The sequence below is a fragment of the Aptenodytes patagonicus genome, chromosome 4 (assembly GCF_965638725.1).
Source record: "Aptenodytes patagonicus chromosome 4, bAptPat1.pri.cur, whole genome shotgun sequence".
NCBI lineage: Eukaryota > Metazoa > Chordata > Aves > Sphenisciformes > Spheniscidae > Aptenodytes > Aptenodytes patagonicus.
Genome location: NC_134952.1, coordinates 31,608,360 through 31,679,974, shown reverse-complemented (window position 1 = coordinate 31,679,974; position 71,615 = coordinate 31,608,360). Strand labels below are relative to the sequence as shown.

The 71,615-nt window shown below is 43.7% G+C and overlaps 1 protein-coding gene across 1 annotated transcript; it reads left to right on the top strand.

Annotated features, from left to right (window-relative positions):
- Positions 1-16,476: 16,476 nt before the first annotated feature.
- KDR (kinase insert domain receptor) lies at positions 16,477-50,112 on the top strand. Its single transcript, XM_076336267.1, has 30 exons — positions 16,477-16,569; positions 18,089-18,179; positions 18,691-18,887; positions 20,036-20,160; positions 20,485-20,653; positions 21,903-22,042; positions 22,818-22,986; positions 24,374-24,485; positions 24,579-24,742; positions 25,581-25,737; positions 26,844-26,964; positions 27,560-27,668; positions 28,414-28,758; positions 29,679-29,825; positions 29,978-30,109; positions 31,786-31,892; positions 32,286-32,421; positions 32,684-32,788; positions 34,022-34,135; positions 35,369-35,457; positions 37,166-37,322; positions 38,805-38,905; positions 40,255-40,377; positions 40,514-40,625; positions 41,019-41,118; positions 41,235-41,340; positions 43,212-43,363; positions 47,409-47,505; positions 47,596-47,684; positions 48,553-50,112. The coding sequence occupies exons 1-30, from the start codon at positions 16,518-16,520 to the stop codon at positions 48,770-48,772; spliced, it is 4,038 nt and encodes a 1,345-aa protein (XP_076192382.1). The 5' UTR covers positions 16,477-16,517; the 3' UTR covers positions 48,773-50,112.
- Positions 50,113-71,615: the final 21,503 nt, after the last annotated feature.

The following is a 71,615-nucleotide window of genomic DNA, read 5'->3' as shown; positions in this document are numbered from 1 at the left end:
TTTAAAACAAGAGACTATGCAAAAAATTTTGGATATCTGTGGACTTATTTCTCCCAAGTAAAGGTACTGAAAGAAACTTGTTAAAAAGGAATTAGAAGTTTAGACATATACAGCTTCCTTGAATGTTTTTTTCTCAGATAGTGAGTACTTGGGCAGTAGACAAAATGAAGGAAGGAATAACTTCAAAATGTGGGGAAAAAAAGCTTTGTGCATAATTTCTGCCCAGACTGAGCATTAGGAATGTATAAAACCATTGAAATCAAAGGCAAGATTTCAGCTTGCTTCACCATCAAAAGAATTGAGCCCCAAATGTGTGTAACTGGTCCCCGAAATTTAGCTGGTACAGTTGTGCAGTGTGCTGGATTATCTGTGAAGAGCCTGATATTTTCTGTAAGTCTGTTTCCACTTTAGAGCCTTGAGACACTTTAACTTATGTTATGCCTTACTAATTAATTGCTCTCTGATGACTAGAAATGCAATAGACTGGCAACTCTTAATGAAAATCCAGCTGAGGGAAAATTATATAAGCCTTCCTGGATTTCTCTTTCTTTACTTTTACTCAAAGTCAGTAAGTTCAGAAATTTCACCCTAAATTACGTTTTCACTTTCCCCTTACTTAATCTTTAGTCTTGAAAACGCAGTGTGCTTTAGATGATAATAGAAAAATGTATAGTAATCTTAACTGCGCTGGGATATAGAGCAGCCCCTTCTTTAAAATGCACTATAGGAAGTGGGATGGGGTGGAACTGCGTACAAAACAAGAGCTTTGCTTCCTGGCAGTTTATTTTCTGTCATTTTATTTTATCTAGGTCTGGGTGTGCTTGCCACTTTCACTGGAAATCCATGTTTGGCTCAGAGTTTTAAGAAAGGATTCAAGAAGTAAAAATCAAATGGAAATATCCCCCATAATGAAGGGGGCTATCAGAGCCTTTTGCTACAAGATTTCTTTTATGTGTGAAATATTTATTAGTCCTTGCCTGTTCATTATTTGAAGGGATATCTGAATTGGTGTATCCTTAGGGAATCATGACAGGAGCAGAGGGAATGTTTACAATGAAAATGGTGCTTAATCTCCATGAATGACAGGAAAAGATTAAGCAAACTACAGATAAACCATCTTATCATTCAAAAGTATACACGCTGAATGCGTTGTAAAATAAATACACAGCTGCTCTTTAAATCCTTTGTGCATCAAAGGACCAGAAGCACAAAAAGGACTTACCTCAAAAAGGATTTACGTGGACTCTCCATCCAAAGATTTAAAAGAACTTCCACTGATCACCCACCTCAGTCTAGCATCTGAGCTGGTTTGGAGGTCCCTGTTGGACCTGGAAATCAGACCTGCTGCTTGTGCTGCTTCCATAGCCAGTGATGCTGGCTTCAGCAGCTCCGTACCCTTCTCCTCCACAGCTATTCAGAATCTAGGCAAAGTGGCCTCTGTTCCTATGCTGGCTTCACTGGACTATTATATGACTATAGAGCCTTTATTTTAGGAAAGGCTGCCCATGGTAGCCCATTTTATATATAACACAACTCACATATCCAAGAAGTGGGTGGCTTGGGCTTTATGCCCTTTCTGGTTAATGGTAATTCAAAACTGTAGTTGCTAACACTGGATTATGACTGTCAGGCTCTAACTGAATCTATGAAAAACCTAAATATTTACAGAACGTGACCTCTTGATTGACAAATGGCATTCTGAGAAGAGTTTCAGAGAAGGAAAAATTTCTGTGCCTATAAGACTTTTATCAATAAGGTGAGAGCTCATGAGATATTTTTCTCACTAACGTGTTCAGAAGGTTGTCTAACCATTCAGATACTGTGTTATTTTCCCACTATAACATTCTCTCTCACAACTAGAGCATTTTTCTGCCACTGAAGTTAACATACCAAACCCAGAGATTTCCAGCCTTCGTGAAAGTTCATTTTGCAGAGCCTTTCCTGGCGTCTGACACCACGAAGAAAGCTCTTCCTCATGCAGTCCATTACAATTCCTCCGAGGCTTAAAGGCTGCATTTCCCAAGTGCCATATGGCTACCACTAAAGATGATCGCAGTGACTGAGCTAAAGATAGGGGCGGTTTCATCTACCCCTGGAAAAGGACAATGTACAAAACCTTCAGTGGGATGGGCAAAGCGTGGAGCTGTCTGATTTGCTGTTGTGCCATGTCATCTTCCCAAAGTAAAGCTCTTCCAGGTTAAGACTGTCCACAAATATCACCTCCAAAATTTGAGGCAAGGATTTTCCTGTATCAGAAACTCACCTGTCTATCACTGGGTGTTGATGTTAACTTGGAAGAAAATGATCTCTCTGTTCCTACTGCATAAAAAGTCCCACCAGATTTATGGTGGAGGATTAAATCTTTCTCTACTCCCATTGATAAAAGTAATGGCTTCAGGTAGATCCTTGATAAAAGCCAACCATTAAGAATGAAATCTAACCTTTTCATACTGAAGAAATCCAGATTAACTCCACAGGTGTGGAGTTAATTTATATTAGTTAATTATAATTTATATTAGTTATATATATTAATTTATATATTATAAGAAATAACCTTACCATATATTCAAACCAATTGTAGCTGAATTCCAAATATGTGTTCCTGCCCCAAGAATACAACTTTTTAAGTTGTGGTTCTTCTTTTTATAAAACCAACAGATTTCCACAGGCTGTGCAAACACTTCATGATAGATGAAAGTCAGTGTCCTTCTTTGCATAGGTCCTTTCTCACATGTAACACTGACCGTTGTTTTTAAGAAAATAGATCTGACATCAGCTCAAGGGTGAAATTCTTTTTAGTAGTTGGTGGAAGTGTCCGTGTGAGGACTCTAGACACTGCAACCAGAAGATCATATTTTGGATGAAGAATTATTTGGCATTTCTTCTTTCATCACACTGAGCCAAATTCATTATCGACTTCAGAGAAATTAAGAGTTACTGAATTTGGATTACTGTCAAAAGGATTATACAGCAGAACAAGTCTATCAGAAATGTTGGGGATTTTTTCTGTGTCTTTTGGCACGCTCAGGGGGAGTTAGTTTTAAGTGACACTTTAGACACGATAACATTAACCAGTGAAGGATCTTCATGCAGAGTTTTCCCATCTGCATCAGTGCAAAGGAGGTCAGAACCGGACTGACAGAAGCGTAGTTCCTTTGGAAGCACTGTGGTTTCTGTTTGGAAGGCACTGGCCTTTCATTTGGCTACAACGTGCGATAAGTAAATCCAAGGTGCTTTGGCATTTGGCACCTGAAGTACATCTGAACATAGTAACGCATTAACACATTGGGTTCCTGAGCAGCAGAACTAGCAGAGCTTAGTTTCCCATGGACTTGCGTCCTCTCAGCAGTCCCTGCAGCGTGACCCCAGCTCCCATGCCTATTTCCATGCCCACTGGGCTGGAGCTGTACCTGTACTGTGGGCAGTCAGGAGCTAGGAACAAGTTGACTGGCAGGCTGATACGTGTATGCCCTTTAGCTATCTGGCTGCTGTCGGAGAGATTACCTGTTCCCTAGAGGGATAGTGAACTGAGTCTTTCTTCTCTGTCTAGCTGCCAGTTTCCACAGACATAATTATCTGTGCTATTTCTAACCCCCTTTCAACTTTAACAGAAATTGGCCAATGAATTCAAAAGCTCGTAAGGACAGTGGGACTTACAGATGGACAAACAATGTGATGGCACAGTTTATTTCCTTACGACAACAGGCTAAAGCTCCATAAGTGTAGAAATGTCTCCCAAGAGGTTGAGATATTTTGTTTGTTTCCCAGTTTGAACTTGGCATGGAAGAAACAGCAAGTCAGCATATATTAGACCACTTCCAGTCCTGCCTAGGGGAGAGATCCAGCTGTGAGCAGTAGGATTTTTGGTCGACAGCCGGCTGAACATGAGCCAGCAGTGTGCCCAGGTGGCCAAGAAGGCCAATGGCATCCTGGCCTGTATCAGAAATAGTGTGGCCAGCAGGAGTAGGGAAGTGATCGTGCCCCTGTACTCGGCACTGGTGAGGCCGCACCTCGAATACTGTGTTCAGTTTTGGGCCCCTCACTACAAGAAGGACATTGAGGTGCTGGAGCGTGTGCAGAGAAGGGCAACGAGGCTGGTGAGGGGTCTGGAGAACAAGTCTTATGAGGAGCGGCTGAGGGAACTGGGGTTGTTTAGCCTGGAGAAAAGGAGGCTGAGGGGAGACCTCATCGCTCTCTACAACTCCCTGAAAGGAGGTTGTAGCGAGGTGGGTGTTGGTCTCTTCTCCCAAGTAACAAGTGATAGGATGAGAGGAAATGGCCTCAAGTTGTGCCAGGGGAGGTTTAGATTGGACGTGAGGAAAAATGTCTTTACTGAAAGAGTGGTGAAACATTGGAAGAGGCTGCCCAGGGAAGTGGTGGAGTCCCCATCCCTGGAAGTATTTAAAAGACGAGTAGATGAGGCACTTAGGGACATGGTTTAGTGGACATGGTGGTGTTGAGTTGATGGTTGGACTCGATGATCTTAGAGGTCTTTTCCAACCTCAATGATTCTATGATTCTATGATTCTATGATTTCTTGGAGTGGTGAGGTTTCGTTAGGAGTTCCCCATTCCCATCTGGCCCAAAAGAGACAAGGAATGATCTTTGATTTGAAAATATTCTTGATGCTCAATTTGGTTTCCTTCTGAGTTCAGTTGCTTCATTTATGAAACTCATTTTGTCCACATGTAGCCACAAGTACACAGAAGATGATCTCAGCATCGAGAGAGATGCAGTCCTAATCCTAGTGCCTTGGTGATAGGGTTGGAGGGACTGAAGTTAGATAGAGGATAGATAGATGCTAGATAAAGGAGCATTTTGTGGTGAAGCCCTTGGGCTTCCGTGGCTTTCCAAAGTCACCGTGCAGCCAGAGGGTGTTCTGCTACTCCTTGGCCTGCCTTTTCCTCTTGGGAAACACAGCACTGGGGACTCATCTGGGAGGACTCATCTCCACTGCTCCGTCACTGTCCTTCAATGGTGCAGCCTGAACAACAGCAAATGGGCAGTAATTTCTTTTGCTGTAGCACCAGGATAGCAGCCATCCTGTGAGTTGGATCAATAAAGGTAGGAAAAAGATCATGTTGAACTCTGATGGGACTGAAGAGACTTTTTTTCTTCCGAGCCTGAACATTTGGGGACAGGTACATTTCTCCTCCTGGCTCTGCCTTTTTAGGCTGGTTTATTTCTCTGTTAAACTACCTCCTTGATGATGTCTCCTGCTCACCCTCCAGCTGCGGCTATTCTCTTCTGTTTTCTCAGAAGAAGCATGTCGTAAGGAGAGATGCTTATCCTAGAAAAATTACCAGAGGAAAAAAGTTTTGGGGAAAAAAATGTGATTGGGAATATTGGGGAAAGTGCAGATGACTTTTTTTCTGGCACTCAAGGCAGCGTCTCCCTTGGAAGAAGAGGACAGAAGCATTTGGAGAAATGGAGCTCTGCTTTTTCACATATAGTGTCACCACTGTGTGCCATTTTGCGAAGGCCAAGGTCCCCATCCCCATGAGGCATTCCTCATCCTACCCATAGAGGCAGCAAGAGCGATGCTACGTGTTTTTTGGTTCCTTTTTTACTGTTCAGCTATCCCTGCTGCACATCGCAGTGGAAACACTGCTTTGTTTTCCAATCGCAAGGATGGTTTGAACCCAAATACGTTCCCATCACACATCTATCACAGGGGCCGATGAAAATAATGAATCCTGGACACGGGGAAGGTACAGGATGTGGTTGTGCTAGCAGAGCCGGTGTGCAGGTGGCAAGCCCTCTCAGCAGAGAAGCCAAGGGTCAGGAAACATGTGGAGCTAAAGGGGCGGAAGAGAAAGTAGTGAGCCCGGACTCAGTTTTCCTGATGACATGCATATCCAAGAGGAAGGCTAGAGGCTACAGAAAGTGACTTTCGCTGACTGCACCAGGCGAGTGTGGTAAACCTCCCTACTTATCTGTGCTCTCCTGGCTGGCTGGGGCCGTGCTCACTAGGTCAAATGGATTAAGGAAGTGAAGCAGAATGCAAAGTCCTTTAACAGCTTTTAATCAGGAACTGTCTTTTTTTTTCCCTACTAGCTAGAAACCATATACTTATATTTTCCCACTTGCTTCCTTTAATAACTGGATAATGTTATTATATATCTGTAGGTGTGTTATTCTCCTAGCATATTTTGACATCCGTACCTTGGGTTTGCCTGAAATATTTTTGCACCAGTTCAATCAAAATATTTTCACAGGTTCACACACAAAAAAATCTCTAGTGACTGAAATGATAACAAGAGGGTAGCAAATCCACAGTTAAACTGTGTGAATAAAGTAAATGGCATTATGGATGAGTCAGAGGGAAAGGAATGAGGAGACAGAGAGGATTATTTAACATAGTGAATGTTCATACATCTGTGGATGTTAGATTTGTTCTTCACTGACTCCAATTGCTACATTTTCTGGGTTAAAAAAGAAAAATTGTGATTTTTAAGAATTTAGAAATGGCAATTCTATGCTTAGATTCTCACCCTTTATAAAACAAATATTCCTGTATTTCTAAGTCATCTAAAATAAAATAAGTCTTGTTGGCAGGTATCAGTGACCCTGAGCTCGATGTCTTCCTTCCTCGAAGTGCTCAGTTACCTTTTTCTTGGCACATGACAGTCAGCAGATGTCAAAGAATAAGGAGGCATGTGGTGCCAACACTTCAGTGCTGGCACAGTATTTCCTGCAAAAAAGAGTCTAATTTCAGGCTTACGAAGAATTCCTGCTGACTCTCGTCCTGTGGCATTCTATGGACAAAAGTCCAAAACCAGATAATCTGAGGTCCATACAAGGTTTTCACCCTAAACAGTTGCTTGCACCACTCATTTCTGAGTGGCGATAGCTGTGGCTTCAGGAGAAAGTCCTTCCTACCAATATAAGCCTGGAGATCTGGCATTCCTGTCTACTTTTGCACCTGTGTAGCTTGCACCATTTAATTCTTGGACTCGCAATTCCCCGTCTCACCTCTTCTCCATTGCCCAGCACTACTCTGATAGTCTCAGCTGGAAATGCTACCGCTGAAGCATAACCTCTGCAGAGAAAGCAACACCCCAGAGGACAGCCTGGCAGCGCTCCACCACGTGGCCTCCTGTGTATCGGTCTTCCTGGTCTGCGGTGTTTTGTATCTAGGGCTCGCCTGGAAAATGTGATCCTGAGGATGGAAAGGAACAGAGCTGGGCACTCTCCCAGGCTGCTCCCTTGGCTGCAGGATGGGTCTCTAGGAAACCCTCCAGCCCCTCCCAAGGGTCTGGGCTTTCCTTAGACCTTCCTTGGCCTTGTTAAGCCGTAACCGGCTCCCTCTGAGTCTGGGCAGGAGGAAAGGAGTGTCAGTTCTTCCTCATTGCTTGCTATGAGTGTTACAGGGAAGGGTCACCTTTTTTATTCCCACAGCTGAAAGGATGGGGATGGTAATGCATTTCTTGCAAGCACTGAACCAGCAATTCAGTGACATGAAATAATTTCAAAATGCTTATCAGCTATGTTTACTGTGTAGTTAATAAATGCTATACTAGTAGAATTCCAGAAATATTCCTGACCTCCCACAAAGTACAGATATATATGTATATATACATACATGTACATGTGTATATTATAGCCCCCATATATATGAGTGTACAGTTATTGTTTGTCTTTTTAGGATAATCTCAACACAGTGCTAAGGTTGCTATTATATATGATACTAAAATCCTCTTGGATCACATGCAGGCTCTGAGCCCTTCACAAACTATTCACTGTCTGGCTCTAACCTCAGTCAGGCTCAAGCTGCTAGTAAATAGTCCTCTTCTAATAGCATTTGCACTTAAATAATGAAGAATGGTGTTCCAGTTGGCTCTCTGTACTGCCTGCAGTTTTCAAAGGTCAGACTACATGTCCTAATATTTCCTTTTGGCCTTAATGACAATTCTATGAATTTTGTGCATTGCTTGTTCGGGCGTCCCCCTCCAGAAAACAAAGTGGAATGTATTTTTTAACCTTTGGTTGGTGACAACCTTTAGTGAGACAAACTCAGTGGGGAATACAGCCAGTCACTTCCTTTTCTTTCCTGTTGGTGCTTTTCTTCTGGGAGCCACACTGCCACACGTCAGCTACTAAAAGTTCAGAGGATTCATTTAGCTACAGCCACAGCAGAAAACAGTGGGAAGGTGATATGATATTTGCTATGATGTTTCTGCTTGGATGAGACGTGAGAAAATAGTCAGGTGTTAAAAAAGTGTAATCAATCAGTCAACTTGTTCACAAAGGCAAAATGTGTAGAAAACAGAGTTTTGGGTTAGGGTTTCTGGTTTTGGGGTGAAGACTCTGGTTGCAAGAACTGAGGTAGTCTGCTTCCCCAGACGGCAGAAAGTTGATTTGCATCCTTGTAAATAGAGGAATTTGATCAGCAAATAAGCTGAGACATTCTCCCTGTTCCATTTCAAACCTGATTAATTTGTGTCCTGGAAGGGGACTCTGAACAGAAGCAGAACTTGCCACTAGTGGAACAGTTCTTTTCTTTGGGGCAAATGATGGACAATGTCTCATAAAAGTGAGTATGAAGTAAAACAAGGAAAAAGATTTACAGGCAAATAGACAATTAGTTGTGATGAACTTTTATACTTTGTAAGAAAAAGGCTTTTGGGACATGGGTGTTAAAAATCAACTTGTGTATTACAACTTTAACGTGATTAATCACATTTAAGAGATCAGCTGTGCAAATAAATTTTGACTGTAGCATACTTGAAACAAGGCTTCCTCAGTGCTGAGATAAAAATAATTCTTCAGCAGGACTGTGGGAGCCAGGTGAGTTAGTACCCCAAAAAGTCTTTGGAAGAATGGTAGAGTGATGGAGATCCCTCCTGTGTCTGTAGCGGCCCTGCTGTGCCCTTTTCTGGATCTGATGGTTCTTTATGTTCTTATGTCCCCACATTGTGGGGACCCCACATTATGTCCCATGAGACTATTCAGTCACCATCCAGTTCTCCTGGCTGTGAAAATGTTTGCCAAGAAAATTAATTACCTGGAAGGAACCAGTTTGGACACTTCCCCAAATGCTGTTTAAATGGACTGGCAAGCATTAGTTGAGAAAGAAGTCACGCGCTATCGACACATGCGCTGTAAACTGCTGCTTGCACTGATTTGGGAAAGTCGTTCTACATCATTTCAAACCATCACTATAAAGCGCTGCTTGTACTTTGGCAACTATTGACACATTTCAGAAGTCCCCACCAATTTGTGCCCTGAGGTCTCTCCCAGGAGTTCCTAGCTGAACTAGGGCTGTGTGAATAATGGTCTGGAGGTTGGTGGGATTTTTTTTTAGTTTAGTTGCTGAACACAAAAAAATGACAACAAATCCACTCACTCCGAGATACCTTCCAAAAAAAGAAGTAGAAGAAGTATCAGCTCAGACTGATCATATTAGTTCTCCCAGCTGAAAAGAAACACTGAAAAGTTCTTGGAGGCTGGATGAAATGTTACACTTGACCCAATAAAGAAGTGCTTTTTTGGGTTCTTTTATTAAAGAACAGGAAACCACAAATTGTATTCCTATCAATCATGAATACGTGGGACGTGAATAAACCTGACAAGACTATCTAATACCTACTTCTATTGTAAACCAGAATTAAATTTCATCCCTGACAGAGATCTGTCAGATCCGATCTTAAACACCTCAATTGATGCCAGTCCCAGACTCCCCAGACAACCTTATTCAGTGCTTAACTGCCCTGAAAGTCAGAAAATGTTCCACATTATTCCGAGATAAATCTCCTGTCCAGAAAATGAGACTGATTATTTCCTCTCTACCCTTGGTGGCTATGAGGATAATTGATCAGGGACCTCCAGCCTTTCCCCACTGGAAGGCTGTTATCACACCCGTCTGTCTGATCTCCTCTTTTTCTAGATTGAACAGTCTCAAATCTTTCAGCTTTTCCTCCCAGGCTGGGCTTTCACAATTTCTGACAGCGCTTTGCTCTCCTTTGAGTTGCCTCCAGTTTCAACTTCGAAGCCTGTCCTGTGAAGTGCTGGCAGTTTTTTCCAGTTGGTGTGACCTGTAAATTTTAGGCCGATCTCCTAGGGAAATAGGACTTACCTAATCACATTTTGTCTATATCTCTTTATTTTTACTATCTACTTGACTCATGATTTTTTAACCCTTCTGCCAATTTCAAGCAAATGTGACAGTGGTGAAATATCTCTAAGGTATTAAGTCCATATATATTTCATTTAAAAAGTGGTAAGATGTAGGAGAGACATCTCATTAGACCCCTCACCAGTGAAAGGCTGCAACATGATAAAATCCTTAGCAGACACCGAGGCACCTCCATGGCAGAAAGGTGCTACAAACAACCCAAAAACCTTCAGTTGGAGATTGTTCCTTATGTGATATGGGGGACACAAACCCCCTGGGAGCTGGGGTGCATTGCTTCTACTCCTAATGCAATGACTTGTTGAAAGAATACGTTGGATAGGCTGGCTCCCTGTCAGATACATTCATAATTTTTCTTTATTTCATAACTAACCAGTAACATATATTTTTAGCAGACTGTTTCCCAAGCAGTTAGAGTTCCACCACTGTGGAAATTCACCTGTGGGAGGCCTGGCTTCAGGTCAGTAGAAAGCCTTAGGCAGCACGTTATAGCGGATGGGCATTTCAGGTTTCCTGATGACGCTGTTCCACATCAAAAAAAATCCTTCAATATTTGCAGGCGTGAGGGCCAGAATCCAGCTCTCTTCTCCAGGACCCTCTTTGTGAATAGTGTGATGCTTGCTCCCTTGTTCTCCTTCTCCTTTACTGAATATTAAGGGAATCGGCGTAAAAATGCAGCCGTGTGGACAAAGTGACTGAGGATGCTGCTTTCCATTCCTGCAGCATGGAGATGAGGGTACTCTTGTGAGATGCAAACCTCTTCACAGGAGGGGATGCTGTGAGAGCATGCTGCACCAATGAACTATTGAAAATAAAGATTTTTGTCCTCCAGCAGTTTTGTTAACCTAGGCTTTGAGACTTTCTTCACAGACTATCAACTTTGAGACCCCCTCCAAAAAAAAGGAAAAAGAAGAAAAAGAAAAAAAAAGAAAAAAAAGAAAGAAAAAGGAGGAAAAAAAAATCTTGCATGTCACTTACTTCTGTGTAAGAATCTGTAGCTTGTCCTTGTCACCAGTTGCCCATCCATTAGCCTGACTGACCACACATCCAGGGGCCCAGACACTGAATTACCCTCTGCTTCCTGCTCAGAAAGTGAAGCTTCAGAGCTGCTTCCTGCTGCAAGTGGGAGAGAAATTTCCAGAGACTTCAGCCACATAAACAAGTAAAGGCATTTGTCTCTTCCACACAAAGCCCTTGCCCCACAAAGGCTTTGGTGGGGAAAACCAGCTTGGGGGGGAAAAACTGAACAGCTCCTTGAATGGAGAGTATGTCGGACCCTGTTGTCCTGGCACGAGTGGTTATACAGACATGATGGGGGCAAGCAAATAAACAGTGAAAGAAATTGAATTTTTCAAAGGTGTGTCCCTAAAATTTCATGTGCCTCCAACCATAATTAGGTGTCTAGGAGTGGAGAGACATATCCAGGGCAAGTTTGACTAGTCTGGGCCTTGACAACAATGAACCTGCTCCTCCAGTTTTGTTACCATAAGCATCCAGCCAAGCTAGAATAAAGCCACTTTGGGGATGTCCACACATGCCGAATTCACACCTCCTGTTTATAGCTGGACATAGCCAAATATAAGTGACATGTTCACAGATTCCAGCAAAGGTCTCAACATTTTTGGCATACTCTGAAAATAGGGTCATTCAAATCTCTACCTTTAGGCAACTCTATCTGAAAATGAGTGGGTTTATGCTTTCTCATTCTTACTTCCATGCCTGTTCTCACCTGGGACAGTTATTTCATTTCTAGCTGGCACGGTAGATTTTGTCCTTTGCAATGCCACTTGCAAACCAACACATTTTCTGAGGCCTAAACATGGAGTATCTGTCATGCTAAATGTATTTCTGCTTTTGCATGTGGTCTATATGAAAAGTGATGGCATTCAATATTAAATGGATGCCTTCTCATTTTCTTCTTGTAGTGGCATCTTGAATGTGCTTCCACGTCTGCCTTAGCAAGGTATATCAGTGTAGTAGTGAAGCACACCTGATGAACGCCACAATAAGGCCATACTGCCTGGCTCCAGTGGTTGTTGCAATGGTGCAATCTGCAGTGTAGACAGAGCTGAACATAGCTTCCATGCTAGGCTGACTGCATATTAATACAACTAGGTACAAACAATGTTAAATCAGCTCCTTCAAGCCAATCTCTTAGTTTCTTAGCGTCCACCAAGAGCTCTCAGAGCTGCTACCCACAGCCACAACCTGCCTCCACCCTTGCATTCGATGCTGAGGTGCTTGCAGCCCCAGATGTGGCACGCAGTTGTGACCACTAGCTGGTCCGGTGGCTGGCTGCCGCATCCCAGATGTGTTCTGCAGGGGATGTTGACCACTTGCAAACCTATTGAGCTACATAAGTAAGGAAGCACATAATCGGTGTTCCCAGTGCCAGCCCTTATCTTGCCCCAGGTTGTTATTTGAATAATTAAGCAAACAAAAGGCGGCCTGTCTGCTCCTGCGACCGCAGTTGCTCTGGCCAAGCTCCTCGGCTGGGCTGCACGGGAGGCACTGACAGAGCCGGCAAGCCTGGCGGAATCGTGACAGGTCAGGGAGGAGAGGGGAGGGGGGTTGTCCGGTTCCTCTGCTGCTTCTTTGTGTCTTGTTTTTAATGAGCTTTTGGCGACCAAAGGAGCAGATGCATAAACAAAAGCTTATTGGCCCTGTTTGGCCAAGGCGAGACTTCGTGCCCCCTCCAGTCACACAGACCGTTCCCAGGGACTGTCCACGAACACAGAGTATCCCCCGCGCAGGGGCTGTGGCAGAAAGAGGCTGCAGGGAAGGAGGAAAATAACCCCAGGGGCTGGAAACACACTGATTTCAGGATAGGAGCTGCTTTCCGAGGGGCTCTGGGGAGATGCTGTGTGAGCAGGGAATCGATCTGATGAAACACAGAGTGATGCACATGGTCTGATCGCATCCCGTCTGTCAGCTACCAGCTCTCCTGCAAATCTCCAGGTCCGGTCCCACAATGGGCTGAGATCAGCTCAGTGTGGCAGGAGGGCTGAATGTTCATGGAGCTCCTTCTAGCCCCCCATTTCTTTACTGGTATTGTCTGGCCAAGGCAGGGGCAGACTTTTGTGAACTAAGCCAGATTTGAAATGTCTTGATGGGATTGCCTGTCATTTAAAGCAAGTGAGGGTGCTGAGACGGAGGGTGAGATAGCCTTAGAAGCCATTTCATGTTATTTGCAGGATTCTGGGAAGTTTTCCAGATTGAAACTGTCTCTGAGGAGGGAGGAAATCCCACCCTCTACTCACTCAATAACATGAATATATTTGGCTTCTCTCACTAACTCCCCATGGTTCAGCACTGATAGTCTCTGGTGCAAGCTGGGCTATGCTAGATATTCTACAAGTCTGAAGGATGGCACAAAGGTTGTCTAGAGATTATAGCCTAAAAGACTGCATAAGAAAACTGCCATCACTTGAATCACTGGGATTTTGGTTTTGTAACCAGACATCTGTTGTCCCATAGCTATCACGGTAGCAGTGTATTTAGATGAATCTTTCACTTGGACTTTAGGTGACTGTCTTTCTTATGTGCGCGAGTCGATTTTTCTCTCAGAGATTCCCCATAGCACCTTCCAATGACAACCCACTTGAGAAAGCCCCATCAAAGCTCAAAACAGAAAAATCAGTGTAGCAAAGCACATATGATACCATACACCCTGTGTCAGTGAAGTAATTTCACATCTTTTCTAGCTCTTGCTTTCCCAGACGCCCACCATTTCCAGTGATTCTCGGCTGTAGTTTTACTTGATCTTACTAGAGGGTTAGTCCCACAAACTCCATGTAATAAGTAATTTGATTCACATTAAAAGCCCTGCATCTGTAGAATGACTCTCCAGAGTAAAGTTATTCTTGTGTTTAAATGTTTACAAGGTAGGGGCCCCATTCAAGTGTCTGGAGTGTAAAGAAGTTATTTACATTTGCTCATTGGTATCACAAATGTCCCTGGTACTATAGGGATGGCAATACATACAGTGAAGCAGCAGTTCCTGCAGTGTTATTCTAGGTAACAAGATAGTACTGACAGCCAGGCAAAGTACTGAAGGATTGTGTCCCATTTAGGAAGCACAGCATAAAACTGAGATCTCAATGGGATCACTCGGGGAGATAACAACACTTCGTGCTTTTGAAATGTGCGCTAGCCTGCGGATGCCCAACATTCACAATGTGCAAGCTCCTCGCTGCCGGCTGCTCAGTTCGGTGTGTGCACTTACCAGCCAGGAGGTTTGTGTGTTTGAGGGGTCAGCCCCCCTCCTTTCCTTCCCTTCCCTTCCTCAGGACACTGCAGGGGAGAAGGAGGCAGGGGACATGGCAAACGCCGAAGGGCCTGGGGAAGGCTAGCATTCATCTATCTTTGCTTAGATACGCTTAGGGCAAACAGTGCGTATTTGTTCCCATAAAGCTCAGGCACCAAAACTATTTTCAACAATGAAACCAACCTCCCCCTTCCAAGCCACTGACTTAATAGCAATGACTGTGCATAAAAACAGAGCATAAATGGAACTGCAGGAAGGTCTAGTTGCACATCATCTGATGAAATTTCAGAAAAGCCACTTGTTAAAATCAATATAGTGGCATGTTTTCTACAGATTGCATTTTTGGAAGCTCAGGTAGGAGTGCAGAAAGCACTAAAGTGAGCTACCAGTGATTCTACTGTATTCTATGGATCCTATAATACTTTCATGTGAACATATTTCAACTCACCCCTATAATTTAATTTGCTTTGTGACTTGCTTTGGAGGCAAACAGTTCTTGCAGGTTATCCATCCCCTATCAAAATTTTGCTCTTTGTAGTCAAACCCAGCAAAACCAGCATCACCACAAATAAAGTTATCAACACCAGCTCATTAGCAGTAGGTACCCTTGGTTCTCACTATGTTTTTATCACTACCACATAAACCCCATGTGCAGCCTAGTCTCAGCAAGGGTCAGTTGTTTAGTAAGCACTGCCAGAGTTCCCAAAATCACTTAGAAATACCAAAGACCTGACCTGCAGTATGATGGAGGTGGGGATATTAATGAGGGCTACCAATTTTCTGGTTTAAGAGCTCATAAGAATAGCAGGAACTCATTTTATTTGCACGGTGCCGACTTACTACCTCTTGAACCACGAGTCTTCTTTGCCTTTTCATGGGTTTTATTGGATGTCTGGGAAAAATCAGTGTAGAAATTTGGCTTCTCCCACTCCCTGTATCTTTCTGTGAGCAACAGGGGTGTAATTTCAAAGGAAATTGCACTCATCCCCCAGTACAGTAAAACAGCTGGAATTGCATAGCATGCAAAATAAAATCACTGCTTCATTAACTTAGTCATTTGTGGGTAAGCTCACATGCAGATTTGCAGGGAAAGAGAAGAATGTAGCATGTAGAAGTACATGTATGTATATGCATGCATAGTTATGTACATAGTTGTGTGTTTCTACCTACCTGATTATCTACCTATTTATCTATGTATCTATCTACACAGATGTATTTATTTCCCCCAGAGGCTTTATGGTCATGTGTATGGATAAAACATTAATAACCACGTGTTTATTTTCCCCAAAGGACTATCTCACAAACTTCTCTTTCAAGAGTCACCAGTTAATAATTTTGATTAAAAGGTACATTACTAGTTGGAGGTTCATTTTTGGAAGAAATCAAACCTTTGGTGTGAGAGGGGAATGGTTACTGCCACCAGGTAGTATCCCACGGAGAGCAGGATGGGGCTGTTGGGAGATAGGAAGGGTGGCTCTTGCCAGCAGCTGTTGGATCCCGTTAGCCGTGATGTGGCCAGTTAGGCTGGTGGGTACATGCTACATGACTCGGGGACTCCCACGTTGTGAACTCAGCACTGATACCGTCAGACACTTCAAACCCGGTTGGATGAAGTCGCTGCCAGCAGGAAGATGGCTGTGCCTCACTGCATGTGCCCCGCAGGGCTGGTCTTTGGGGTCATTTCTGTTGAGGGGATTTTAAGAAAGCCCAAACACGTGCAACGAAGAGCCTGGAGATGTTGAATTTCAGAGATGACGGCCACTCAGCCCGAGGCCCTCCTGCCACTGGGCAGGGAGGAGAGCTCCCGGGGCCCGGCTCCAAGCCTGAGCATCCCCGGTGGGGTGCGCGGTGGGGCCCTGGGGCGGGGCCGAGGGGGCGGGGCCGCGACGGGGTGGGCGGGCCCGCGGCGACAAACCCCGCCCCCGGGCACAAGAGGGGCGGCGCTGCTCGCCGGGGTACCGCATCCCCGCCGTGCGGTGCGGCTCGGCTCGGCCCGGCTCGGCTCGGCCCGGCTCGGCTCGGCTTGGCTCGGCTCGGCTCGGTTGGGCTGCCGCCTCGACGGCGCCGTCGGGCAGAGGGTTCCCTTCGCGCCCCGCAGCGCCCGGCGGCCGCGGGATGGAGCTCGGTGCGGCGCGGCTGCTGGCGGTCCTGCTGTGCCTGGCTCCCGGTAAGCCCTCGGGGAGCCCCGGGTCCGGCCTGTCGGGGAGCCGCCGGGGTCCGGCAGCCCCACGGGACCCCGAGGAGAGGAGGCGCGGGGATGATCGGGTGCCGGGAACGGCGCGGGTGCGGGTTTCCCGTGGGGTTGTCGGGGCTGGTAGAATGGATGATGCAGTGAGAGCCCCGGGGTGGGACGGGGCGCCCAGCGCTGCGGGCTTGCTGTCCCCTGCTGTCCCGTCCTCTCCTCTCCTCTCCTCTCCTCTCCTCTCCTCTCCTCTCCTCTCCTCTCCTCTCCTCTCCTCTCCTCTCCTCTCCTCTCCTCTCCTCTCCTCTCCTCTCCTCTCCTCTCCTCTCCTCTCCTCTCCTCTCCTCTCCTCTCCTCTCCTCTCCTCTCCTCTCCTCTCCTCTCCTCTCCTCTCCTCTCCTCTCCTCTCCTCTCCTCTCCTCTCCTCTCCTCTCCTCTCCTCTCCTCTCCTCTCCTCTCCTCTCCTCTCCTCTCCTCCCCTCTCCTCTCCGGTCTGGCCAGCCGGTGCTGGCCCGTCGGAGAGGGCTGCCTGCCATGGCATAGTGTCCTGCTCGCTTGGCTCCAGCGTCAGCCGTCGTTTCCGAGAGAAAAATATCCCTGGAGCCAAATGCGGGAAACCCGTCATCAGCGAAGAACCTGCTCGGGATGCCAGTGATTAAAGCGTGGGGAAATACTAGGGAAATAGGGAAGGTCCCGCTCTGGCCTCGTTTTCTTGTTGCCCATCATAGCTGGCTGAGCTGTCCCGGTCGGGGCTGCTGGCTCGCCCCGGTGAGGCGGGATTCCTGACGGTGACGGGAGAAGCCAGGACAGACTGAAAATCTCTGCCTGTGGTCCTTGCAAATGTTACGCAAGCTGGGCTGTTGCCTCAGAGCAGGCACTGGCACCCAGATCGCAGCCTTCACGAGCGTGGGTGGCTTGGGGTGGGCGCAGTGCAACCCCTTGTGCAAATAAAATCTGGTAGAAATAGATTTTTGCTTAACTGCTTAGGAGGAAGGAGATAACCTTAGAAAATCATGGGATAAAATAAATTCATGGGATCTCGGATTTGTGACAAACTGTGTAAAATAGTTTCTTCACAGAATTCATTGATCAGCAATCTCGAAGAACATAAGTATATTCAATTTATTATAAGAAAATTTGGTAATCCCTTTCCCCAGGGAGTGAGATCATCAGATGAAGGTTCACTTCGTTTCAATGTTCCACATCCTCTTGTTAGACCTTGAAGTTGGCAACGCAAGAAAACAGGAACTCCACCCTGGCTGGCTGAATTGTAGTGCTCTGCAGCTAGCTCCTGACCATCTGCCTTTGCTTCCTGTTATGACAGAGTTTTTGAACTTTCTGGGATGTGTGAAAAGTCATTATTTACCCCTCACTGCTAAGTAGGTGATGTGAAAGTGTCCGCTTAAAGCATGCTGCATATCGCTGTATATGAGGCTTTTCTGATTGAGTAGCATTTACTTTGTTTATTGCATTGATTTGAGGGTTTTTATACATTTTTTCGCAGGTTTATTTATTTCTCTGGATCAACCAACCCTTAGCATCCGAAAAGATGTCCTCACAATAACTGCAAATGACACTCTAAATATTACTTGCAGGTAAGGACAAATCTGTCCAGCATGATTTTGATGGGAGTAATTTATGTAGTGAGTTTTTGTACAGAATCGTAGGTGATTCGGTCTCTCTCCCGTCATTGCTCCTGTTTCTTTCCTCTCCCTTTGTGCCCCCTGCCTCGCTTTCCCTGGCAGACTGTAGAAACGATCTTAAAGGGTTGCAGAAGGGAGAGCTGGGGAGCGCAGGGTGTCCGGGAGGAGGAAGCATCAGCCAGGTCCTCGTGGAGCCCGCTGGTGAGCTGCGCTCTTGACTCTCCCTTTTGGGTGCTGTGTCATTCAGGTTCAGCAGAACGTAAATCTCAGATAGCTTCCTTATAGGTATTAACAATAGGTCGATTTACGTGAATTTATCCTATGTGGCTTGATGTTCCATGTGACGGGATGAAGCCTGTTCCTCTCCATAGCCGTAGAGACTAGCGGGGCTGGGGTTCACCACCTTGGCATCAGTACTGTCGCTCAACGCATGCTCACGCTCCTCTAACGTTTGCTTTCCCAGCGGTCAGAGACCACTGGAGTGGTCCTGGCCAAGCAACCAGAGCAGTGCTGAGAAGCGTATCTCTGTGACAGACTGTGGCGATGGCCCCTACTGCAAGACACTTACTCTCCTCAAAGTCATCAGCAATGACACAGGGGACTACAGGTGCCTTTACAGGGACAACCAGGCAGCTACAACCATTTATGTCTACGTTCAAGGTAAGTGCTTACACAGTTCTTAGGTGGCTCTTCCCCTAGCCTCAAGAGAAAAAAGGGATATCAAGTATCTCAAAACGGTTTTGCCATTAAAATTTCTTAATCCTAGAATTTTTGATCCTGTGAAACTTATTTTTCTTGTTTTCATGTTGAGTAATGACATGGCAGTATGCTAGTTGCCATCAATAGAAAAGCCTTTGTACCTGTAATTTTGAACTGACCTGTCGTATGCAGTACTTGGTCTGCTATTCTCCTCCTTCCAGAACTTACCATACGTATCTCCACTGCACTCTGAGCCTGTCCTCATGAATGAAGAGCTATTACTGACCTCAGCAGGAGTTTCATACGAGGGAGGATTACAGAGATTGTATATTTATTAAAAATGACAGATCCGATCCCTTTTGCAATTCGTACTATCTGATACCATTAAAAAAACCCCAAACCAAAACATAAACTTCCATACATTTTCTGACTGTAATGGTAAAATCTATTTAGGCTTTAAGAGCTAAGTTTCCAAACTCAGGCTGTCAAGTTGTATTGGTAGGAACGCAGCTGAGCATTGCAGACACTGCAAAGCCTCCAGCCACTCAGCTTAAGTAATAGCATTCATTGAGGCATCTGCCTTTTTGCACTGACGGCTTGATACCCGTTTTCTGGTGCGCCCTGTTTCCTTTTTATTTTTAACTTATAGTTACGATTTTGAAAAATGGGATGTTATTATATAGCTGGGTTAGCTTGTTTTATAAGATCACAAACTTACATTTTTTTTGGTCTGACTTTGAAAAGGATGCTGCCCCTGGGCAAGCCAATGTAGCATGTCACTACTTTTAACTGATATTTCCTGTAATACTTACAAGGAAAGTCACACTAGGATAAATCAGATTTTTGTCGGCACAAAGACTGCGGTGGCAGGAAGCTATTCTCCAAAGTGCATGCTGCTGCTGATAGCTGTTTTGAGGATAATGATATTGTAAAGCTAGGGGGGGAGTCTGTAAAAATATGTCCCCCCTATTTAGTCTCATCGTTTTACCACATAGAAAAGAATAAAACTGGTTTGAGAAGAAATGGACAGGGAAAGAACAAAATTGGAAAAGTTTCCTCTGTAATGACATGACAAATAATATCCATTTACCAACTGAATATTCTTCTAGATTACAGATCTCCATTTGTGACTTCAGTCAGTGATCAGCTTGGCATTGTATACATCACTAAGAATAAAACTGTGGTAGTGCCGTGCCTTGGAACCGTATCAAATCTCAATGTATCTCTACATGCGGTAAGGAAAAAACCCCCATTATTATTATAAGAGTTAGCTGAAATCACTGTGACATAAATACATTGCCTGAAGTGTAAATATGTTTCTTAAAAACTTTCCATCCTTGGGAATTTTACGGCCTGTGATTACAAAGTGAGTGCTGTAACTGTACTCGTCCATGATCCTGTGCTCTCAAAGTGCAGAGTGGTGGCCTATGAAAGGGAGATTGCCTGAGCTAGGATGTTAAAACTGGGACCCTGCAGTTATGGAAAATGTTGGACTTGAAAATTCAGGGTTGTTTGATTTTTGAAATCTGACTATGTATTTTATCAATATTTCAAACAGAAATATCCAGAAAAGATATTTGTTCCTGATGGTAAATCAATCTCGTGGAATAATAAAAAAGGCTTCACTATACCCAGTCATTTAATCAACTATGCGGGCATGGTCTTCTGTGAAGCTAAAATAGATGATGAAAGCTATCAGTCTGTGATATACATAGTCGCAGTTGTAGGTAAGCCAAAGTTTTTTTTTTTTCTCTATAGCCAATGTTATTTTGCTCGCTACAACATACTGAACCAATTACATTTGGTTGGACTCTAGGTTATTCAATACTGACAGTGCAGCTAATGCAAAATGGATGTTGTGATATATATTTCTTTTCTTTTAAATGCAATGTATTGTGTTCTTTCTGGTTGATCATTGGGATAAGTGCTTCTATTTTTGGTGTTACATAGATGCCAGGGATTTTTTTTTTTTCCCCCTGACAATGCAAGCCTTTTTCCTAAAATCACTCTATTCTGTACTTTATTCACTTATCCAGGATCCAAGTCATAGTTGAAGGGAACTAGAGGCAGGCATCCATCAGCAGCAGATGGGAGGGAATTGCTCTGAGGGGGTACCAAGGGAATCGGGGGTCTGAAGGTCACGCTAGGAGCTAGGTTGTCTTGTCTCCTTCAGACCTATGTCCTGACTCTGACAGGGGTTTATGCGTCCTGGTATATTTTTTCAGTTGTTCATCAAAACCCAGAAATAACATGATGATTCTGCGGAGGCTCAAGCCTGAGCTGAAACTGCAGCTATTTCTCTTTTGACTCTGAGGACACAATGACCACTTCAAGTGGCCAGCTGGCACCAAGGCAGTCTCGCTTTGCTTGGCAGGAAGACGTAGCAGCCCTCCAGCCTTTACTCTGTGCAGCAGGCTCTTGCTTCTCCACCAAATTCATCAGTCCTCACTCTGATTTGGAGCAAATTCAGAACTTCTGCAGAATTTCTGCATTCAGAATATTCTAGTTTGGAATATTTTAAATATTTTATTGCACAAAGTAAACTTTGGATAATTTTACCGATGCCAGACTGTCATTCTTAATAAAGTTCCCACTTATGGCTGGGGGTGGGGATGTATCTCCTTTAGTTGCAGGTCTCACAAGGGTAAGAATAAGGTGTCTAAGGCAGAGGAACTGTGTGGGTCACCGTCTCCTGCCCGCTCCCACCGCTGGGGGGGCTCTGATCAAGTGCATACATCCTGCTGTGCCGTGTCTGACGCAGCTCTCAGATGGGAAATGCTCAGAGAAGGCGTATCCCTTCCCTCCAGGCTCCTTTGTACGCCCGTCATCATGCTGCACTGGGGCATCGAGGGGCCTCTTTGTAGCTGGGGTTTTGGTGGGAGTTTCAGTGAATTTGCATGGGAAAGTTGGTGCTGAGTGCTGTAAAGAAACCTCTTCTTACCCCCATGTTTTGTGTGTGCCTTTTTCTTCCTCTAGGATACCGAATTTATGACCTGACGATGAACCCGCACTACCAAGTAGAACTGGCAGTGGGAGAAAAACTTGTTCTCAATTGCACCGTAAGAACGGAGCTGAATGTAGGAATTGATTTTAAATGGGACTACCCTTCTGTCAAGGTAAATCCGTGTTGTGGTTTAACCTGTCGGCAACTGAGCACCACGCAGCCGCTCGCTCACCCCTCCCTGCCCCCGGTGAGATGGGGGAGAGAATTGGAAGAGTAAAAGTGAGAAAACTTGTGGGTTGAGATAAGAACAGTTTAATACTTGAAATATAATAATAATAATAATAATAATAATAATAATAATAATAATAATAATAATAATAGAATATACAAAGCAAGTGATGCACAATGCAATTGCTCACCACCCGCTGACCGATGCCCAGCCAGTCCCTGAGCAGCGGCCCCCCCTGGCCAGCTTTCCCCAGTTTATGTACTGAGCATGACATCACATGGTATGGGATATCTCTTTGGCCAGTTTGAGTCAGCTGTCCTGGCTGTGCCCCCTCCCAGCTTCTTGTGCACCCCCAGCCTTCTCAGTCAGTAGAGCATGGGAAGCTGAAAAGTCCTTGACTAGTGTAAGCACTGCTCAGCAACAACTAAAACATCGGTGTGTTATCAACATTATTCTCATCCTAAATCCACAACACAGCACTGTACCAGCTACTAGGAAGGAAATTAACTCTATCCCTGCCGAAACCAGGACAATCCATAATAACTTAAAGATGCCAACATCACAATGAAATTTGATTTAGTTATAATGTCACTCCCCTCTTTATAATATTGACAAAGCAGATGATTGATAATATACAAAGAAATTGCTAGTATATACAGATGTGCAAAGAGGAATAACAATAAAATTCCCAAACACCTCTGTCTTTTACCTATTACAGGAAAAACGTGCAACCATAAGGGATTTAAAAACCACTGCGGGAGAAGTAAAGAAGTTTGTAAGCACTCTTACCATCGACAGTGTGTCCTTAAGTGACAAAGGTCGATATACTTGCGCAGCATCCAGTGGCCGTATGAACATGAAAAACAGCAGTTACTTCATTATCCATGGTATGGCATCTTCCACTTCAGTTTTGTTGATTGCTTCAGATTTGGGATTAATTACTGGGATGCAGAAGGCAACTCGGTGATGAATCAAATGACAGAAATGAACCAAACTGCAGCTACAGTATTTCTCTTGCACCCACTATAGGATTATTTTTATACCACAAGCTTAGCTGATGATAAGATTTTAAAGGACCCTGTATGTTACTGAAAGCTGTAGAATCCCGTAGGAAAATGGGCAGTAAATAAACTGAGGTAAGCCTCTGGTCCTCTTCTGTGTTGACCTCCTTGAGGTCCTGTAAAGCTGCATTTGTGTAGATGACTTTGAATAAGGGTTGCCTGTTCTCACTCCAGGTGAACTTCCGCTAGATTCTGATGGCTCTGTGGGACAAGAGTCTGGGTCGGCATGAATGAAGCTAGGAAAATAAAACTTTCAGCTTTTACATTATGAATAGATGAATCAAATGGAGTTTTGGTCATACGGAAATGATGCAAAGGAAACAACTTTGGCTAAGTGCATAGATAAGTACGAGGCCACATCCTACAGCCTTTTCTCAAGCCCCTCTTGGGCGCAGCCCCAGTGGCTCCACTGGCTTACTTCTAGGAAAAAACTGCCAGCATGAGAATGGCCCATTTTTAATCACTGAGTCAGACAAAGGGTTTTATATTTTCAAGGAGACTGGTTTTCCTGAGGTCTGATTTCAGGGGCCTGAATATTAATGGCTCTTTTTCTTTTTTTTTAACATTCAAACTTATTATTTGGCACAGTGATTCAAAATAGACTCAATTTTCTCCTGGGTTATTTCTATTTCTCTTCAGGAGCCAAAACCAGATCATGTGCTATAGTGAGTGTACCAGCTATTAAGTTGATACCATCCTAAATCTTAGCCAAAAGGCTAATAGCTGTCTTAGTCTGAAGGCAAGTTTATAACTTATAACAAGTAATGTAAATAATTTCAAAGTATTCTGTGACTGCAATGGTTCAAATACATACTTGAGAAGAGGCTGAAAGTATCTATCTTTATCACATTGTAGTTTTGAATACTATTATTTCCTGGAATGAGTAGATCAATCCAGTTTTATGGTATTTATTTATTTATATATGTATATAGGTCTGACAGTTGGCGCGCTGTCCTGAGAGCTGAGTCTTGTCTCTGCTTTCCAGAGCTCCCTGGTGGGGGAACTGGTCCACACCTCTGTGCAAGGAAAAGGACTGGGTTTTCATGGTGGGTCCAGAGCCCACCAGCTCTCTCCAGTTTGGAGCCAACTGTGCTTTACCAGTGGCGTCCTGTGACTGGCCTCTATTTGTCATCTGCTGTTAAGTGCTAACCCAAACGGAGACCATTTATGCTTTTGTCCATGTGGAAAGACAATTTCATTTAATTTTTTGCAGAAAGTCCTTTTATTCACCTGGAGAGAATGGAGAATGTGGTTGAGACAAGGTTAGGTGATACAGTCAAAATTCCGGTCAAGTTTAAAGGATATCCTCTACCAGAGGCGAAATGGTAAGAATTGGGACACAATGTGTTCAAAAAACTGAGCTATTCTTAGTCAAGGTAAATCTCTGAAGTATTCAAAGCGCTCTATATTTTCTTCAGGTATAAAAATGGAAAAGCCATCAATGCAAATCATACAGTTAAACTTGGCTACACATTAGTGATCACTGAAGCAACTGAAAAGGATGCTGGGAATTACACTGTTGTCCTTACAAACCCTACTAACAAGATGCAGAAGAGATATACGTTTACCCTGCTTGTGAATGGTAAGTGGCGTACAGGTGTACCTTTCTTTCACGTGTGGATGTGGTGTATTACCGTTCTTAGGATTAAGTTCATCCCAGAGCTATGAAGTTTTAAGCGGGGGTGGTGACCAGGAGGAGAGCACTTGAACCTGAGCCCTGGGAGGGCAGAGGTGGCCCATCTCTCCTGACTCCAGGATGTGCTGGTCGAGAGGCTGCAGGCTCCTGGTGGTGGTGTTGTGATGATACTTTGTGTGTTTTTTGTTTTCTGTGTATTATTTCTTTGCCTCTACATCCTGCTCTTTTCCTGCCTTCCTTGCTGGCCGTGCTGCCAGAGTCCTCCCCCACCCTGCTCCATCCTGGCCCTGTCCCGCCTCGCCCATCCTTCCTGCTCCACACCAGCTGTCCCTCCTCTTCTGCTCTGCCTTGTGCAACCCTCCTCCTCCTCCTCCTTCTCCTCTTCCTCCTCTTCTCTGCTCCCCAGGAAACAGCCTAGCCCCCATACTTTGAAGAGCAGGCCTTGGAAAGGGCAGCAAGGCTACATGCAGTGGGATCAGAGCTGGGGAATAATATGCATTTAACGGTTGGGAGTGGTAGTGGGAGTTCGAGGGCTGCATTTTAAACCAGGGGGTAATGAAGGGAGATTTTATAGGAGATAGTAAGCATTGTGTCTTGAGGGCCTGATCCTCAAGGTGTTGGGCAGGTTCACCTCTTCCCAACACATCCTTGTTCCTTGGAGGTGCTCTGCGTTGCACTCGGATGCAGAGCACAATGTGAATTAGTCACCGTGGGTCTAACGTGTGTAGATGGTGCTGTTGGGGAGCCGTTAGCGGGTGGTGTAACCTGCTGCTCTCTCTTCCAGTGCCCCCACAGATCGGCGAGAATGCGCTGCTGGCCCCCGTCGACTCCTACAAGTACGGCTCAACGCAGGCGCTCACCTGCACCGTCTACGCTGTCCCGCCGCCCGCCGCCATCCTCTGGCACTGGCAGCTGGAGGAGGAGTGCACTTTCAGCCCCCAGTGAGTGCTAAGCCCTTGCCATCTTCTGCGGCTTATGTAGCTCTTGAGGGTTGTTTGGGTTGGAGGGGTTTTTTTGTGTGCATCCCTTGTCCAGGCTCGTTACCGAGCACAAACCCAATGGCCAATGAAGAAAAGATTGTTGTACTTCATAGGCAGATCGTTGCAGGCAGGCTCTGCTGAGGTCATCATCATCAGTGGTGAGTTGCAGAGGCAAGGGCCACCCGCAGTGAGGAGCCAGCAGCCCCTGCGTGTTGCCGTCATGCCTTCTTGAAGGGCATCTTGCCTTGCGCAGGGTTTCAAACGCAGCTATCTGCAGGCCCTCCCCTCAGATCTCCCCGTGGGATGCAGGCCCAAAGCTCCATCCCAAACAGAGGAAACTTGCTGTTTACGCTAATTACGGATCTTGGTGGTGGTTTTTTTTCTTACGCTCAAGTGCTGAGTGTGACGGTGCTCTTTATCTGTGTGAAAGTGTATCTCGGAGGAAGTGCACTGATTGATGTTGGGGAATGATAGAGAGAGTGCCTGACTGAGATTCACGCAGTTTCCCTTATCTGGGCCTGCCATAAGCCCAGATTTCCTTTAAAAAAAAAAAAAGCCAGAAAAAAAAAAGCGCATTCTTCTTTCCTGTTGTTGTTTTTAAAATGATTTCCACTAGTTTCTTCCTTTGGTGCCTGGTTGCTTCCTACACAATGGCTACTGTCCTCAAGAAATTCTTGAAGGGAGTTCAGTGATTTCTATGTCTCTCTGTCTTCCTTTGAACTAAATTAACTTGAATCATCCATTTATGAATGGAGGTTTGTTCCCAGAATAGCTGCTTCCCTCCAAGCATCCTGATTGAGCTGACACAGGCAGATTAATTAGGAAATTCACCTTTAGGCTTGGGGGTTCCTTATTTTACAGACCATAAAGGTCTCAGAAGCTTATAAGGTGCAATTTAATAGAAATGTTTCCAGAAACATACTCTTCCCTCCCAGGTGCAGGCTGTGGCCAGTGATGCATCTGATTCATAGGCAAATATCTGCTTATTATAAAGAGAACACAAAACCAGTCTTCTGAAGGGTGAATTTTCATCTTATCTAATGCATGTGTCTCTACTTACATCTCAGGAAAGTTCGCTCGGGAGCCAATCCGTATGCATGCAGGAAATGGAAAGTGATCTCGGAGAGAAAGGGTGGGAATCAGGTTGAAATTAAGCACCGAGTTGTTACTATTGCTGGGAAAACAAAGGTGAGCAGATTTTCTTTTCTGTTGATTAGCCCTGTTCAGCAGTCCACACATCTGGAAATACATCACTAGAGATGAGACTCTCTTCACCTTTTGTTAAACATGGGGATCTACTCGCAGCTAGTTGTGCAAGCTTCTACTGAAGCCAATCGGCAGAGGTAGACACTTTCAAGTCCTTTAGACACTGACCCAAAGTGAGTCTCCACTGAGGAACATAACTTAGATTTCAGTGCTTACCTTTTAGCGGTCTGAAGTTAGGTGAGTTAATCTTGCCAATTAACTGTAATAGGGAGAAGCTGGAGAGACTGAAGAGCAGAAGAAGTCGTGGGTGCAGCATTTATTAACACATACTGAAGTCTGCCTTCTGGCAGGCTGCTTTTTCTTGTTTTCTTTTGCCTGATTGTTACAGGCTTAAGGAAAAAAATGTAAATGTCAGAAGGCGACTGTGCTCCTGCTGTGCCATGGATTTGTGCTGTGGAGGGATTTTGGGTTGTGCAGATATCTGCAGAGCACTTTGCTGAGCTGTTGAGGTGGTTCGGGTTCACATACGTACTTCAGCACTGACACAGTATGAAATTACTTGATTGTTCTTTTGTAGACTGTGAGCACCCTCGTGATTCAAGCAGCAAATGTATCTGCTTTGTATAGATGTATGGCTACGAACAGAGCTGGGTCAAGTGAGAGAGTTATCTCCTTTCATGTGACCAGTAAGTATACCCTGTTGAGGACAGCCATGTTAAATTAATGTTATTTTGTCTGTTTCGCTAATGATAGGTGCTTCAATGTTGTTGTCTGATTCCTGTCCTTTATCAAATCCTTTCATTCTTTAGAAATTTAGGTTTTCCTAAGGTTTTCCTAATGCCTCCTTTAAAGTCACCACCTAACTTCAGCCAAGTGGTTAGTTCTGCTGGCATCAGTGGAGTGGCAGTCCCGTGAAAATGATGCAAAATGGGCACTGTTGTCCCGAGAGTGATTGCTATTGGGCTTTTGCAGTTACTTAAAAGAGCTACAGCGAAATTATTGTAGTGTCACAAAATGAGTAAAGATGTACTGTAAAAGCTAAGACCAACATTTTCAAAAGCAGTGGCAAAGGGCTTCTGTCTTCTTGAAAATCAGTCCCCATATTCACATGCTGAAATAATATTTTAATTGAAATCTAAAAATGAACTACGAGATAGTGCTAAGAATCATCTTAGGTTGCCAGAAGTTTCTACAGTAAGAGGAACTACATTCATTACACAGGCCTTTCTTTGATCCGTTTTAAATGTATTGTTTTTAATGAGATTGTACTCTTTACATAAATGATTGGTTGATTTTTCAGTGTTTTCTTTCCTTATTTACAACTGGCCAAGATGAGGATAAGGCTATATTTGTAAAATGGCTTTTTCAAGTTACTGTTGGCAACAAAATGTGCAACCTCATAGGAATTTCTTTTATTTTTTTAACTTGCAGGGGGTCTTGAAATTAATCTCCAGCCTCGGAATCAGCTCACAGAGAAGGATAACATGTCCTTGCAATGCACGGCAGACAAATTCACCTTTGAGAAGCTATCATGGTACAAACTCAGTGCTCACGCTTCGCAGACTCCCTTTGGAGGGCTGCCCATGCCCGTTTGCAAGAACCTCAATGCTCTCCAGAAGCTGAATGCAACAGTTTCAAATACCAATGGTGAAAATGTCACCTTAGAGCTCATCCTTCGTAACATCTCCCTCCAGGATGGAGGAGACTATGTTTGCATTGCTCAGGACAAAAAGGCTAAAACACAGCACTGCCTGGTGAAGCACCTCACTGTTCAAGGTACAGATCTCTTACTGTTAACCAAAATGGGTGGCTGTGTATGAAAATAACTGCTGTAGTGTCAGGTTTTGGTATCTTCAGGCCTTGCATGTGTTGGCTTAATGGTGCACTCAGTTTGTTAAATAGATTTAGACTATTTGTTGTAACATGCAGGTCTGGGGCTTGTCCGGGCAGCAGGGACTTACTATTTCATCAGTACCGGTGAGGAAACACTGACCGAGCCACTGTGCTGTGCAAGGCGATGAGTTTGGCTTTTGCACAAATAAGGCATGGGTTTAGCTCAATAACTTCTCAATTTTACTTTTCAAAACACGTTTTTCACTCTAGCTGTATATCCATGTGTGTATTCATAGCATTAATGCTACTGTTTTGTGTCACTGGCTCTTGAGTTTGAAGTAGTGTCTATAATTTAAAACTGTCACGAAGCGGTGCTGGTATTCAGGCGCAAGCAATGCAATCAATCAGCTTTTCACACAAATACAGATGACTTTGCTTTGGGACCTAGATGTCTAGGCTGATTAGGCAGATTCAGGAAAATATTTACACATGTTCATGGGCTGTCCTGAATGGACGTTTGATGGACCAGCAGTATCAGACTTCTCGTAATGACCCTGGAAATAGAAATGTGAGGGAAGCAATTTCTCACCTATTCCCTCCTCCCTCAGCAGCCTGCTACAAATTAAACCATCTAAAGCAAGGTACATCAATACTGTTAAAATTTTCTTGGCTATTGTCATTTTTTCGTGTCATGTGGAAGTTTAACTATGATCTTAACATGATCGTTGTGGCTGTTGTTGTTATAAAAGGATTTGTGACTTTGTTACTGGGCCAAGTGTGTAGAGTGTCATCATGTGCTATTACTGCAAAAATGGATGTTTTCTTTAATGGTCAGTAATTTTGCTGTACTTTCGAACCAACAGAGCCCATGGCACCTACACTCGTAGGAAATCTGGAAAATCAAACAACAAACATTGGTGAAACCATAGAAGTGTCATGCACAGCAAATGGCATTCCTCCTCCAAACATCATGTGGTTTAAAAATAACGAAACCCTTGTTGAAGATTCAGGTGAGGATTGCTCCTTTGCTATAATTTTCTATCACTTAAGGACTTTGTTTCATGGGACTCACTGCTGATGTTCACCATGAAAAGTTTCATTTTGAATTTTTAACACAAAGTGGCATAAAAATAGCAGAACTAAGAATCATGATTTTTTCCAGGTATTGTTTTGAAAGATGGAAACAAAACACTAACCATACGTCGAGTAAGGAAAGAAGATGGAGGGCTATACACCTGCCTTGCCTGCAACGTCCTTGGATGCAGAAAAGCAGTGGCTTTTTTTTCAGTGGAAGGTTAGTGTTAGCTTCTTTCCCGATTGTGCATGAAATTTTTATAATCACTAGAAAGAAAATCTACTGGCTATCCTCATCGGAGTTCTGAAAATACACAATGAGATTTGCGAAAAGTCCTGACCATTCCTATTGAGCTCAAATTGGGTGCTGTCACAGCCATCGTAATCCCAGCTGTTGATGCTGACGCTTTCTTCTCCCCAACATCATTTAGAGCTTTTCAGCAAAAGCTGAATCTATCTTACTTGTGGTTGCAAAGAAAACTCTGTCAGTCTATATTACATGCAAACCTATACAACAGAGCCTACCTAAACCTGCAGATATCCTGGGCCATCTCTATTGTCTTGGTAACATAATTGTCATACTATGTTTTTTAACAGTTGTAACTTTTTAAACTATGTCATTGCTGTCACAGCATCTAAGAAAAACAGAGTGAAGACTTTGTGCAGTCTGTTGTGATTGCCGTCCCATTTCAGTGACAGGAACAGGTAGCCGTTTTGGGTTAGGGGACTCCAGCCTTAGTCCACCAAGCTCTGAAAGTAGCGTTTGTGAGACCCGTCTCTCACTTGTTCCAGTCCTATTGTGGCACACCGAAATGCAATTTGCAATAATAAACAATAAATCCCAACAAGAGGTTAGTCTGCAGTCTGAGTAGCTGTAACCATGATGGACTTTCCACCAAGAGTTGCAATGAGAAGCCTTGAACTAACAGCTCCTTGCCCTTGATATTAGTACATTTGCAAAATTTAGTCACTGAATCCTTCACAAACCTCTGTCTTATAAGTCAGGGTGATTGTCCGATCTGTTCCGTTAAGGTAATTAAAGCAGTATCCTGTTATTCTTATAGGTCCCATTAGGATATTAAGATGTTGGGCAATATGTTTATTTGGGGTGGAAATTATCTGCAGCTGACATCAATGTAGATTTCAGCTGATGTGGTAAATATGGCTGGGGCATGTCTGTAAAAGTTGGAAATCTGTGTAGGACATACTGTTTCCCTCCAAGAAATTTATCGTGCAGCTCATTGGGGTCATGCAATGGAGTGTGCTACTGTGTAGGAAAACCTGTATGGTGCGAGGGATGAAATACGGGAGCGTGATGTGGCGAATGGGAGCTTAAGAAGAGAGCTGCTCCTGCGCATTAATAGATGTTCAAGTGGTATCTGCTGGAGTCTATTTTACTGGAAAAGGGATGTTGTAAATAAGAACTTATTTTCATGTGTTCTTGTAGAACCGTGTTTTTTCATGCCTCAGCTGAAGCATGTAAAGAGACAAGAGAGAGATTGTTCTCTGGGTCATTCTCACAGCACTTTATTTACTATATGAAGGGTTTTTCAGTTTCTGGAGAAAGAGTAATTAATTTTGAGTATTCTAAAACAATGATTTCTTTTTAAAATACGAGATTTTACTTTTTTATATTTGCCAAAGGTCCAGATACTTTGTCCTTGGAACAAAGCTGATGCTAAGAAATTGGGTGGTGTGTAAAACAGCACAAAACTAAGAGTAATATTCCAACATAAAAACCCAAGCTTTTTGTTTTGTTTTGCTTTCGTTTCTTCGCTCCATGCTGCACTTTTAAAACGAACCTTCAGAACAAGGACCTCCATTCTCTACTTTAATGAATGAACAAAACCAATATGCTTCCAACTATCACTCAGATATTCATTTATTTCTTCCCAGGCGCTGAAGAGAAAACGAATCTGGAGCTCATTATCCTTGTTGGCACTGCAGTGATTGCCATGTTCTTCTGGTTGCTTCTTGTAATCATCCTCCGGACCGTTAAGCGGGTAATGAAAAAATTCTCGTACTGTCCTGTCAGCACTGGTCTTGCATGACAAATGAGAGCTGACTTGAGGCCTTTTGTGTTGTTTCTTTCCATTGTTCTTAAATCAACAGACACATTTTTTCTCTCCATGCCTTAACATTCTTGCCTGGAACCAGGGGCACAGAAATTTGTTTTTAATTGAACAGGCACTCACATGAGAAAAAATGTTTCAGCTGGTTTTGTTTATTAAAAAAAAAAAAAAGTGCAAGTAATTAACGATGATCGCACAATGACATGGCATAGGGAAATGGTAGCCTGGCATTTCTGGGAAATAGTGGAACACTACAAAGTGAGAAAATGGCTTGCACATCACCAGCAAAAAATCTGTGCAACTACAACTAATACCATTTTCCAGGCCAACGGAGGGGACATGAAGACTGGCTATTTGTCAATCATCATGGATCCTGATGAAGTCCCTATAGATGAGCACTGCGAACGGCTCCCGTATGATGCCAGCAAGTGGGAGTTTCCCAGAGACCGGCTAAAGCTAGGTGTGTCTTCATTGCACGAGCCATTTAGTGATACTGCAGCCAGCCCTGGGGGGTGTTTCAGGTCCTGGCTTGCCATGGGGCTGCCCTGATGCAGCACCCCCGGGTGGGCTCTGTGATCCCGTAGGATATAATGCATCCTCTCATTATCAGCCCTCTGTTAATTTCTGATACATAAATTCAGTGTGAGTTGCTGTTTATTCTGCATCTTTTGCCCACTGTGCCAGGCAAATAAATTGGAGTATGTTTGTCTTCTCACTTCAAGGTAAACCTCTTGGGCGTGGAGCTTTTGGCCAGGTCATAGAAGCAGATGCGTTTGGGATCGACAAAACTGCTACCTGCAAAACAGTGGCAGTCAAAATGCTTAAAGGTAAAAATGATGACTAAAACTTCACCTTGAATACACAATATAGGGATAATTGCCAATACTATAACCAGTAGATAGAAAAAAATCACGTTTGTTCCAATGGTGTATACAAGTTTAGCTTAACAGCTGGTGTCATGAAGCAACGATTAGGGAAAATACACGCCTTTACCTCATCGATAATTGGAGCAATGTGACTGTGGTTTCTTAGCCATTGCTTTATAGATCTACTCAGGTTTAGAATATAAACTTGCTCCTGCAAGCAATTTGCATGTGTCCATTTTTGCCTTATGCAGCCTGGTAGGGAGCTTTCTGCAAGTCTCGGACAATGGCTTAGGCACGCTCCGAAATGAGTAATAGTTTTGAACAGCTTTCTCCTCACTTTAAATCATATTATAGTGCCTTGCATTTGCCACAGGACAGTTGAAAGCTGTGGTTCCCAGACACACTGTTCCTGAGGAGGACGTAGCTGGGGCAGAAAAATGGGGCTCCCAGTAGCCAGGGGCTGTATCCCACACTGTGGTGTACTGGAGGAAGGGTGGGAAAGCTGAGGGATTTCTGACAGAACAGTGTGTGCAGTCGCAAGCACAGGCAAGACCTGTTGCAGACCTGTTGCAATGGGATAAGCGTGCAGTAATGACAATAAAAATTAGAAAGCCCTGTCCCTCCAGCTTCCTAGTGCTCAGGCAGACTGCAGAGAGCTGCCTCCTCTGCCCCTCTCTCCCCACTGCTTCAGCTCTTTCCTCTTCCCCTTCTGTCCCTGTGGGATGAGGACACCAGCCACATCTCCAGACTTTTGGTGAGGCTGCAGGGTCAGGCATGTTTGGCCCTGGCCCTACCTCCCCCAGTCCGTGGATCCATTGGACTCTTAGCGTGGACCCCAGCAAAGGCTATGGGACAATGTTTCTAGCTCTTCTTGGCTGGAAGGGTCAAATGGCAGAGTACAAACTGCTCAAAAGGTCTGTAGGAAAAAAGATGTCTGCTAATCTGGATTGCTTGTGTCCCTGTTCTGATCCACTGCCCTTGGCAATTTTTGGAAAATGTTTAAAAGCAGAGCAAAACCAACCCTGTCATGCATGTGTCTAGCTTCCATCGATGTCCTGCAGCAGAGCTGATCCAGGCTACCAACCAACAAGACTTCTCACTAGATGGGCTGGAAAAATAACAGAAGAGACTGCGGAGAAGGGGAAAATCTTTCTGTCTGTGATGCTCCTGATCTGTGTTGTTTTACCTCTGCAGAGGGTGCAACCCATAGTGAGCACAGAGCACTTATGTCGGAGCTGAAGATCCTCATTCATATTGGCCACCATCTCAATGTTGTCAATTTACTTGGAGCCTGCACAAAGCCAGGAGGTGAGTGACTTTTCAGTGGGTGGAAAGGTGCTAATGAAAACCCTATTTCTGCTTTTTCTGCTGCATAGAAAATTGAGTTTCAAAATCAATATCTGGAAGAAATTGTCTTCTTTTTTAAAAAAGAAATTCTGCTAAGAGTGAGCAGGTCCAGAGGTGGAATAAGGGCTCAGAAGCCCTGAGTTCTACATCCAGCTCCATCCCTTAGTTGTTCTATCGCTGCTTTTCTGTCACTCAGATCCACTTTCATAGTGGACACCCCACGTGTAACAGACTTTGGGTCTGAGTCTAGTACCAGATGTAACAAGTTGGTCTTACTCTTGTCACCAGCTACAGTGCAATTGCAAGCTGTGACTTCCCTCCCTGGCTTTGGATGGGCTGTGGGTGCCTCTGTGTGTGTGTAGGAGGGGAGATTGTAATTCGGAGTCCAGCTCTGGGTGGATGAACCTATTTTACTTTATAATGGGGGACAGATGTTTCATTTAACAAATCCAGCACTGCACGCTAATTTGGAAGAAATTCAGTGTGAAGTGACTCAGTAATAATTTTTCAGGGAAGCTGACTTGTTGGCTTACTGTGGGATCAGAATTTAATTTGTAAAGTTCCATGACAGAAGTGCAGTAGTTGAAGGAAACATAATCCATAAATATTTCTTTCCTTATTTATTCCATAGTAAAATAGACATGGCCAGTATCTGGAACCTAGGGTGGAAATTTGTCATTGTAGCCTATGCCTATATGAAGCAATTTGAGCATGAAATACCCCATTTGGACTGTATATTAAGGCATCTATGTCTGAAACTGAGATTCCTGTTTCAAGTTTTTAGGACTTAAACTGCCTGCACAAAAATGCGTGGATAATCATGTGTGTACTTTGTTGCAGATGAGTGGTTAATTGCACTGAAGTTCATTCAAATATGTATGTCGCATCCTTACAGCGTCAATTAGCATAGGCAGTTATTGGGACTTTAAGTATAAGCACAGCACTATACATTTTCACATATGAAATTAGGCCTGTGGTTTTCAAAGGCTGTGCTCTCATTCCCTTCCTTATACAGCAGAAAAGGAATAATTTCCCTGCTTTGAACAGATTTTTTTTTTTATTACTGGTATTTTTAAAAACCTCTGCGTAGTAGAATGCTTTTTGAAACGTATGTATTTCTAGCCACAAATTATGCTGTGAGGTAAGGTGGGATATAAATGGTCTTTCTAAGGAATTGCTTTATGTGTTATACAGGCCCACTCATGGTGATCGTGGAATATTGCAAGTTTGGAAATCTGTCAGCTTACCTTCGGAGCAAGAGGAGTGAATTTGTCCCGTACAAGGTAAGGAGTCAAGGTTAACAGCATAATGTTTGATTTGGTGGGTTTTTTCCACACACGATGTTTCTGTTTCTAGTGCCGACTGTAGCGGCAATCCTTGGGGATGCTGAATATCTAGTACTTCTCATGGGAATGAGAGATGGCAAAGACATCAGAGGTCATCTAGTCTTTCCCCTGGCCTCTGCAATGTAGCTCTTTTGTTATTGTTAGCTTAAAATGTGCAAAGGAACTGGGCTTCCACTATTTCCCTTGGCAGATTATTCTACACTTGGCCCTATCTGTCAGGAAGTTTTTTCTGATTATCAGCCTGAATTTTTTCCTTTCTTAGTTAAGCTCCAGACCACCTTAAATAACTGCACTCTCTGCTTAGTGTATATATCCATCAGATACCCATAGGTATCTTCTGTTACACGATTATCCTTTCTGCTATCCCCTTGGCTCATTGCTGAACCAGACTATACATTTTTTTTGCTGTTAACCATTTTGTATAAGTGATGTATCTCATGAGTTTATGTTCAGCTTTTCACTTCCCAAGTCCTTTGCAAAGGCGAGTTCCCATCACAACAGCCCCTCTTTGCAGCCCAGTTTGAAAGGAGAGTGGGGATGGAGATTGGCATTTTCAAACTCATTTCTGGTTGCCTCTGCGAGGAGATCTGATTTCTGGAGAGGGTTGGGAGGATCCATCCCCTCCGAGGGTCAGATTGCCATATGAGGAGCATGGCTGTGGGTACTCGGCACTGAGCATCATGCTCGGGACCCTACCGTTTTTACCTATGGCCAGGAGGGAGGCCCCTGGGCTGTGCTCTGCCATGCTGGTAGACCTGAACTTCAGTCTTCCTGTAGCTGCTGTGTTTAGATAAGAGCTTCTTCAAACTGCTTGTCGGTTTTCCAGGGGGTTATTTTTCTTTATCCTTGGAGTCATTGTTTACTATTTTATATTGGCAAAGGCAACTCACTGCATCCTCTTGTGAGGTGAAAAGGGTAAACAAATATCTGAGAGACCTTGAAGGAAGAGGCAGGGTTTCACAAGGGTGCTGACCCTTGCTTACACAAGCGGTGGGGTTGGGAATTGGCAATGGAAAAAACCAGCCCTACCAGGGCAGAAAAGTCACCAAACCAAAGCAGGAGAAAATGGAAACATGGTCGAGGAAGCCTTCGGGGCTGGCAACCTCCCTAGAGGCATTTGGTGGCTTAGGGGAAGAAGGAAATAAATCTGACTTTGAGGGCTGCCAGGGTTTTGGCCAAGGTAGAGGTTTAGCGGAAGGGTCTTTGCAGCAGCGGGAGATAAAGCCGTAGCAGTACGGAGAGGCTCAAGAGTATGAGAGGGGGTTCAGCAGCATCCACGCGTGCTTCACAAGTTGTGGGCACCAGGGGGGCATTTATTCCCAAGCATGTGGATATGTTGATGGGGGGCAGCTGGGAGGACACAGGAGCAGGCTAAAGCCATGCTGTGTAGTGGCAGAGGGTGCTCGAGCTAGTGAACCTGCGTGGCCATGAGTTGGGGTTTGCCGGCACTGTCACCGTGCCAGCCTGGTGCCCCAACTAGAGCTGGCTTGGAGCCGAGCGGCCGGTCATGCCAGTGCTGGGCTGCCCTCCCTGCCTTCAGTGGTGCCCATGGCACAGACTGTGGGGCGCGTCATTGCCTCTCCTGAGGAAGCTTCTGGTACGCTTTCTGCTTCTGATTTCTCCCACCCTTCCCTCACGTTTCTAGACCAAAAGTGCCAGGTTTCGGCAGGGGAAGGAGAACTATGTTGGTGATGTCTCCGTGGACCTGAAGCGACGGTTGGACAGCATCACGAGCAGCCAGAGCTCAGCAAGCTCTGGCTTTGTGGAAGAGCGGTCTCTGAGTGATGTGGAAGAGGAGGATGGTAGGATATGTCTTCTCCTGGTGTTGGAACAGCTGTCATTGGTGGGGGCTGATGAGGGACACTGGGGACCGTGTGATTTCCAAAGCTCCCTCAACACTGTGTGCGGGGTATTTCCTGGATAACCAAAGTTCCCAATCCATGGATCATCTAGTTCAGCATCCCACACCCCTCAGCCCAATCCCAGGTAATGTCCTGCCTGAAAAGGGTGTGTTTTTAGTGCACTGCCTTTTGGAGATCTGTCTATTTAACGTCCCAGTGTCTTCAGGGAAAATCGCAGAGCACAAACTCTGAAGGCAAGAGGGATGCGCCAGGATGCTAACTGAATTTCTTCAGTGTTTACCCAGAAGTTAAATATTGTGAAATGCCATCTGCTTCACTGCTTATTAGCAGAGAGGTTGATTTGCCTTCCCTCTGCGCAGGTGGTCTGTCAGGAACAGGAAACCCGAATTATCCGCTCATTCAAAGCCTCCCCTGAATATACATACCCTCTGCAGAGGTTTCAGTGATGCATTTGCCAGGTTCTCCTTTGGCAGAGACAGCACAAAGTGCTCAGTGCTGCCAACATGTTTCAGAGACCACTGATTTCAGTAAGTGGTGGGATCAGACTGGTCAGGAGGGAGGCTGTAGCTCAACTGCCTGTACCTCGACTTCTACTAAAAATTACTTAATGCAAAGAAAAACATCAGTATGTTAACAGGGAGGATGATCTTGTGGTTTCAATGCGATCCTAATAGGTAATGTCAGGCATGCACTTTATGCGTTTCCACACCATTTTGGTCCTTTTCAGACCTCTCTGGTGTAACCACTGACCCTCTGAGCTGGGATGTTGTAAGAAGTATGCAGACCTAAAGCAGGCCTTGAGATGAGGGTTTTAGCCACCAGTGTTGTAGTTCTTGGTAGATTTCTTCTTAAAATCAAGAGCTGAGCAAAGTCATTGAGTTGTTTATTTCAGCAGGAACTAAATGCCTAGGTATCTTTGTTGGATACTTCAGTACATTATTCCTCCAGGTCACTAAAGGATGAGGTTAGGCTTATTCGACCCTAAATTAGCAGGGCTTTTTGCCAAATTCAAATCTTTCTCCCTGTGGCATATTCTTCCCCCATAAGGACTAGGGGGGGCCTCCCTCTCATCAGTTTCCAAATTCATCTGCTGAAACCACAGCGAGCCTTTCCCGTCCTAGGAACTTGTGAGTTGAGTTTTGGTTGTTTTCTTTTGGGATTGTTTTGCAAACCTTTCCACTGGTGGGAACTCTGGAAATAAGCAAGGAGGCCTGGGGTATAACCCACCATCTCAAAGTTTATTTTACACAGGACTAGTTTGGTGTAAAATGGGTTGTTAGTGATAATTATACAGCCAAAAAAGGGCTCGGTTTGCTCGGTTTTCAATGTGGCATAAGGTTAAGATGGACTTTTACCTAAGAAGCAGTTATGGGTGAAATCAGTGACAAAGGGCATGTTTGACTGTCATCTGATTCTTTGCAGCTGGTCCTGAAGACCCTTGCAAGAACCCTTTGACCATGGAAGATCTCATCTGTTATAGCTTCCAGGTGGCGAGGGGAATGGAGTTCTTGGCTTCACGCAAAGTAAGGAACTTCTCAGGAAGAGTGGCATGTTATTTATTTGACTGTAGGAAATAGTGCTGTAGGTCTATAGAAGGAAACAGCATGTTCATCTTTGGACTAGCAGTCACCTGCAACATTTTCTTTTTGCCCTAAGACATAGCCAAATCATTAATACTACAGAGTGAAACAGCCCATGCATTTATTGACACAAATGTTAGTGATCTGTATAAGGTTTATGGGTCACCGATTCATAGAAGAATGATTAAGTAGTGGGAGGAGGGGAGCTGACTTATGAGGATGATTAAAGGAATTAGGGACAAATCCCTGGTAACTGGAGCTAAACTAGAGTAAAGGAGTTTGCTCTGAGGAGGTTGCCTGTAATTTGTGCAGTGGGATTGCAAGGGCAGTGTGAGGAGAGACGATGCTCACCTATGAAACTTCATGGATGACTCCTTGGGGAGTTTCTTGCCAAAGACACCCTCGCAGTCAATAACACCTCACCTGCATTTTGGCCTTCTAGAAGTGCTTTTCTGTGGTTTGATCCTAAATACATATAGTACATGTTTCAAAGGATGTAAATTCCAGCAAAAGCGAGGAATTGCCTGCAGTTATGTAGAAACAAAAAGTACTTAGAAATGGGAAAAGGAAATAGAAGCAGGAAACATAACACTGCTCTAGGGCGCAGGCTAAGCGTTCAAGAGCAGACTTCAGAGTCTTTTCTAAAAACATATATTTGTCTACATTTTACACATCCTGGTTGGTGTGTATATGTAAAAGGATGTCTTTCCAGGATCTGTATTTCTAGGCCGTACTAGAAGCAAATCTGCAGCCACTTTCAGAGCCTGGCTTTTTTACTTCAAGCTATTGAGGCCTGAGCTTTGAAGTCTTTGGGTTGTTGGCTAAGCTGTCATTCTGCATAGGTAAAGGCATGGAATTTTTCTGTCTGTAGTCAAGATTAATTTGTGTTGGAATCAAATCGTCATTTTAGTGTGGTATGTTTTTCGGGGAGAGAGTGGAGTTCACAGATTTGAGTGAACCTAAGTAAATCTAAAGGTAATCAGATCTGAACCTGTTTTGTGTCAGCTTCTTAGGATAATTAATTAGCTAACTTCAAAGGCCCTCTCTGCATAATGGATAAACAGATGTATGTTTGGACTTGGGAACACAAGTCTCCCTGAGCCAAATCAGTTGTGACCATCAAAAAAGCACTTAAAATCAGTAACTGTTGATGCTGAGGTTTCTTTTTCTTAAAAGGTTTTAAGAAGTATCTGGCCTTTGAGGGTAGGAGAGCACATATGTGAAAGAGATCAGCCCCGTGGACAGAGCTGTGACGACAGGCAGCGTATGAAGTTGTTTACTTCTCTTTGCAGTGCATCCACAGGGACCTGGCTGCTCGTAATATCCTCTTGTCAGACAATAACGTGGTTAAAATCTGCGATTTTGGCTTGGCTCGAGACATCTACAAAGACCCAGATTATGTCAGGAAAGGAGATGTAAGTTTCGGATTCTCTATTTGAGAGACAATTAATACGAAGTTAGGACTCCTTTTTTTTTCAGCTTAAATGGGTTTGTGGAAACTCAGTGTTTTGCTAAACTGTGATACTTTTTTGTTTACGGAAATGCTTTCAGGCCAGACTACCCCTAAAATGGATGGCACCAGAAACCATTTTTGATAGAGTATATACCATTCAGAGTGATGTATGGTCCTTTGGAGTTCTGCTGTGGGAAATATTTTCATTAGGTGAGTCACTTTAATTTTACTAGGCCATCTTAAATTTTAAACAATAGAGTCTGAAGAAAACAGTCAAAGTGTTCTTGGATCCTCTTTAGCGTTTTTTTTCACTTCTTGAAAATTTCCTGTTTATTTTCTCCATCAAAATAAAATACTCAAATTTCCTTAAAAATGCAAATGTAGGAACATGGACTTGAAATGCTTCTTCATACAATTTCAGTATGTGATTATGTGCCTCATTTACTTAATCAGTTGCTGTTGCCATCATAAATACAAATTGTTTGCACATCCAAATATACTGAATTACCTTATTAACTCAGGCCGTAGCGAATTATTTGTTTGAAAATTAATCCCAGAATTTAAGAGTCTAACGCATTAAAATTACTGTTGCTCTCATTTTAGGTGCATCGCCATACCCTGGAGTGAAAATTGACGAGGAATTTTGCAGAAGACTGAAAGAAGGAACAAGAATGAGAGCACCAGACTATACAACACCAGAAATGTGAGAAACTGTTCTTCCAGCTGCCCACATTTACCTTACAATAATAGCAGGTGGTTGAGTAAGCAATAGGTGCTGTTTTCTTTATGGTGATATTTTAATGGTCTTTGTCCTTCTAGGTACCAAACAATGCTGGATTGCTGGCATGGAGATCCTAAGCAGAGACCAACTTTTTCAGAGCTGGTGGAGCACCTGGGGAATTTACTGCAAGCCAACGTCCGTCAGGTACTTGAAATGTATTCCCTGGTTGCTAAAACCACCAGCTGAACCCTGCCTGTCCCGCCAGCCACCACCAAATCCCATGGCCGGGTACTGTCCGCTGGAGTCGTCGGGGAGCATGGGCTTCTTCCTCCAGTGCCCCTGTTACTGACCGGCAGCTGGGGCAACTGGCAGAGAAGAATGACCTGGGGGGGGAAAGATCGCAGAGGTCTGTTGCCATAACCAAAAGCCACCTTGCCCTGCCAGCAAGGGCTTCCCATGACACCACCGCTGTGGTTACTTAGCTGTCTTGCTGAGGAGTTGTTGGCACAGGCTCAATTCCCTGCTCTGCTGCCGATTTCCCTGCGTACTGCAGAGGCATTTTGGCAGGTAGCTCCTGTTGACCTTACTGTGCCAAAGATAGATATCTTAGCATATGTGAGGATGTGGGATGCAGTGTTTTTAATGACTCTTCTGGAAGACAAGGATACAGGCATTTCACTGCCTGTCAGCAGCTCCATGCGGATAAGTGTATTAAGACTTGTCCCATGTACAGGCATTGTGGTAAGAGAGCCCACTGCTTCCAGGTGCGGTACACGGGCCTCCCTCCCTCCTGGGTTACCCATCTTGTGTCTCCCTCTTCATGCACCACAAATGTGGACGAGGCCAGGGCAACAGATGTGAGCACTTGGATGAAGGAGGCTGGATTTTGCCACGTGCTCTCCTATTAGACTAGTTCTCCCTTTCCAACCTATTGGTAGTGACGGGAAATACCTGTCCTTCCAAAGTATCATATCTTCTGTGCGTACCAAAACTCAGAAAGGATAGAATTTGTTCACTTTCCTACAGAGCAGCTTGCATCTTATGTATCACGAAATCATAGACTGGCTGAGGTTGGAAGGGACCTTTGGAGGTCCCCCTGCAGCAGCACCTAGAGCCGGTTGCCCAGGACCATGTCCACCTGGTTTTTTAATATCTCCAAGGATGGAGACTCCACAGCCTCTTTGGGCAACCTGTGCCAGTGCTCGGTCACCTTCAAAGTAAAAAATGTGTTTTGTTGTATGTTCAGAACATACTATATGTATATTTGCCCATAACCTAATATGGTTGGATTACTAATGATTTAGACTCTCTTGTCATAAACTGTAGTATACTGTGACTACAAAAGACAAAAATGATTTACTGTCTGATAACTAATAGCTAATTACACATGTGTCATACTGTAGTCCAAAAGGGATAAATGCAAAAAAATTAGAGGAAAGGGTGAATCTACAAAATGATTTCTTATGGGACTGTAAATAAGTATGCAGTCCTGAAGGATGCATAATCCATTTTTTCTCTTCATACGTTAAAGCAGAAACGTAAACAAGTGGAATAAATTTTTGAAAATGTTATTGGTGTGATTCACATCGTTAGATGCCAAAGTATTGATAGAAAACTTCCTTTTTTGCTATCTCCATTTCATTCTTTTTTTCATTTACTTCTTATACTTAATTTAGGCTTTATGATTCATATGCTGTAGTCCAACTCAATCTCTCTTTCAGTTTAAGGTTATTTTTTTCTCTCAGGGTCATGTTCTTTGTGTCATTGCAATTCAAACATTACTAAAATTTAAATTTTTTATCTCAAAGACATCAAGAAAAAGATCAGTTTACGCATTATGTTACAGTATGTCATGTATAAATCTCTTTTTTAATTGAAAACTACTTGGCAGTGACTCTTACTAAGTTTCCCTCTTTTAATGAAGCTGCTCCTGCGAGGGTGGTATAATGCTCATAGTTTAATAAAACAACCAAGGTAGCTCTGCTGCATTCTCCACGTATGCGTGTGAGGCTGTTTATGTCTGTGTATCTCTGTAGCCTTATTTAATTTTTGTATTTTTTCACTGAATTCTACAGGATGGTAAAGACTACGTTGTCCTTCCTTTGTCAGTATCGCTGAATATGGAAGAGGATTCGGGTCTCTCTCTCCCAACTTCACCTGCTTCCTGTAGGGAGGAAGAGGAAGTCTGTGATCCTAAATTCCATTATGACAACACAGCAGGAATTAGGTATTTTATATGGTGGACATCCTACTGGGGCCTCTGGGCAGGTTTTGTTCATGCTGGGGGCAGGGAAAATGAAAGGAAGAGACTTCAGCTGCCTGGTCCATATTTAACTTCCTCCGTAGGGATAAGAATGAATCTGTAGAGTTTTTGCAGGCAAAAACGAGTTTCTTACCTCCCCAAATGCTAGGGAATCTTTTTTTTTTTTTTTTTGCTACCCTTTCAAGATTTGGTGTTCTCATTCAAAAAACTGCAAGACTGTTTGTTATTTAGTTTTTAAGAACCAGAACAAATACAAAGTTTTACCGATGCAGTTCAGTTGTGTTCACACCCTTGTATTGCAGCTCCCTAAAATATTAATGGTAATAGATCTCTCATTAATAATCTCCCTGGCATTTCCCCTGCTAAAGTGAATTGTTGGTAAATAGGTCATGAATTGATAGCCAAGGGGAATGCGACCTAAACAGTGTCGCCACTGGATTTTGTCTACTGCTTGCTGCTGGTGGGCTGCTGGGGCATCCACGATGGACCAATAGTGGTATACGCTGTTGGGTATTGTGGCAGAGGTGACTCCCTCAGTAAAGAGTTTGTAGTAATGCCGTTAAGGAGGGCTTATGTTGGACATTGTGAGGACCTCAAGCACAGGTTGTAAAGGAGAAAGATATTTTCTCATTCAGCACTGCCTAAGGTCGAATTCAGCTGCTTGGATGCTGGGAGTCCTGGGGTGCTTGCTGCAATCTCAGAAGAAGGAGAAGGATAGGAGGTGGATCCAACCATCACAGCAGAGATGGACTCTGCTGGCAGTTTTCACATGGTTTCCACAAAGTGGAGCCCTCTCCCTCACTGCTTGTATTATATCCACCAAAGACAAACAAAGTTCCCAATGATTTTGAGTACTGCAGGATCACATTTTTATGCGGTCCTGAAAAAGACTAGGTAGGCACAGTGCATTTTGCACTTCAGTTGAACTTATGGTCCTAGAGCTGAACTCTCAACCCCATGTTTTAGTAGTGGGGCAGTCCAAAATATAAATACTTTAAAGACACAAAAGCATGATTTAACTTCTAATTTTTCAGTTCCAATACTTCCTATATGGCTTTCCCCAGTCCCCACTTCCTGTTATGAACAGAAGTAAAACCTCTCCATCAAGCTTTTAAAGAGACTTTGAACCTCTTTCCTCTTGTCTTACAGCGTGACAGGGTTTGTGAGAAAGCACTTGTGGAAACCATGCTAGGAGAGGCAAAGTGGGGAGCTTCAGACATGTTTTTGGGCTTTATTCTTCTGTTCTGGTAGCTGAAAATGATTTTGTAGGCATGGACCTTGCTATACACGTAGTGGAAAAGATTGATCTGTTCACTAATGTCTTTTTCAATCTTCACAAAAGTACTAACTATGAGGAGAGGCTGATAAATACAATCTCTAAATCAAAGCTGGAGGAGGAGAAGGAAGCCCAGGGAAAACACAGAGAATATTAAAGAATATTTAGATTGCTGAGGTAAATTAAAATCAGCAGGACCTCCTAACATCTGCCGTATTTGGCTTAGGAAATAGATACGCAATTTCTGAACCTTGAAAGATTGTCATTAAGAACAGTCAGGTGAGGTAAAGAAGATTTAAGAAAGTGTAAAGATAATGCCTGTTTTTAGAAAAAACAGAAAAGGAGTAACCCTGAAATCAGGTTAACTTGAATCCTAGGAATGATCCTGGAATAAACGATCAGATAAATAATGGTAAATGCCTACAGGGAAATGAAGTAACTAAAAATGGCAACCATGAATCTGTCAAGAAAAAATCAAGGCAACCCAATCCAAGTTTCCTTTTCTTTGAGAGAATAATTGGTTTGGTGGATAGCAGGGAAGAGGGATTTTGATTTTCTGTAGGGCATTTTTGGCCCTTTTTTTATGGGACAATCTATTACAAAATGCAAACACGTGTCAGGAAATACTGTCAGGACGTCAGCTGAGCCCTCACTGCCACCGGGCAGGAGTCAGACTCCACATGTGGCCCCTCTCTGCCTGCACACTATTTCTGGTCCTGTTTGGCTTAACCAGGAGGATCTCATTCATTGTAGCCAATGTAGGCTGACTCTTGTCTGGGCTGAGCAGAGGCAGGACTCCCGTACCTGGGAGGTCGTTCAGATCAAGAGGCTGGGATTCCCAGTTCTCACCACCCTGGTAACCATAGTCCTGGCCATGCAGTTCTGTGCCTGTGTGGACAATTAAATGCAAGCACACAAGGAGCTTTCAGACTAAGAAGGCAAGTTGTGGAATGAACTTCTCATCATTCGAGGTCAGATTGTCCAGGAGAGTAAGTGGACTAGATTGTCCATTAGGTGTTTTTGGTCCTGGCAGGGTTGGGTGGGAGGTGGGTTAGATGACTGTCGTGGTTTAACCTCAGTCGGCAACTGAGCACCACGCAGCCGCTCGCTCGCTCCCCCCCAGTGGGATGAGGGAGAGAATCGGAAGGGTAAAAGTGAGAAAACTCATGGGTTGAGATAAAGACAGTTTAATAGGTAAAGCAAAAGCCACGCATGCAAGCAAAGCAAAACAAGGAATTCATTCACTACTTCCCATGGGCAGGCAGGTGTTCAGCCATCCCCAGGAAAGCAGGGCTCCATCACGCGTAACGGTTACTTGGGAAGACAAACGCCATCACTCCAAACGTCCCCCCCTTCCTTCTTCTTTCCCCAGCTTTATATGCTGAGCATGACGTCATATGGTATGGAATATCCCTTTGGCCAGTTGGGGTCAGCTGTCCTGGCTGTGCCCTCTCCCAGCTTCTTGTGCACGCCCAGCCTTCTCAGTCGGTAGAACATGGGAAGCTGAAAGGTCCTTGACTAGTGTAAACACTACCTAGCAACAACTAAAACATCGGTGTGTTATCAACACTGTTCTCACCCTAAATCCACAACACAGCACTGTACCAGCTACTAGGAAGGAAATTAACTCTATCCCTGCTGAAACCAGGACAATACCATTGCAGAGTAACAGGAGCAGAAGACATGGTCAGTGCAGAGATCTTGAAAGAAAGTCTAGGAAGAGAAAATGGAGAGGGAACATAGTAACAGTTTTCAGTATATGAAAAGTTGCTCAAAAGAGGATGCTAATTAATTATTCTGTGTCCCCAACAATAGGACAAACTTTATTTGCAGCAAATACTTGGGCTTAATATTTGAAAAACATTCTAAAGTGTGATTGAGCACCTGAGCAAGTTACACAGGGAACTTGTAAAACCCCCACCAGTTTAAATAAATGTCTGTGGGAGACAGGCAGGACTCAGCATAGCTAGACTCAAAGCTGGGAAATGGGATGAATGATGCTCTTAATTGCCTCCAGCTTTGCACTTCAAGTGGATGCAGGCTTCTCTTCTAACTCCATGACTTTTTCTTCATTAGCTGTTAGGAACATAAATTGGTCCTGTTTAGCAGGGACAACATCCATTTTATTCCATATCCACTTAGACAAAAAGCTGAGGATAGCTGTTTTGTTTGCTGTATTAGTACCTCCATGAAAGTCAATTTTATTTTTTTGTCCAATATTTTTTATGGATGTCGTCCTGACCAGAGGGCTTCTTTTGGAGAAGAGCCTTCAAGAGATGTAGTACTCCCTGTCCTGATCCCCATGGTTTAAGGGCGGCAGTCTGCTGAGTCTGCTGTTGTTGTCCTAGGTCCAGGCCGGGGTCTCAGAAGTGCAGTCCAAAGGAAGAGACACATGTCTGTGCTCCAGGCTCCTCTGTTTATTATACTTCTAAGTGAAGCTCGCAGGAAGTGAAGCCCTCCAGTGTAACTGAGGAAAGGAGCTGTTTTCTCAAAGCCAGTTCTTAGAATTTGCTCAGAGATCAAGGTTGTCAGGAGCAGAAGGTCAGAAACATGCCACTTTCTAGGCTGCTCGTCCTTTTCAATAAATGGATATTTTGAGGTTTGCATAATATGTTTTGACAAAAGGATTAACTTCTCTGTGGAGAGATAAAAGGATTCTGATATCATTGTGCTGTTTGCAGCCAAGTTGTGGAGAGTGGACGCAAAACTTGTTTTGTTTTGTTTTCTTTTCAGTCAGTACCGACAAGGTAGCAAAAGAAAAAGCCGCCCTGTGAGTGTGAAAACATTTGAAGATGTCCCATTGGTAACCACTGTAAAAGTTGTTCATGAGGTGAGTTTGTCTGTTGTTTGTATGTTTCTTCCTTCTGTTGATGTCTTTTTTTGTCCCTTTCCATTTAATGCATTTCTAACACCTTTGCAGGAAAACCAGACAGATAGTGGGATGGTTCTTGCATCTGAAGAGCTGAAGACATTAGAAGAGAGTGATAAACAAGTGAAAATACCCTTTAGGTAAGGCTCAGGCTGCATGTAGGATTGAATATGACCTTTTGCTTGCAGTATGTCAGAAGACTGATTGGTTTGTAAAATTTTTTAGAACACAAAATCTCTTCTTACTGTATTTTTAAAAACACAAAGAAAAATTGTGCACTGTATGCCTGGTCATCCACATTTGGTACCAGGAGACGAGAGGTAATGCAGCTGTTGGAAGCATCAGCCAGCACCGCAGAAAGGACTTGTATTTATCAGCTGCAAAAGCATCAACCACCCCTAGAAGGAGCTGAGCTGGTGCACACAATTGGGTGTATTTGTGAGGGCCTGTCTGCAATGACAAAGCGCTCTTTTTTTTTTCTTTTTCTTTCTTTTTTTCTAAAGCTGACTCTTGAGTTTTCAGGATGTACCTGGGTGTATTTTCAGAGCATTGTACAGGGGTTTCATTGTGCAGTTCACAGGAAGCACAGTGGCGTTCACGGAGCTGAAACCTCACGTATGCTCTCTGAGAGCTTCTCAGGAATTACTTTTTCCAGGACAATTTCAGAGCAAACAAAGATATACTGCAGTTACGATTGCACCACAGCTGAAATGTGTGAAGCGTCTCAAAGTTTTCTCTCCATTTCATCTGCGGTCGCAATCTAACTCCTTTTATTGTCATAAAATTAATTATCTTTTTCATGCGTTAGTGAAGTTAGGGCGTATAAAAAGGTCTCTCTTTATAATCAAATGCATGTTTAAAAAGGCTTGAAGCCAGTTTTGCTAAGTGCACCATTTTGCTTTGGCTGTTGCTGCGATGGAAATCAGCTGCCAGCAGGAATCACCCACCTGCCCTCCAGAAGACAGTCTCCACAGCTCTCTCAGTCCTGTTTCTGCTTATTTTTCGCAGCACGCTGGTGCCCAGCAAGAGTAACGAGTCCGTCATGTCCGAAGCCTCCAACCAGACGAGCGGGTACCAGTCCGGGTATCACTCAGATGACATGGACACCACCGTCTACTCCAGCGAGGAGACTGAACTCTTGTGTGCCCGGGAGGCTTCGCCGCCGCTCTGCCGTGCGCACGGGCTTGCCTACGAAGGCACTGCGCCGCTTGCCTCCCCGCCGCTCTAGGGCAAAGCCAGCGGCTCTGCGTTCCCCCGGGATGTGCCTTCCTTGCCTGGACTGGTGGTATTCAGGTTTGATTTATAGAAAGACCACATCTGTGAGACTAAGAAAAGACGTTTATTTTTCCTGAAGAGGATGCAGAAACATCTGGCAGCAAAACTGCGCCGTGCTAGGCTGCGGGGCGCTTTCCTCGAGAGACGCTGGCGGCTGAGAGCGCAAAGCCCCGCCTGTGGTGTGTGGGTGCTGTGCCAACCCGATGGCAGAGGCAGTGTGGTGGCCTTTGGGACCCCGGTGACATGTCGAGTGTCTGCCCGATGCAGGCAGCAGCACAGCATTCAACTTAACAGTTTCTAGTTGTACGAAATAATGACCCAGCCCTGCTCTTTTTTTTTTTCTTGTTTTTCCCCTTGCGGCTGGACTCCAGGAAGGAAACAGCACGGCACTGGCTTCTTGTTTCTCAGAGTTATCCCTTGCTTGCACCTCCACAAACAAAAAAAGGAACCTCCAGCTCAAGGCTCTGGCACTCACCAACGGCCTGAGACTAAACATAGGCTGGGCTAAATATAGGTGGGGGCAATGGTCTCTGTCCTTGGCGGAGAAAAAAAGTTGCTGTACCAGACCTCATGAGCTGCATTTCCTTGGAAGGCTTGCCCGGTGAGGTTGGTTAGTAGGGAGGAGGCAGAGCGCCGAGCCAAGTGGTGGGACAGGGGTGCTGGGGGCATGCTTCATGTCTGGGGGTGGCCTCAGAGGCACCCTTGGTCCGTGCCAGGCACCTACCTTCTGAGCTAGCCTGAAACAGCCGCAGAAAATGCCCCCCACTTTGAATCGCCGCTGGGGCAGCCTCTGCAACAGGTAGAAAGGGCAATGTAATCTACCTTAGGACTGTAGGGAGCCCTGTGGTCCTGATGGGGTATCCTAAGGGCATCCTACCTTCTCATCTCATCCCCGCTCCCTCAGATGTAGGTCTGACTCCTTCACTTTGCAAACTCCAAGTCTGTTTGCACCGGCAGAGATCTTGGTTTATGTAGTCTTGGGAATCCGTGACTGGTTTCATGGCAGCTCTGATCTTCTCCGAGTGGTGAGATTGTGACTAATTGTTGGACAACTTCTTACCTGTGCTCTTGTAGTCCCAGAGCTCTATTGATAGACACAATGCAGGCTACAAGATTTTAAAATGTAAAGCTATTTCTACTGAGTCCTTTTTTGTATTTTTATAATGTTTTTTTGTTTGTTTGTACTTACTATAATGTCAAATGCTGGGAACCATGAATATAAGGCATATACAGTATTTATAGCCTCTTTATGTAGAAATAAATGTAATATATTAAAATATAAATATATATTATATAATGGATATTGTACTGTTCACATTTTGTATCAGGGGTCTGTAGCATTACAAGGGTCACAAAATTTTTAATAGCTAAAACTTTTCACTTTATTAAAAGGGACTGGAAATTTAGAGATGGGGACTATAAGTAGATCTGTTTGCTTTTCTTGCATGTATTTTCTTATATCCTGTCTATTGGCAGGGAAGTTTATCAAGTGCTACTTATTTCAAGTGCCAATTAACGAATCTAGTTATTTATACCATTGTATGGGTTTATGAACGTTTCTGTGGGTACCTATAGTAAAGAAACTTCAGTGATTTTTTAGTAGTTGGCAATAAGTGCCTTTAGAGAAATGGTCAGAGGAGTAGATTGCTTGTACAGACTGAATCTGCTCTGAAAGAGTTTATTATGTTCAGTTAGGGAATGGTTGATCTAATTGTATTGCGGCTTTTGCCTGGGGAGTAGCAGTTTCCCTTAAATCCTTATTCATCTTTTCCCACTTGTGTTTCTTCAATCTCACTTCTTATAGCTGAAATGTTGTCGCTGCTTTTGCATAACAACATCTTCCTTTATTTTAAATCTGTACTTAAAGCTCCCACCTTTTTACTCTCTTGTCCACTTTTTGACCTTCTCTTCTGCACTGTGTACGCCTTCGTTCTCAGTGCAAGGCTGGCCACCGTTGAGGTATCAGGACTCAAAGAATCACAAGAACTTATGCTAAAAAAGTGCAAGGGAAGTTAAACCACAAACTGCAGACTTTAATTCAACTTCTCTTTATTGCAGTTTGAAACGAGACCTTCATGGGCTACTGCATAGTGAGAGCACTTGTCTAGGAAGTGGGAGATTTCACTGCTAAACTCTTCTCAGGCTGAATATGGGACTAATACCTTCTACACCCTACGTGCATGCCCCAACTACAAGGCTGTGGGATGTCAAGCTTCAAATGTTTCTCCATTCCTCTCCCTGAATCAAAAGCATTTTACAGCCAGGAAAGCAGGAGCTGGGAGGTCAGGTGAAAAAATAAGGGAGAGTCTTCCCAGATCTGCTGTAAGGGCTTCTAGGAAGGACTTGTATTTTCATGTATATATCTGACATTTCTCTTGCTTCCCAGGCAAGAGTCTAGCCAGTAGAGTATGCTCAACAGACAATACTACATTCTTTAACATCCCCCATCCCCAATATTCTTCAATGAATATAGGGGATGAATGAACACTTTAATGAAAGTGTTCTTCTATGTATTATTATATGATGGACATAAAATACTGACACTGGCAGAATCTTGATGGGTAGGTACCCAGCTGAGCCACGTGTTTGGAGAGTCTTGGCACAGAGGTGGAGATGGAGATCTGTCATTGATGTCCATCTGCCCTAGATCTGGAGGAGCTCCAGATCCCAAGGTTTGGGATGTTTAATTTAGACATCTAAATTTTGTAGTTTTGTTTGCTCTCCAGCTTGGTGTAACACACGACATGTGCCACATACACGTAGTCAGATGCTTCCCTGTGTGTTTGTAGTACCTCTAAAACAGTCGTCCACCATAATGCAGACTGGTGAAGTTGCAATATAGCCATTTCAGCTAATGAGTTCTCATTTATAATCCATGTCAGCCAATGAAACTCTCTTGTGGGTCCAAATCATTTTAAAGATGCCTGGAAAATGTGGGAACTAGCACACACCTGCTTTAGGAAAGGAAATTAGCGTCTTTAAAAAAAAAAAAAAAACCCAAAAAAACCCCCCATATATTCAGTTTCAGGAGCAAGAAAAGCTTCTATAAATGTGTTCATATATTTGGCATCCAGTAACACAATTCTTTTCTTAGACCATGGCCATTACATCCTTTAAAACACCTGGACTTTTTGTTGTATTCTGAATACAGCACGTTCAGCTAAACCCCAGTCAGGCCACATCTGTCTTGGTAGATGCTTTAAATTCCAAAAAGGATATTTTCAATGAAATGACAGACGTATAGTGCACAGATTTGCAAATGCCTCGCAAACCAGTCCTGGCTTTATCTCCCTTCTGCAGCCATGCAGTGAAGTGTCAGCATTTGGATCAGCATCCTTATCCGTGAAATGCATGGGAGATTCCAGCCTGGATCTGAGCCCAATGAGCTGCAAACAGAAGGGATGCTCACGAGATTAGGGATCCAAACATATCACTGTGAGCAGCTGGGTAGGAGTGGGGAGAAGTAGTGACAGGGTTGATTCCTCTTGCTCAGAAGAATTGCCAGAATGAACTGTAATTGCTCGTGGGTTTGGACATGGGGAATCAAACAGAACCGTGCCTGAAACAAGCAGTTTTGGGGCTTGAAGATGGCTCATGTCAGCTCTTATCAATGTAAACACAGCCCATCTGAAGAATGCAGGGGCATTCAAGCATGGTAGCTAGGTCCTTCTCCCTGCAAAAGATACTGTAATATGTATCTCATTCTTTGCATGGAAATGTCTTAGCAAATCCAGTCCTTGCCTAAGCTTTTCTTATTAACGCATCTCCAATCACAAGCAACTGTATTTCACACAAGCATAAAAAGTGTTATGATGATCCTCCATGTCTTCTTCTGATGTGATCATCCCCAGGCACCATGCCTGGGGACTTTTGGGACAGAGTGCTTGTTAATTCTAAAAGCAGCGTGTGACTAAAAAAGACTACAATCACAGAGCTGTTGAAATTGGGGACAAAAATTTCCTGCTAATTCATCTCTTTCTGATGGTTCTAAGGCTGGAAAACATAGTTGGGTAGCATGGATAGCCTCCAGATATAAAGCTGGAATTTGCTATTTTTATGTGAAACATTCCCAAACCGTGAATCATCTGAGGTTTCCCCTCATCGCTGATACTTGAGTACACACCCTGTGTTACCTCGCAGTATGGGACCTCACAAAGCAACAGCAAGGACAAGGAAAACAAAGTTAACGTTTGTTCTTCCTAATTGACAAATTTATTAGGGACAGAAGTTAACCAACAAAGACCTTTTCTTTGGACTCCGGCCCTGGATTTTCATTCTGCCTGGCTGAGAGTTGCATTCTGTGTCATAATATATGTCCTCAGCTCCTCAACCCCTGACATTCAGGCTGATTAAGTCCCAGAAGGTTATTGGGAAACATAGCAGGAGCTCCTAACATATGGTGCTGATAAGCATCTCAGCATCAGAGATAAGGAGCTGGTCAATGTAATCTTAGGAAGCTCAGGTTTTGTTGCCATAAAACTATACAATGTAAAGCCTAATCCCTACACAGATTTAATTAGCTGTTAAACGTATCAGGTTCATGATGAAGGGTGTTCTGGTTACCTAGATGTTATTCACTGACTGCCACCAGTCGGTTCAAATGTGAAGTATCTCTGCCTTGCAGCTTGTTAAGATGACATGTTACGGTGAATGATGGCTGCTCTGTAAGTTTGGGGGGGGAATAAATGAATTCAGTTTCCAGGTCCAGCTCTAGCATCAGACACAGACTCTGGTGCCAGGAAAAATGGCAGTGCAATGTGGTTTCCTGAGTCTTGGTCAAAAAAGACTTTCTTAAAAGGTGGAATATATGAACTGAGGTTTAATTCTGTTTTCCAGGGGGAGCTGAAGCTGTTCAGCATCCCACAGAGCTGTTCCTCTGGCATCTGTGCTGCTCTCTCTTTCGGTATAATCATGCTAAGTGGCATGATTAACTCTAGCAATGGTTTCACAAAAGCGAGTGGAAATGTAGCTAGTTTTAGTTTTATTTCTCTTGGTCTGTTTTCACACTACAGTCAGAAGCATGATTGCATCATGTTGTAGATAGACATAAGATAGTTTTCATCCTGCCGGGCTAAGCAGCAGTACCAGCAAGGGTTCAGCAGCCTGGACTTCTGCTTGGCACAGCATCACCCATCGATAGTGGGGCACACAGCAAAACCCGTGCTGCTGGCACCAAGCTTACTAGCAGAAAGCCGGCCGCGGGGTACACCTCTGTATGTGCCACAGTCACACCTTCAACTGCAGTGCATCCACATCTAGAAATAATCACAGGGATGCAAGTCATGTTTGGTTACTGGAGTTTCTTGCACTTCTGGGTGGACTGCACTAACCCATGATTATACCTCATCATACACTGCAGTGGCCGAGATTGTCTGTGATGTTTCATTTCTTTGGTTTCAGAATGTCATTCCCACAATCTCTTCCCAGACTCGGTTGAGGTTGGAGATTGCAGTTTGTTTTCCACCACTCGTTCCCGGTGTACCAGACCCCCGGCTCTGTGGACCCTGTCTAACCTCGCAGCTGATGGGAACCAGCAGTGGCCTTGGGTTTGGGTCTGACACTCTGCCTGAACTCAGCAATGCTGCCTTGGCACGGAGCAGGGGAGAGGAGCGAAAGGCTGAAAGAAAGTTTTAAAACTTGTGTATGTCCTTTCCAAATATGTGTAGGTCCTTGTACTGGAGAGTTGTACTTCAGCACCGGGAACACAGGAAGAGCAAAGGGGTTTTGCTCGTTAGAGACCATCAGTTGCACCTTAGGACTGGAAGACCAGTATTGCTTACTGCTAGTTATCTGGAGGCTGCTCTGCAGTGCGTATTTCATGCAGGAACAGGGCCCCTTTATCCCTAATATTTTCTAGGGCTTCACTTGCAGACTTGCACAGTGCACTGGTTATTAGTCTGTTCACCATGTTCAGGCTAGGTTTTAAGAGCTGATCAGGTGGGCAAGTAATTTGAACCAGCAATGGGCCCTTATGTTTAATATCCCTTGATGGATTTTCCACTTGCTTTTTGAACCATGTAAACCCCTTAGCATCTGCGACACCCTCCAGCAAGGACTTCTGCATGCAGATTTTCACTTGATGGCCCCAGCTATTTTCCAGTACACTGACCAAGCACTCCCTACTCATTTTCTCCATGTTATTTAGGATTTTATAGACAGCTATTGCCTCAGCCATTCCCTTTCGAGCCAGAATATTCCTAGCCCATAGTAAAATCTGTTTGCATCTCCCCAAACCTGTAAATAGGGCCCCTGGGTGAGAAGGTGACATCTGCTTGGCACGATTCCCAAGCAGGTCTCCACAAGATACCCAGTTTCCATCAGGAGGAAGGAGGGTGTGGGACAGCCAGCAGAGGATGGTGTTATGTCAACTGATTCGCATGATGGATGTACTGCAGCATGGGCAAACATCGGTCAATGTCAAGATCTGACTTTGCTGGCATCTTCTCAGCGTTGCTATTTTTGGCCGGTGAAATGTTTCCAAGGGTTGGGCCGGACTTGTCTCCTGTGTGTGCAGCGTCGCCCCATTCCCAGGCTGTTTGCGCTGGCTCCTGGCTGGCTGCAGGGAGGGATAAGATGCAGAAAGCAGAGGCTATATGGCTCAAACGCGGCACAAACACGGGCACCATTTACCACCGCAAACTAGCAGAACAGAGTGAAAGCATGGCCTATCTTATCAGTTACTTACAGAGTTAAGACTCAGGGGTATAAAAACTCTCTTTAAACTCTGGGTAATGCCCATAAACGGAGCCCTTAGGAGATAACTTCACAAGTGGAACTTTTTGGGTGCACTTATGTGTAGTTTTAAATTACAATCACAAAGACATCTTTATATTGTCTGATAAACTTCTTAAACTGGCAACAACTATTTAACATTACAGTTTAGTTAAGTACTAAACCAGCAGGGAATGTGCAGCTAAAGCGATACAATTATTAATGTATGGCTTGGTAATGCTGTCGAAACAATGGCTTTAGGCATTTCAAGCCTGCTCTCAGGCTAATGTCGCTAATTTTTCAGGAGGATTATTAAGTTTTATTAGCAATTTGCATCTCAGTATAATTATATGGATATTAGAGAAATCAATATTGTATAATGTAGAGTCCCTTAATGGCTATACAGTTTGTTGAGTCTGTTATGGGACCGGCTTGGAAGTCAATTTAAGGAGGAACCTTTATAATTTTGCTGGAATTGTGCTTTGCATGATGAGATAGATGCCTTAGACATTGAAGAGAGGACTGCAAAATCTGTCCTCAGCCTTGAACCTTTGCATTCCAGTGACAGTTTTACAAGTAGACTACAGAAAATCATTGCTGTATGTCTAAATATCTTCCCCCCCATTCTGACTCCTAAACTTCATTAAGATTCTAAACTGGAGAGGTATGGATTTGATGGGTGGACTGTCCGCTGGGTGAGGAATTGGTTAGATGGTCGCATCCAGAGGGTAGTGGTCAACGGCTCAATGTCCAGATGGAGGTTGGTGACGAGTGGCGTCCCGCAGGGGTCCGTATTGGGACCGGTACTGTTTAATATCTTCATCAGTGACATAGACAGTGGGATCGAGTGCACCCTCAGCAAGTTTGCAGATGACACCAAGCTGAGTGGTGCGGTCGACACGCCAGAGGGACGGGATGCCATCCAGAGGGACCTGGACAAGCTCGAGAAGTGGGCCCATGTGAACCTCATGAGGTTTAACAAGGCCAAGTGCAAGGTCCTGCACCCGGGTCAGGGCAACCCCCAGTATCAATACAGGCTGGGGGATGAAGGGATTGAGAGCAGCCCTGCCGAGAAGGACTTGGGGGTACTGGTGGGTGAGAAGCTGGACATGAGCCAGCAATGTGCACTCGCAGCCCAGAAGGCCAATCTGATCCTGGGCTGCATCAAAAGCAGCGTGGCCAGCAGGTCGAGGGAGGTGATTCTGCCCCTCTACTCTGCTCTGCTGAGACCCCACCTGGAGTACTGCGTCCAGCTCTGGAGCCCTCAGCATAAGAAAGACACGGACCTGTTGGAGTGGGTCCAGAAGAGGGCCACAAAAATGATCAGGGGATGGAACACCTCTCCTCTGAAGAAAGGCTGAGAGAGTTGGGGTTGTTCAGCCTAGAGAAGAGAAGGCTTCGGGGACACCTTATTGCAGCCTATTAGTACTTGAAGGGGGCTTATAAAAAAGATGGCAGCAAACTTTTGAGCAGGGCCTGTTGCGACAGGACAAGGGGGAATGGCTTTAAACTAAAGGGGGGTAGATTTAGACTAGATAGAAGGAAGAAATGTTTTACGCTGAGGGTGGTGACACACTGGCACAGGTTGCCCAGAGAGGTGGTGGATGCCCCATTGCTGGAAACATTCAAGGTCAGGTTGGACGGGGCTCTGAGCAACCTGATCTAGTTGAAGATGTCCCTGCTCATTGCAGGGGGGTTGGACTAGATAACCTTTAAAGGTCCTTTCCAACCCAAACTTTTCTATGATTCTGTTCTATGATTCTATGATTCCTGACTACTACATAGCTTTCAAGCAAATTGATATATAAAGCCGTTTATTCAAATCACCATGCCATTAACGTGTTTGTCACCCATTGCAAAAATTCACTGGTCTAAGGTGATCTAAGTTGGAGAACTGTCTGCCACTGAAGTGTCTGTGACAGATTTATCATCTGAATTATTGAAGTGCTTTTTATTTTTCATTATATAGTGGTTTGGTTTTTTTAAGGGCTTTTCCTTAGGTCTGGGTATATGACAGTTAATCAGAGCATAAATATTGTGACTTTCTTTTGTGTAAAAAACCCAAGGTGCATCTCAGGCAGCTTTCGTTTCAAGAGCTATACTTGCAGTATATATACTTTCAGTATAGCTCAGCCCAGCATTTCCCTGACACTTACTCTGTCCTAAGGTGGTATCTTAAAGAAACTGCTCTACCTTTCCTCAGGACCCTAAGGCTTAACCCTTACCCCCTGCTGCATGCTTTTTTGTGCCAGCAAAGCAGCTGCCTGACCATGCAGTGAATCCAGTCAAAGGACAGAGCTGACTGAAAGAAGATTTTTTGTTTGGTTGATTGGTTTTCTCAGATTACTTTGAACTCAAAGTCCCAGGATGCAGTTTGCTAAGCACTGCAGCTACAAAGGGACGTGTGGCAGCCGCAGGAGGGAAAGCAGTGGGTGCTGGCCGTGGTGGAGAGGCACAGCATCTTTACTTCCTCCGGCTAACATGGCTTGTGAAACTAAAGCCTTTGTGGCCTTTTCCAGAGACAGCACAGTGTGTCTGTGTGGCTGTAAGCAGGTACCAGCACAGCATCAAAGGGGGAGAGTGACCCACTGCTCCATCTGGAGTATTTTTCGAAATGGCAAGAAAGGCATCTTTCCCTGTCCTCTACATACTGGTTTAGCCTCTTCACTAGCTGAAAGGATTTCAAGTAAACTTGGAGATATTCCTGTGGATACTTGAAGTCCTCAGCAAAACAGTTCTCTGCATTTCTTTTATTTGTGTTACAGAGAAGAACAGTAATACTTCACTAGCTCCTCACATAAGTTGCACGTGTCTCACAGAAGGGGGGGAGTTGTAGGAAAAAGTTGTTTTCTGTCTGCTCCGACACAAGAACTAGTGAGCATCAGCTGAGAGTAACAGGGGACAAGTTCAAAACAAACACAAGAATATACTTTTCATCTGTGCTTGGTGAACTTGTGAAATTCTTTTCCACAGATTGCTGATATTTACATCAGTTCAGAAAACTGTGGAGCAAATTAATGGAAGAAGAAAGCGTTCTGAGGTACTAAATATAAAGATGCCATCACATGTTCAAGAAATCTCTAAGCTGCAAATCGTGGGAAATTGAGATAGGAAGTTTTCTATGTGCTTATCCTGCTCTTTTACTCTTCCTTAGGCTTCCACTATTGACTGCTAAAGCTCCTAGAAGGGTGCTTTGGCAAACTGTGGTATGACCCCCTGAGGTTTTTATAAGTTAATTTGTAAGCTCCTACAGTTAACTAAAACATTGGCTTGACACAGTAATTCTCTGCAAGAGTTACAGTTTCCAGGCTGCACATAAAAGATCGTAAGTGTGTGTTTTTCAACACACACTTAAACTGCTCTGCACTGAGCACCGTGTAGGTTAGTGAAGGGAATTCTGCTCAGATTGCTCTAAGTGGTCCCGAGCCCTTGGAAAATTCACGTGTCTCCCCGAAAGAGCACGAAGGGGCAGTGGATCAGACACTGTACGTCGCATGTGTGGCTGCAGCCTGCAGTCCGATTTCAGCGATGCTTCAGCGCCACCGTGTACCAGCTGTGCAGCTTATACCTCATGTCAGCAGCTTGTTGAAGAGTCATGCAACCTCTGGGTGAGAGACTTTAGGCCCTGATTTTCAGCCTTTTGGCTGCAAATAAACAACGCATTCCTGACATTTCAAGTACATCGTCAGAATATCCTCAGCTCCTCAGTTGTGCAGAGGAAATCTACTATAGCCTCAGGAACTGATGGGTTTCCTACTCATTCTCAACAGACTGACTAGTGCTAAATATATATATCCTATATTTCCACACAATCTTGGCAAAGAAGTCAACCTGTTTACTCTTTTTTTTAAGACAGAGAAAAACATAAGGTAAATGTAAAGCGGTAATTAATAAAGGAAAAACTAAATCACATTTTTCTTGCCACTCCATGCTTCTAGCTCAAAGTTTGCTGAACACTAAATCAGACCATGCTCAGCAATGCACAGAGAGAGAAAACTCATTGGCTTCATCGGCAGGCATGTGTATTTAGTAATTTTACAAGGAAAAATTTCCTGGAGACTAAAGCATGGAAGTGCTAATCAACTGCTGTGTTAACCTTTAAGAGGTACTGGATATACAGATACTCTGGCCTTGGAAAAATCTCCAGCGACAAAACATAGTTAAACACAGTGAGCTCAGTCCTGAAGCTGCTGGGACTTGCACATCCACAGCTTCTCTGCAGACAAGTAACTGCCTAGAAATGAGCTTGAGCAGAAAAGCCCTATCAGATTTGAAGCTTGGTATTTGGTGCAGTTGAGCACCAAATACCTGGCAGTATCGCTACAGCTCTGTCAGCCCGTGCACAGCACGTAGGTGAGAGATCTGGATCCAGGGGTTGTACAAGCTGTATGCGATGCATACTGGCAAGAGACCTTCACAGGACTATAACACAGCAGTTAACCTGTCTGACTTCTTCCAAGCCTTTCCCATAAGGCTGAAGAAACTGATCACACAGCCTGATAAAGCTACACTCCGGGAAATCCAGCTCCCTATTTCAGCTTACACCTTGCTATCTGTGTGCTTTTCCAGCAAGCCACTGTCTCACTTTAAGTCTTTTCCCATGTGAGAGATATATTAGGAGCTTGTAAACAAGCTGCTTCTGCAAATATTCCTGTAAGTCTGGGGTGGGGCCCCAGGAAATTTCAGATACAACTTACTTTGCTCCCCCTTTAAAAAGACTCTACCTTAAAAGTTGAAGATGAGCCCTTAAGTGTTAAATATTCAAATAGTTTTTTCTTTCTGTCTTACTCCCTTGCTTCACATACACACTGACACCTTAACATTTCAGTCATCCTCCCCACTATCTTTAGAGCAAGGTTGTATAAATTTGGTCTAGCTTTCCTTAATTATTGCTGGGGATAGATGGAGATGCAAGTAAGGCTGTGATTGGCACCGTCAAAGCAGGAGCTAACCAGCCCCTGGGAACAAATGTTTACTGTTCTGCTAGGAAAGCAGTAGGGAAAACTCAGGTTACATCTGGATTTCTCTAAACTGAGCCCTCCCCAGATAAGGGTGTTTTAAAATAAATCTCATTAGAGGAAGAATATATTAATGTTACCCAAGATTGGAATAAAAGGGGAAAGCAGACAGGTCTGTTTGCAGCAACATAGAAAGAAACTGAGTCGAGCCCCCATTGACGCAGCCTCATCAGACCTCCTAAATGCACTCAGAGCACAATCTGTTTCGCTGCAACTCCGTGGTCTTTCCTGGGAATCTTATCAACCTGTGCACAAGATTTGCTTTCCTCCAGCCCAAATTTGCTGGCCCAAATTTTTCCTCCAGCAAATTTGGAGGAGATTTGCTTTTCCTCCAAAATTTGTGGTTTGAGCTGGGACCTGCGGGTCCTTGTGGGTGGATGGAGCTGGGGGCAGGCATAGGAAATCCCTCATCAGGAACAGCTCCCTGTCTGCCCTCTGAGCCTGGAACCAGCAAAGCTGAACAAGCTGTGGCTCCCGCTCTCCTGGTCAGATTTCTTAGTGCCTACTAAGTCACAAACTCCACTTGAAGCCTTTCCCCAGCACTGGAGTATATATAAAATAATAAAATTGAAAACTAATGGATTAAAATGGTCAGTGGATTAAAAAGTCACTGCAGGGGGCAGGAAGGGAGGACAGACAGACAGACAGTATGATTACATTAGAGTGATTTCCTGCCCAGGGTTTGCAAGAACCATCAGAGCAATGTTATGCAAAAAGTTAAATGCCATACATAACGTGCCACAACCATTGAATACTTTTTTTTAGAGAGTTCAGGGAAAACTTAAATGTTTTCTCTGAAGTTCACTGTATTTTTTCCCTCATACAAACCTCCTCCTTATAAGGAACATCACCTTGCAAAAGGAACCGGGTGAAACTCTGTCCTCATTGAAATTCAGGAGTGTTTCACCTTTGATTTTAATCCAGCCAAGATTTTACTTGTTGCTATCTCTGCAAGATCTCACAAACTGTGCATAGAAAAATCACCTTTCACTGGTCTCACAGTTTCTGACCCCCATGGGACAGTATCTGTGGAAAAAAACAACAAGGCAAATTAGACAACAATAACCCAGGCTTCTCCCTACAAAACAGCAGTCCACTCCCAGCACAGCTAAAGGAAGCAACAAGCCAGATGAGGAAGGTAAACTTGGGATCTGAAAGGAAAGAGTCTCTGGTATTTATAAAAGTCAGAGGTTCACACGGAAACTTAGTTACAGCACTGAGCCTCTCCAGCCTATTTCAGGACATGCAGCCCTTTTTCAGCTATAGTATCTGACTCATTAGTGTTGGAATATTTCTCCTCTTTTTAACTCTTTGAATGGAAAACGTTGTACCAATTTGAAACCATATTGACAGCTAGAATATATAAAGTGAGAGCTGAACACTGAATTTCATTGCTTGAGTAAGAACAGAGAGAAAACTAAATCACAGCTTCAGCATGTGATCTGTAAGCAATGGAGCCACTTGACCCATCATGGTCTTCTGTGACTAACAAACCCATGGCATGGAAAAAGAAAAAGGGGAAACTGCCTGCAGCAGGCGCTGTGATGAAGTGCAAAGAATGCTGATACATATTGCATTTCAAATGATAAGAACCTCTGAAGGAAAAGCACGGGCTGCATTTAATGCCTTCTCACAGGGTCATGGGGTAACTCAGGTTGGAAGGGGCTGCAGAAGGTCTCTAGTCCAGCCTCCTGCTGAAGCAGGGTCAGATCTGAGATCAGAGGAATGTGCACTTCACCACCCCCTTCAAGTCATTGATAAAGATGTTAAACACAAGAGGTTCCAAGATAGATGCCTGTGGTACCCCACTCACCACCAGCCTCTAGGTGGAGGATGACCCATTAACTTGCTAAACCTGATTATCAAACCACTTTTTAGCCATCTCGTTATCCATCCATCCAGACTGCAATGTCCTAACCTGGGATACAGAACGTTGTGAGCAACAGTCTCAAAAGCCTCACTAAAGTCAAAGTAAATGACATCCCCTGCTCTCCTCTCATCCACAAATCCAGTTATTTTATCACAGAAGACAATCAAGTTGGTCAGATATGACTTACCATTGGTAAATCCATGCTGACTGTTCCCAGTCACCTTCATTCCCTTATATTCCCAGAAATATCTTCCAAGAGGACTTGCTTCAAGATTTTCCCAGGCATCAAAGTGAGACTGACTAGTCTGCAGTTCCCTGGATTGTGCTTTTGGCCTTTTGTGAACATGCGTGTAGCATTTGCTTTTCTCCAGTCATTAGAGAGAGGCCTCTCCCAATTTCCGTGATTTTTCAAAGGTGATACAAAGGGACCTTGCAATGACAGCAGCCAGTTCTCTCAACACCTTCAAATGCAGCCCATCTGGTCTCTTGGTGTGACCATCTTTTATTTGGCAAACATTTAGGTTCTCTATATATTGGTTGTTAGTACTAGCAATCTGCAGTAACAGTAACAGAACTGAGAAATTGCTAAATAGGATGCTAGAATTGAAAAAACATGCACAAAAGGATTTTCATTGTGAGAGTAGTTGAGTGATGATAGCTTTCTTTATCATCAGAGAAGTCAAACTAAAGCAAAGGTTGATCTCATCATCTGTTCCTTCAAATCAAGAATGAATCCACTGCCAAGGTTTCACAGTGGTGTAAATCTGTAGTGGCTCCACATTTTAACCAAAAACATTTTCACGTGTTTTCACCTCATTTAGTGGTATGGGTAACACTGAAATACTCATCTCTATTAAACATAGTTGAGGTTGTGAAATTGTCCCTTGGTATTTCATAAAATCCATCTTCCTGACACCAGTTGAAGACATCGTCTATGCAGAATCTTTTAGAAGAGTCAGCTGCTTTTGACATTCATCTCAGTGGATTGTGGCTACAACTTCTGGAGGGACCGGAGTCACTCTAATCCTTTAACCACAGAAAGCCAAGAAAGTATTTAGAGGTAGTTGGTCCTCAGCCTTACGAGCTCCTCTGAGGGCTACCACAGGGGTCTAATCTCTTACATTTTCTATTCAATATGTCTATATGATACTAGATGGGCAAATAAGGGCTCTAGCTGTGGTGACATATAGATGTCAAACTGCAAAGTTAAAGGGTCAAACTACAGATGATACCTGACACTAAGTTTCTGTTGTTCCTGTCCAGGTTATATATTGACTGAAAGGAGTCACTATTTTCATTCAGAAAGGATTCAATACGAAAACCTGGAAAAGAGCTAGATGCCTCAATCCACAGAAGAGGAAATACGCCTTGGTCTACAGCAGGCATAACTGGGAAGCAATTGAGATACCCTAATGAAGGTGTATGGTCGTTTATAACCCAAGTGTAAAATGTCTCTAGTTGCTGAACGATTCAGGTAGCAGCTCAGGACAAAACTGCTCTTTCCATCCATAGATGACTGTAACAATTAATTCTGGATTATTTGTTACTCACTTGCACTGACCATGATCCATGCTTGGACTGGCTGCACTGAAAGGTTGGACTCTGTACTGTTCTTGCCCTGGCTCTTGCAAGCTTTCTGCTGCAGTTAGTGCAGAAAGCAGCGGCCAGTTCAGCCAGAGGCCACCGTTACACCTTTACGTACATTACACCATTACACAGACCCTACTGCCTTTCAGGTACTGGGAGGACACCAGTATGTGGAATTTCATATTCAGATCCTTGAAAAGCTCAGAACAAGTGCCTAGATCCTCAGAAACACTGAGGGTCCCACATCTGGTTGAGATCCATAGAAGAGATATGTTTGGTTTTGATTTGGCCCCAGACTATTTCTGAGAGCCTTTTTCGAACATGTGAGATACCATTCTGGGAAGGACAGGCATTCTAGCTGGAACTCTGCTGTGTGGAGGATACCCTCCCATGCAAATGCTGGTTAGGCACAAAAAAGATGCAGGCTCAAATTTAATCTGTCAGAAAGTGGGTAAGTCTTTCATCATCCTGGAGAATATTTCTTGGCTTTTTGCCATTGTACCTGGGTAATTTCATGCGAGTAAGTACTCTTGTTTGTGTCAACCAACAGAAATTGTCTATAAGGCTATCTCTGCATTAGCATGAATGCAGCTCTGTAGCGTGAATCAGTTGGTGCCAAGGACTCAGTGACCACATTGTATGTGGGGAGAGGAGGTTGCTTTGAACTATTTCTAGTCTGGTCTCATAGCCTGAATGTCCATTAGTGGCTGGGACACGTCAGTTGTGTTTCTAGAGCTCACCTTTCTGTCTGGTGTCGTCTGAAGGGACCTCAGTTTGCACGCTCTGCAATAGTGCCCCAACGTGACCAAAGTGTTCACCCACAGGGGGGAGTGGAAGATTTGCTTCCAAAATGTTCCTTCAAAAATAAACAAAAATGCTGATGTAGGTGCAGCCTAAGTTACCCACTGTGAATATTGTTCTTGACTGTAGGAGTTTCCATATCACTGTTAGTCCAGGCCCCTCTCCTTGCCTGGACCCTTCCTGAGACTTGTTAATATAAGCCTTTAGCTTTCCTCAACAAATTGGTTTGAACTTTCTAACCTCAAAGGTTAAGCCTGCTACTCAGTGAGTATCTTATATTATCTGCCTTTATAAACTGGAAGAGGGCCTGTGTCGTTCCAGCTGTAGATGTTTGCTCCACTCCTGGCAGGATTTTAAAATTGCAGGTTACACCTGTTTATCATCTGGAATGAGAAAAGCAACGTGACTCTCTCTGTAACAGTACTGTGTTTATCTGAGAGCTCAAGCTCAGGATCGCGAGATCCTCAGGAGACCACATTTCAACTTGGTATCCTGATTTGTGGCCTCTAATTATTTGTTTTGAAAACAGAACTGTCACCAGCATCCCTTGAAAACAGAGCTCTGGGCTTTAACTATGTTGTAGTAGTCACTTGATATTACTGCTAAAATGAGAGTGCATGTCCGTGTTAATTGAGGTCGGGTCAGATGTGTTTTATTGGCTTCTGATTGCTACCATTACAACAGTTATTACTACTGCTTACCTTTCTATAACCTCCTTGCTCACCCATTAGGTAGTATATCAGTTAAGCGGGTTTCTTCCCATTGTAATAAATGGCAAATGAGATAATAAGAAAGTCAGCTTCTGCTCCTTGAGATTAATGGAAGTTTCATCACTTCACCAGCAAAATATCAAGCTGACAGTGCTGAAAGAGATATTATAGCATTTCCCTCATTTAAAAAAAAAAAAAAGGAAAAAAATAAAAAAAAAAGACAGGGTTATGCGTTTAATTCAGTCCTATAGCTTAAAAGCCATAATTCCAAAAAGGAATAAGGGAGAGGGGGAGACCTGTCAGCACCATCACCTTGGGCAGTCCTAGCTTCTGGTCTAATGATAAGCACTTTTCTCTGCTTTGACTTTGGGAAGACATCCTCGTTTCTCGATGCCTGGAAATAGTCACAGGGCACATACATTCACAAGTACATTCAGGTATGGTTGTGTTTCATGAGAAGGAAACAAAAAAGCATGATGCTCAATACATGATGCTCAATACCTTTCCACAGACGAAGCACACTGACAATCACTGGAAGTCAGTATGCCTTTCATAGTCATAGGGGATTTGATATATACATAGCATGATGTGTTGGACAGAAATGCTGGGGACTGTCATACCATTCCAGGCCATTCCAGGCCATCTCAAGCAAGATCTTGAGATGGTGGAGGGATGGGCTAACATGAGCTAACAGGAACCTCACAAATTTCGACAAAGACCTGCAAAGAACCGAGATATCCTGTGTCCTGGTGCAGTAACCCCACACGGCAGCACAGGCTGGGACCAGTTTTGTGGAAAAAGGGGGACCTGCTGGACAAGAAGTTGAACACAAGACAGCAATGAGGAGATGCTGAGGGAGCTGGGTTTGTTTATCCTACGGAAGCAAAGGCTCAGGGGCACCTAATTGCTGTCGTCAACTCCCTGTTGTGTCACAGAGAGAAGTTAGAGCCAGGTTCTTCTTGGAGGTACAATGTGAAAGGACAAGAGGCAATGGTCACAGGTAAGAGCAAGGGAAGTTTCAGATGAATATAAAGAAAAGTTCTTCACTATGAGTGCTGGAGCAGGTTGGCCGGAGAAGCAACCTTGCAGATTTTACAAATTTGATGGAGACAAGGCCTTGAATAATCTGATCTAACTTTGAAGTTAGTCCTGGTTTGGGCAGAAGGATGGACTGGATGACCCCTAGAGCTCCCTCCAATCCTAAATTATTTTATGACTCAAAGTGTTAGGTTGTACTGGGAAAATATTTCAGCAGAAACTTTCCATAGAACAACTCTGCTCTACTAAAATTTAAACTATTTCATAGGACCATGTGTATTTTGACACGAAACTTTTCAAAAATCTCAAAAATGCTTTTGAATAACTCCAAACTGAAATAGGACATATTATTTCAGTTGTTACATTATCTGTATACATTTTTTACAAAATCATACTATAAATATATATGTATATTTTCTGTTGTAACACTGAACTACTGTGAAAAGGAATGAATTCTACATTACCAAATCACTGTGATCAAGTCTGGCTGATGTTTCCAAATTCACAACCTTTGGAATACTTTCTGCAAAAATTTACATATTTTTAGTTATTTTCTGAGAAAAAAAGTCAGACTTACCTGAAAAGGAGCAGATAGAAATTCCATCATCTATAAATCATATACTAACTCACAGAAGTGATAAAATGTATCACACCAAATACATCCTACTTGTATGTTGCCTCACACAGAAACCACCCATGTTTTTGTTCCAGAGAGAAACTGTGCTATGTTATCACCAGTTGCTTTCAATTCTGATCTCTGTATCATCAGAGTGATAAAAGGGATGTACCACCAGACTGAGGCAGGAAGTTTTTTTCTGCTTCATGATTCAGAAGCCATGCCACATCCCCTTTTCAAAGCATTTGGTGAATTTCTCTAAAGAAATAGGATCTTCTTTCACATCAGCTGTTGAAGTCTGAGGAATCCATCCTTAAAGGGAAAGATGAACTCACCCCTTTGTAAGCAGAGCAGTTTGACCAGCCCTAGGTTTTGTGCATGGCATTGGCACTCTACAGTTGAAAGTGGTTCCCAACATTGCGTTCCTCATTCAGTAAAACAGATGAATTCTCTTTCTGCTCCTGCTAGCTTGCATTTATCTGATCATCTGCTTCCATTTTTCTAAGTCAAGTTACTGTTGTGTTTTTACTCTTAGTGGTTATTTTGATTTGTTTTGATTTAGTTTTCAAAATTTTATAAGGCAGCATAAGAGGAGACAAGTTTTGTAATAACCCAGTTCACATTTGCAGGGACATAACGGAGTTTGAAATCGTGCTTGAACATTCACTTCTCTCCCCCTGGTAAGTAAGGCTGAGAAGTCACCAACCACGGGCTCAGAAATGGAGACAACTGGCCTAGGAAAATGACGTCCTTCATCTCCTGGATGAAGTGAGGACAGGTAAAGATGAATAGGCAGGGTAGCAGATATGTTTCTTCCTGGCTGGACCTGCTACCCAGAGAGACTGGAGGAGTGCAGTGAAAAAGAGCCAAAAGTAACAGGGGGCAAAGGCTGTCTCATTGCGTTGGCCAAGCTGAACGTTATAGCTAGGACAATCTCTTCAAGAGGCTTGGGAAGAGAGAAAAAAGTGTAAGAGAGAGCCCTCTCACTCCCTTTCCTCCAACCAGTTTGGCTAGTTGGAAACCTCATTTTCTTTTTCCTTTACTCTCTTTTCTGACACAGCACTAGTAGCGAATTAACTGAGAAGCACTACCAGGATGGAGCTCACTCCGGATGGTCAGGACTTTCCATCCTAACCTGCAGGGACAAGTCCCAGGGGCTGACAGGTGTGAAATGAGATGTGCTTGGAGGGATGAGGTTTTAACACTGAGCCATGTCCAAGCACTTAAAGGATAAGAGTTCATAGACTTGCACATGGACAAACTGATTTTACCATCACCATTTGGATGTCATTAGCACTCGCCTCATCTGTCCTGGAATTAAGCTGCATGCTTTTAAAATAAAACATTGTGTTTATCTAGTTAATAAATGACTGACAGTGTCCTAATCTTGAAGTGTAATATTTTCACAGAAAAAAGAAAAAAGTTTGACTAATAAAAACTTGTAATTAACAGCAAGAAACAAGTGATTCATTCATAGAACTATTGAGCATAACTGCAGAATGGTACCTTAAGCTGATCTGTTGAAAGACCCTTGGAAGAAGAAAATCATCATTCATCCTTGCATGTCTTTTGACTGAAGTTACTTTAGGGATCATCTTTCAGAAGGAAAACAATCTTAGCCTATAAACCACTTTGGCCAATGTTTATCCAAGCCAAAGCATGAGGACACAACTTAGGTATGTATAAACAGGTAATTTCATGGGGAATTAGTCTGTATTTCAGAGATCAACAGGGCAGCAAGGTACAATGTGCTTCAAGCTGCCATTGAAACTTGGAAATGTCTATGGCAAGAGTCTTAGTAGAATATGTAATGTCATTCAGAACATTTATCTTTGTAGTAATTTTTCTGCTGTAATATAAGTTTTTATCTGCAATGACACCCAGCAACAGCTGAGGCAACAGCAAAAACGAAAAAAACTGAAAAAAGGTGTACTTGTGCAGGCTCCCGTGAAGCTGTTCATGTGAAGGTTTGAAAACGTCCTCTCCCCCTTTTACAGGTGGGAAAATGAAGTGCAGAGATTAGAAATGACAGACTGAGCGCACGGCTGTTCTGGCAGCCGAGCCCTGCGCTAGTGTCCGTGCCACTTCTGGAGCTAGACGTATCTCAGCGACTGAGTGAAAAGACTCCCACACGCCAAAATTCACAGCATCTTTAGCAACATTTGCAGACTGTCGGGTTTCATAGGCTGGAACGTACCAGGAACCACCATTGTCTTCAGCGGCAAAAAAAATCTGCGCTGCAGAAAAAGCTGCGTGAGAAATGTCTTCCTGCTTCCTCGCAGGTCTTTTGCACTGGGATCTTACTGGGAGCAGAGGAACCCACAGCTGCCCAGTGACCAGAGGAAAACTCAGAAAACTCACTTTCCTTGCCTTGAAAAACCTGAGAGAAGGACTTGAGTAGAAACTGAAAGAGGGAAAACATTCCTGTAATACTAGATTTTTTTTTTTTAATGAAATGTTAAAGAAAACCTTATGTTTAAAGAAAACCTGTGTCTCTTTTAGGGAAAAAATATTCCTCTTTTTAATGCTTCCCAAGTAGAAAACTACAACAGTATTAATAACATTTATACTGGTTTTTTTGACCAAAAAAATGTATTTAAGATATAATCAATAGACAAGATTATGTCTGAAGGGACATCAATTAAAAAAGTGTATTTTCTATCTCCACTTTTTCAGAGTAACAGAAGAAGTTGATAAGAATCAAAATCAAAAGCCACCTCCAGGTGTTGCCTCTGGCTACTCTTTTTTCACTGGTAAGTTTGGGAACCTGGGAAGGCAAAACTCAGACGAAAGGGCATGCAATGCAATTGGGAACATGACTTTGCCTGGTCTCTGCATTTGGGTGACTGTTATTCACTGGGCATTTACCTGCTAGCGTGTAAGTCCTCCTATAATCCTGATTGCCCCATTTTATAACAAGTTTGCACTGTATTCATTTGTTGTGTCTATGCAATAGTAATGGACTACTGATGGGTTACTGGGACAAAGAAGTGGATTTTCCACTTCAGCCAATGCTGAGAGGTAAGCTTTGCCTGCTGAAATCTGCAAGTGAGCTGCAGAGCTGCAGAGAAAAAGCTGCCCTCCCCATCTCTGAAGGTCGCCTTTTCCTTCAAGAAAACTCCCCCAAGAGCTCACAATTACCCAGCAAGGGGGCTGTTCCTCGCGTCTGAGCTGCAGGGCTTTGACATGAAATCGCACATGTAAACCTGCCTTTTGCTGGCTGGGAAACTGATGACAGCGGACCACGAGGCTGTTGTGGTCCCAACAGCTTCTGCTAGCTGGGGTGCCATGCTGTAAAACCATAATGACAAAGGAGGTGGCCACAGGTATTTGAATACATAGCCCTGACGTGTGTTTTAAATTGCAGCGTAGCCTGTAGGTATACTTAATTTTTTTTTCCTTTTTGGAAATCTCTACCATTTCCAGCAATATTCCTTGTGGGGAATTCCCCCGGAAATGCCCAGCTTTTCAGAATGACACTTATTTTCCTGGACATTAATTACCTAGGGGAATATTTATCTTGTTCCTACTTATTTATGACTTCTAAGGCTAAGATACTTCTCTGGGGGCTCTGAAGTCAGTCTTTCACATCACGGCCTATAACAGTATCTTTTACATAGAAATGTATTACATAAAAGTAAATGTAAAAGAATCAAAACAAAGTATAAAATATACCATATAAATTTTGTTTTTCAGCCAAATTTCAGATAAAATCAGGAGCTGACTGGCTGTGCTTCTGTATGATATGGCATTTAACGTGAAAAAAACAAGTCAACAAGACCATCAGCATTCTTACTTCCAGGAAGCAATCTATTTTTAATATTACAAATGCTTTCCTGTTTTCTTTTCTCCAAGATTTCTCCAGCGCATATGAAATTCAAGGGTTTAAACATTATTTTTTTTCCTTGGCCATGGTATGCAATCAGGGAGAGAGATCAATGTTTGTTATTTATTTTAAGAAAGCCTCTGCACTATATCAACCTAGCGGGATAACATTGATAGGCTTTATGGTTCACAAATGTCACCCTTGTTCTAGGTGAAAAGCTACTGCTGCTAGGAAGTTCATGCACTGCATGTGCGTCTAGTGTACGTGGGATACATGTTCTGAGACTAAGAGTGGTCAGGATATCTACTGATCTGCAATTAGATTATCCATGTTATTATTTTTAGTTCTTATTGAATTGGAAGCAAAGTGAGCTCAGAAAGAAACCATCAAATGGCTCCAACTGAGATCAGTGATAAACAATTTTTTTTTTCACACAGCAAAAAGCAGAGTAAACACAGCCCAGGTTTACTCTGGTAGTGATGCTTGTCATACAGCAAGAACATCCTTTTCAAATTCTTGTCCAGACTGCTGCAACAGGCAGAGAGCAGGGTGTGTTTAGAGAGACTTCTCCAGGTCTTACTCAATCTCTGTGGCAGCTGCAGCACAGTCTGGGGGTGCC

Bases quoted from the DNA above. Each gene is read 5' to 3' on its own strand.
- KDR (XM_076336267.1), top strand. From the start codon at position 16,518: ATGGAGCTCGGTGCGGCGCGGCTGCTGGCGGTCCTGCTGTGCCTGGCT. The intron at 28,759-29,678 runs GTACAGATCTCT...TCGAACCAACAG, and splicing joins GAAGCACCTCACTGTTCAAG to AGCCCATGGCACCTACACTC. The intron at 32,422-32,683 runs GTGTGTCTTCAT...TCTCACTTCAAG, and splicing joins CAGAGACCGGCTAAAGCTAG to GTAAACCTCTTGGGCGTGGA.